At 37.3% G+C, this 51538-nt stretch overlaps 1 protein-coding gene across 1 annotated transcript; it reads left to right on the top strand.

Annotated features, from left to right (window-relative positions):
• Window positions 1-9546: 9546 nt before the first annotated feature.
• Window positions 9547-48083, top strand: LOC139738565 (glycerol-3-phosphate dehydrogenase, mitochondrial-like). The gene is made up of 16 exons (XM_071649186.1): window positions 9547-9633; window positions 11764-11895; window positions 14825-14996; window positions 18014-18138; window positions 21603-21700; window positions 32932-33095; window positions 34935-35096; window positions 37271-37415; window positions 37767-37960; window positions 38697-38831; window positions 39907-40085; window positions 43630-43761; window positions 44569-44727; window positions 45958-46143; window positions 46606-46704; window positions 47967-48083. Exons 2-16 carry the CDS (start codon window positions 11782-11784, stop codon window positions 48075-48077), a joined length of 2175 nt encoding a protein of 724 aa, XP_071505287.1. The 5' UTR covers window positions 9547-9633; window positions 11764-11781; the 3' UTR covers window positions 48078-48083.
• The last annotated feature ends 3455 nt before the right edge of the window (window positions 48084-51538 follow it).

Below are 51538 nucleotides of genomic sequence, written 5' to 3'. Positions count from 1 at the left end.
GCGTGACTCATCACGACTCACGCTGTGGGCTTGTTGCTATGTTGATTGAAATACCTACAAGTACTGTTAGGCTAACGCTCTGAGTGTATATGTTCTTCAAAGTTTTATATGACGTTCTACGACGTAAACGCTAAATAAAAACGTCCACTGACACGAAAACACGGTTCCCGATTTGCCGCCATTTTGATTTGCATATACTCCATAAAGTGCCGAGAGAGATGAGATCTGGGCCCCATTTCACAAAAGATGTTAGGATACCAACTCTTGCTGGAATGGCAACTTCCAATAGAAACAGCCAATCAGGAAGCTGGATTCTTGTTGTTACTATGACAATTGTCATTCCAGCAAGAGTTGCTATCATATCAACTTTTTATGAAACGGGGCCTGCTGAGTGTGCATTGTTTGATGCTGCATTTTGTAGTGCAGGACTTATCAAAATCCCAGCAGCAGCATAATCATGCATATAAATACATAACATTATATATTTACTTACACACACACGCACACAGGCACACACACACACACATAAATATGTAATATATAGTATATAAAATATATGTTATACTATGATATATATATATATATATATATTACATATAATCATATATATATATATATATATATGTATATATGATATGCATATATGTGTTACATACAGTGAATGATAGGGCATATTATGACACCTATAAGATATCAATATGATTAATATACTAGTACTACATCGGTGTGAGTTTGTTAAGCGAGAGATAGATATATGGATAAATATAGATAAGCATGTAGTCGTTAGCATACTCGAGACAACTTAGGTTAACACACATATATATATATATGTATATATATATATATATGTATATATATATGTATGTATATATATATGTATATATATATGTATATATATATATATATATATATATATATATATATATATATATATACTATATATATTGATATTGAATTGCCGAAGAGTTCAGTGAAATGAGTTGAAATGAAATCCCACATACGGAAATGATTTTCTTTTATGAGCCATATAGAAATTGATTTTCCCAGAGACTCACAATGGAGGAAAAAACAAAGATGAAAGAAAACAAATCTCTATGCCGCATTTTTCTGTTACTTTAGTGACGAATAAAAGGTTTTTTCGTTTACATTTATATGAAATGTAAGGCAATGCTGATTTGAAAATAAGAAAAGAAAAGAAACGAAATTACTATTTCCTTTTCTTATGGCGGAGAGTTTCGGCAGGCGGGGCCATAAAAGAGTGATGCGTTACTCGGTTTTAAATCATCGTCTCATCGTTGGATATATCAATTGTATTTCAGTTTCAGTTTGTTCTATTTCACCCCTCGTACAATAAGACATCATCACGATCATTATGACAAAATCAACAATTCATTTCATCAGAGTCTAAACAAGAGTACTCAAAAGAAATAGATACAATCATATAATATACGTATAATCATATTCTAACGTATCTCACTATGGGGGTGTTGCAAAAAAGTTGCAATGAATTGCAACTCCCCAATATCTATTGCAAATCCTGCAATCAATTGCAAGTTCCCTTCTTGCAATTGCAACTTGCAATTGATCGCAAGTTGCAATAGATCTATCTATTGCAAAGTTTGCAATAGATATTTGCAATTGATTGCAGCTCGACTTTCTTGCAACACCCCCTAAGACATACAGGACGTGGAGGAGACCGTGAATTGCCAATAAGCAATGCGCGTTGCTTGGATAACGGCTTCTATGCTATATGGTTTCTCACAATATTTTTCACTTATTTCTAGCTGAAGGAGCAAACCATGTATACACAGACAACTAACTTGAACACTAACAACTTATAAACAACTTGCATTTTTGATATAGTTTGACTGAGGAGGACAAACACAAGTCGAGCAAACAAGACAGAAACGAATTTCAAGGACAAAGAAGGGGATGCCTATAACAGATAGGAATAAGCTGAGGGAAGGAAATATCAAATGGCTTCTCTGAACGGTAACCCGCAAATGACTGTTTTTACATCAAGTGTCTGATGCAGGTCCACGTGACATTTTATCTAACTCTCTGTCCATAATATTGTCCGTCTGTACATTCGATCACCTTTTTTTTTTGGGGGGGGGGGAGGGGATTAAAATAATCCATGAATTTGATGACATTCACGCGCCATGCGAAATTTACAATTATACGGTTCCCTTGAACGGAGTCCCGAATTAGCAGTATCAGATGTCTCCATTCCTTTGATTTCAATGACGATTGCAAATTCACAGAATCTTTATCATAGTAAATTTTCTGTGTTTTCTTTAGCTACATTTGTTTGATCTTTTTTTTGTGTGTCTTGTTGTATTCATTTCCCCTCAGTCCTAATAGTCTAATTAATAGAAATAAGTGCCCCAAATATTCTTATATCTCATTTCATCTTGGGACCTACGAGTGAACAAGCTTGCTTTTAAGTATTAGGCCCCATGATTTCTCGTACTGTAAACATAGCCCCACATACTGTAGACAGATATGTGCCTTCTATATTGAGACAGACTGTAGTACATTCAGATGAAGTTTCACCTGATTTGTATTTTGTTATTTATGTATTTGATAATTGCATTTTTTCCGTACCGTTTTCATGAAAAATATGAACATAAATTGAAATTGAAAGTATATCAACAGTGATATCTGTACATACATGGAGTTCATATATGGAGTCCTTGACGGATCTTGAGGTGCCCTCATCTCCCAGAGTAATTCACAAAATTTTCAAGCTATGCTTCTCTTGTGAATATCTCTTTTCCATACACAGTAAAAAAAATAAAACTGTATTTTGCATACTTGTTTATTTATTGAAATACAAAGCTGATAATTTATCATAATTGTGTCCATGATTTGTTGAAGCTTGTGTGATTCAAAATTCCTTAAGATGATCTGTACTCGTGTAAGCGTTATGAGTATTACTTTGTATTAGTTTATATGGAAATAAAATCATTCAATTTGAATTTGAACACCAACTAAGGCAACAACTGTAATGATGATATTCTCAATAGTAATACCAATCGCAATGATAGTCATCGATAGTATTGGTAATCATCATCATCGTCACCATACTCATAATAATCGTAATAACAGCATTCCAGTAATCAAATCAATATCTTAAATGAAAGAAAAAAAAACACACACACACACACGCACACACATTCACACACATTCACACACACTCCATCCACAAAAGTATTACACCCTGGACAAGAGAAGAGCACCTTACAATGCCGTCATAAATACGGGTGCTACTCGTTATTCAGAAGGGTCGCTATTCCGAAGGGGTGCTCGCGTAAATTACGAACATAAATGCATCTAAAAATTCTCTTTTGAGTAATCAATATTTGAAGAGCTTGCTTCCAAAAGGCGCTAAATCCATCATTTTTCAATAGATTTAGCGCCTTTTGGAAGTTCTTCATTTAATCAGTATAGTTCTTGGCAGAGTTTTCCAGTGAAGAGTATTTCATAATTCAAATAACTTGGTATCATTCATAGAATACATTCTTGATGATATTTCAATCAGAAAATTGTTTTAATTTGTAATATAGGTAACTCCGTGCATTTCTTGAAACATTTTTATTGAACGAGTAAGGTGGATGACTTCCAGTGTGTCCCTCAATTTCGTTAGGTGTATTCTACTATCTATGGAAGCTTGATTAGATTCAATTTGACCATTCAAGTTATCTAAAGAGTAACTGTTGTTGTTGTTCTTGTTCTTGTTCTTGTCCATCCAAGGATAGTTAGCTTGAATCATAAATTGAATTAGCTCACTGTTGATAGTTTAAAGAAGTGTATTCCATTCGTTGTGAGAAAAAAAAAGATAGTGGAGTCGTCGATGAATAAAATGAAAAGTCAAAAGTTGGATTGAGCTGTAATGCTGTTAATGTAGCAACGAAAAAGGAGGGGTCCAGTTTAAGGACCCTTGGGGTACACACACACTCTCTCTCTTCTTTCTTTAAAACACAGCAACACTTGGGGCACACACGTCATGAAATGTGTTTAGAAGGAGATTCTATTCTAGTATTGGCCATATTATACTGCTGACTGCCTGACAAGTATCGTTTTAACCCCTCAAAGGCCAGCATGGGTTTATCATAAAGGTCCAGATTGTGAAGAAAAGTTTTTAATGGTTACGAAGGTTTTTAAAACCTTGGAGGACTCCAGAAGAATAATTGCTGTGTGTTTATGGTTATCAATAGCAGCTGAATTCTTTCAATTGAATGTGATATTGGATACGAGGTTGAATATTTCTCACGAAAGCCAAATGAATGCGTTTCAAGAGGTATTTTGTATTTTGAAAAAAGAATTATTTTGTCAAGTATCTTAAAGGAATGCAAATTTTCAAACGCTCCTATTTTTCCTTTTCCCCTGTCCATGTGTGCACATAATACTCCTATCGGTTCTATTTCTTCCTGTCCCAGAATATCACTGGGTGTGAAAATTGTGAAATTATGTAGCTAGAAACTATAGAGTATAATACTGACACAGTATACAATGTATTATGCTCCAGGCTAGAAACAGAACAAAAAAATTGAAATGCTCATGCATTGCATGTCATAAGAGGGCGCTATTTCAGTTACCCTAAACTAGACTGGTATTTCTAACTCGCCGAGTGCTGCAGTTGTACTGTGTGCAAAATAATACCTGAGTGTATTTCCTACTTTGTTTACTTGTTTGTTACCTTTATTTCCTTTTCTGTAATTTCTTATTCTTTATTTGTCCACACATGACATTATTGTAGTAGAATATGGTTTTAAGGCTTTTTTAGTCGCACTTGTAACAATCAACAACTGATAGGGGCAAGGTTAAACGCCCAAAAGTCAATTTAAAGAAAACATTTTACAGAAAGTAAAGTTAAGGTCACCGAATATGATCACTTTTCATCGTTGTCATCATAGAGATTGAAGTGAAAGTGCAGTGTTCTTGATACTGATAGTGATTATCACTATAATTCAAATGCTGCGCACTCACAAACATAGCTGGACTCTAGCCCTCCCCCCATTTATTTGTTTATTTATTTATTTATTCATTTAATCATTTATTCATCATTCATTTATCTATTTGTTTATTTATCATTTATTTATCTATTTTTCATTTATTATTCTTATAGGGAGATAACTTCTTGGAAGACAAAGTGTGCTTCAAACGATACGATGAGTTTGATCGAAAAACGGGTTAAGCGCCTTTTTAAGATGTTTAAAAGTAAGTCCATTGTCAGCTAGATCAAAGAAAAACCTTTCCAGAGAAACCTCTTTCCCCTTGTCCCTCGGATAGGACATAAAATGAAGATCCTGTGTGTGAGAGAGTCACAGCTCATGCACGTAAAAGATCCCGCTTCATTCATTCATCGCAAAGAGCAGGGTGTTTAACCAGGTGAATTTAATAATCCCGCTTTCAAATCCCATGGACCCCATGGAAGACCAGCTATATAGCACCTGAATATGGGATATCAAGCCATCTTCTCAGATTGAAATGAAACAAACAAACAAACTAACTAACTAACAAACAAACTAACTAACTAACTAACTGACTGACTGACTGACTAACTAACTAGTTAACAAATAAACGAACAAAAAACCCTCACTTATTCAAGTTTCTCAAATGAACATAAATTGAGTCAACTTTTTTTGCATAATTCTTCAAAACAATACAGTGACCGTAAGATGTAGTTGAGTGCTCCACGTCCTACAAGCTTTGCCTTTTAAATTAGTGGATCACTCTATTCGATCACCACATTTAAATTTCTTACCTTTGTAACAATTGCCGCTACAATATGATTCGTACAATATGTTCAATGTTTTGTCCTTTCAAGTTGTTAGCAATTGAATTGACAAAATACTTTGTATTTTGAATCCATTTCTTTTTATTGATGAAATGAAAAAAAAAAATCAATTTAACTGAAGCCCGTCAAAGATAATTACGCGAATGTCAAGACACTGTTTTTCCTTCAGGCCAGAACAATGTTAAGTAATTTCCCTTATCTTCGCTATAATTCTCCTGAAACAAAACTAGACTGGAAAAGACAGTGATTAAAAGTGTAAAAACGAAACTCGTAAACTCAAACCCGAACTATTATACGTTCATCGTTTCTCTTCATAAATTTCTTTCTCTAGCCAGACATTGTTTCCAGTGAGTTGATAAAGTAAGCTTTTATGCTGTATAAGTTTGCTCTGTCAAAATGTCCAGTGACTTTCTTTCTTCTCAATGCCACTGATCTCTTAATTTCTCTCCTTTCTTTATACCCCCTTTTAATTTTGTAAAGACGCCACCTCCCTTTACGGAAATCCTGGATCCACCCTGCCTTTACAACCATGACGCTGAAATGAAACCCTGCAGTACTATATGTAAAAGCTTTCCTTGACCATACAAGGAGACAATAATCCATTCCAACATGGAACTTTCATTCAGGAATCCAGGAACGTCTCGAAAAGAGGCTATACTATAAACTTTTGGTTCGATATGACCTGTCAGAGGTAGAAAATGTCACTACATGTATTTAAAAGAACTTAACGGTATAGGTCACACTGTGGTGTGAGAATTAAAACCTTCAAATGTCCGTGTGGTAGAGGTACAGTTTTCGTCAGCAGTATAGGCCTACAAATGGCAAAATTAAGGTAAACTACGTCAGAGGTGAAGATGTCAGAAGTAAAAGCGTTGTATCAGAAACATAAATGAATGAATGAATGAATGAATAGATAAATAAATAAAGAGATAAATACATACATACATGCATGCATCATACATAATACATAAATGCATAAATAGATAAATAACTGAATGAATGAATGAATGAATGAATATATAAATAAATGAATGAATGAATGAATCAATCAATCAATCAATCAATCAATCAATAAAATATGTTAGATTTCAAAGAGATAAACAGAGGTAAACGTGTCAGATATGCGAAATGTGACATAATGAGAGAGCTGTACAAGGATGTAACTTATCAACCTTTCAGGTATACATTGCTCAAGTACAGTATAGGTATAAGAACGTGTTAACGAAAACATCTCTATAAATGATAATCAGGTGATTAAAAAAATACAATTCATACGTGATGATGCCGTCTAGATCAGAGTCAATATTTTCGCGTGTCTTTAATTTCGCGAATAGCAGCTGACTCATGAAATTCGCGAAGATAAAAACCGCGCGAAATATTCGGCGTATATTACGTCGATAAAACAAGACCACTACACATTCGCTCACGCACAAACATAATTACATGCACACACACATATTAGACACACGCACACACGATATTAATTATGTAATCATAATTATGGTTAGGCCAATATCTGTGTGCGTTCGATCGTGTGTGTGTGAGTGTGTGTGTGTGTGTGTGTGTGTGTGTGTGTGTGCGTGTGTGTGCGTATATGTGTGTGTGCATATGTATACAATGCGCCATGCATGCTTCGATCTATAAAACCCAAAGGAAAATAAAGATATGGGGGGGGGGGGGGTATTGCTGTTTTGGTAAATGCCAATAGGCCTATTTCTGTTACACGACATGGCATGAGGTTGTCATACGACTTGCACAGACGAATCACTTCGTGGATTCGTGATCACACATCGATTCTCTCGGTCACGTCACGCCTGGCGAGTAACAATAAAAAAAAAAAAAAAAATCAAGAGACGATAGGAACTAGCAAGTGTGGCCATGTTGTGACAGTTCGAAAAATTCATATGGTCGAAACCACAGTTTTAGGAGATTCCACTGTCACAACGGACATGCTCACCTCACAATGCAACTCTCATGTTTCTTTGAGTCACACAAGGCCTTAATTTTTGTCGCGAACTTTAATTATGACGTCATTAATCCCCTGCAAACACTCCCTTCATAACGCAGAGTATGATTCGTACGCTGTTTTTCCGTATTACAGATTTGAAATAAATTACTATTACGTATCTTGTGATAGATGTTCTAATCAGTCCTTAAAGTTTGAAATGAAATACAGGGGTTTGTTCAATTGATGGCAACAGAGTATTTCCAAAGTGTGATGTTAGAACCTTTCATCCCCGTGGAAACTAAGTTCCAAGCACCCACACCTGGTTCTAACCACAACTATAACCAAAGACCGTGACATCATCACTTTAATACTATCATTGCCAGCTCGATTTAAACATTACAATTGATATTGAGTATAGGATAATTTTATGATAACGGTAACATAGTTGAAATGATGAATATGATGATGCTGAAAGAGATAATAGGAAAAAATTTATAGCGATGTAATCATAATAGTGACGGTGATGATAACGGTGCGATATATAGTCGACAATCCTCACCTGGTTCCAACCACAGCCATAACAAAATACTGTGACAATTATCATTTCGGTAGTCTGTATAAGAATTATTGCTAATTTGATTTAAACATTACAACTGATAATGAGTACAACAATACTATACCGGTAACTCAGCTGAAATGAAGAATATGATGATGATGAAAATGATAACAGGGAGAAAATTATAATGATGGCAAATATGATGAAATAAAATAAAATAAAATGCTTTTTAGTGGATCACTATTTTCCATGATCGAATTTATTTTCCGCTCGCCCACGTAGTATTTGTACAGTGTTCCTCTTTATTATTGTACATATATGTTGTTCTATAATTTGTCTCGTATATTACATGAATCTTTTGCAAGCGTTTGAACAATATCATTTAATGACATGTATACATTGTACTATGTTTTTGATTTTCGTTGATTGGAAATAAACTATGATTGAATTGAATTGAATAATGACATATACTATGATAACAATCCTCAACTGGTTCATATGGCTATTACAAAAGACTGTGACACCATAAATTCAGTATTACCTTACATAAGAATTATTTTTTATTCCATTTTACATTACAATTGAGTATAATGATTATTATAACAGTAAAACAGATGAAAAGATGAAGATAATGATGTCGGTATTGATAAAGGAAGAAAATTATAATGATGGTATATATGATGATGATGATGATGATGATGATGATAATGATGATAATAATAATAATTATTATTGTTACTATTATTACTCATATTATTATTATTATTATTATTATTATTATTATTATTATTATTATTATTATTATGATTATCACAATTATAATTATAATTATAACAATAATGAGGTAGGTCGAATGATGAATAATGATGATTATAATCAGAAAAGTTGCAAAAATTAATTAACTACATTCAGATAATGAAAGTAATGAACATTATGACATAAGTTACTATAAAAAGAAGAATAGTTAATTTGAATTCATTTGTAATCAACATACCGAGAACCGGTACTAGTGATCATCGATAACAAATTAAGCGAATTTTCCGATATAATGTCTAGAACACAGACTAAGTTTATCAAATGTATATCACGTTTTGAAAGGTGTGCCTTCTCATGGCCCATGCACAGTGTGGACGGTGGACCGTAAAAAACAGAAAAACACAGCCTACTAGCTGATCATTCGCTTTCGTCGTGAGTGGCGCTGGACCACTGCAGCTGCGCGGTGCCGCGGTGTTGGTATGGGTCGGTCGGCCGGTGATGTAATAAGACAGCTGATGAGAGTGATGGCCGCCGGTCTCTCCCAGGCCAAATGTATTTTCGACGAACATCGTAAGTAAATATGTAGAAACTAGGTTCTTAAAACACGTATAACTGGTGTATTATAACATTTGCTTCTTTTTTCCGTTCTGATCATTATGTACTATTAAATACGTTGTGTTTAGTATAGCATGTACTTGACAAATATGCAAATTTAGGTGCTGCTGCTGCTGCCAAACACCGGGTTGCGTTGGGTTCGATTAAATCGACCGCTCCAGCCAGGCGATTCCTAACGTTAGTAGACCTATGGTCCATCCGGCGTGGCATGGACTCAATATTCTGCCATTCTGGGGCAACTTTTGCATTTGAATACGGAATGATGCAACGCATACATCTTTGTTCCTCACAGTCTTTATCCTTAAATCAGTTAGTAAATGAGTGTAGGCATTATCTAGAGGATGCGTAAATGGAGATATTCTGTTAATCTCGAGTTGCAGTTCTACTTTCTAGATCATGTTCACATGCCATGCCACTCTGCACTCTGACCACAATACAGTGCGAGACGCGGAAGTTAATGAACGGGACTGTGAAGGGTACCGCCTTGATAGTGTTGCAACACAAGGTTGTTAGAGTAGTTCACGGTCTCAGCAGAAGGCTGAACAATGCTACACTTTGTGAGATGTGTTGTTTACACACACACACACACACACACACACAAAAAAAAAACTAAAAAAAAACAAACAAACCGGGGTAGCTTATACTGGTGTGCATGTCAGTTAACCAAAAAGGGTAAGTACCGGTACTGGGTAGTAAACAGTTCTGGTTGAACTTGAGGTGAGGATTTAGCTTTTAACGTTTTGCGAGATACTCTGAAACCACTCTATCATTATGAGATGTCAAAGAGCATGCAATTGTAAGGGGTATAAAAAGTTTGATGAAAATCGGTTTTGAAATGGCTGAGATATCCCAAAACAAAGTGAAACAAAGAGATCCTAATATTAGTACCGGTAATTAAAGGCGTGGCCTGTCGCCTTTTATTATCACTTTTTTTTAATGTTACTCCGCCACTTGAAAACCAATTTTCATCGAATAAACATTAAATCCTTCTTAAAATTATATGCTCTTTCATATTTCATAAGAGGTTTCTCATTATCTCACTTAGGAATGTTCAAAACATGAATGCCCACCTCAACCAATACTGTGCAGTCCCTTTAAACAAAATAGAAAGCTGTGTGTAACAATGAGTGATTATTTAGCCTAGATAGACTCTAACCGTTGCATCTGAAGTATCACTGCACTGGAGTATTCAACCCAGTTTGTGGCAGGTTGCCTAATTCTGGCAGGGGCACTTTCATTCATCAATAAAACAGCTAATACTAGGATAAATGAACATCATGTGTGCTTAGTCCCACAGTAGAACACAAGCAGGAGTTACTCGCAAGTATTGAGGGAAGTTACACCTAGCACTTGATTGCGCCTTTTCATCAATGAATGAAATGACCCTTGCTGCAAATAGAAATAGGCACCCTGTACAAAGCCTGCTGCTAATGGGATACCGTATTTTACTGTACACTGTAGTAACTAATGGTATCTGTATCAATCGCTGTGGTTGACAGTAGCTACCCGTAGTTGTAGTAGTGTAGACGTCTTGGTAAAAAAGAGAAGTTTCAGCATGTACCGGTATCTAGAATTTCTGGAGCAAATAAAATCTAGTCTAGCACACAGTCACAGATGTACTCTAACTGGGTCAATTTTACACACTCTGTTTCCGTGTTTCTCTCTGCTGGATATGAACTAGGCCTAAGCTGGAATTAATTTTTTGACCTTTTGGATGGAATATGACAACTCTCTTACCTTCTACTATCTATGAACAACTTGAACTGGGGTTGAATACAATACAACATGTTATAGCAAGAAAATGATAATCTCAAAATCGGTCAACTCTCCAGGCCACATTTTTCCTAAACCCAAAAATGCCTGATGATGGGGCGATCTACTTAACAAAGCAAAGTCATGTTGTGCACAGTACCTCGTTGTTCTGCAAATGGAAAGTTAATTGGAACCTGTATGACACTTTGGGATTTTAAGGTACAACATGTACCTATTTTACAGTTCAGAAACATTTCTGCAGGGCTATTCAAGGGTGTCCTGTTTCTATTCTTATTCTGATCTCTTCCTCTTTATTTTGTTCCTCCTCGACAGTGGGTTTAGGGAGTAAGCATGGTGCTTAGCCATCGGTTGAAGCGGCTCTTGGTAGGGGGCGCCCTTCTAGGGGCCGGAGCAGTCACTGCAGGCTATATTGTCTCCCGGAGCAATCAGAAGAAATTGGCCCAGGTAAGGAGTCGCTCTGTCAGTTGAGATGCATTTGAAGAGTTTGAATACAAAATGAGTTAACTCCGTTCATGTTAATTTGAGATATTTGTGATTAATGCTGCTTGACTTATTTTAAAATGTTTAAAAATTGTGCTCAACCCATTTTGCAATTAAACTCTATATACTGGAATAGTGAATACATGTATTTTCGTGCTCGGCTAGGTAAGATGAATTTTGTGTGTTTTTGATTCCACAGTATCAAGACATAAGTGGTGGTACATATAGCAAGCAAAAGTATTTGTGTGCTTTTATTTTTGTGCTACTTTCTGGTCATGAAAATGTCCACTTTAACAATGATTTTACTTTGTGAAAAGACACCTGGAGCCAAACTTCTTGGCTTATGTTTGCAGCTAGAAATTTACTAAGAATTTTCAAAACGTTGTCCACTTCTTGTAACTATACTAGACTGAATAGATGTATGTTTTTATTTACTTTTTTTTTAGAACAAACTGTAGGTAAAGGGCTTCCTGATATTTGCAGTTCACATTGCAACTATGCTCCTAATGCTTCATAATTTTTATGTTAATGTTTATATTTTATATACGTTGCAGACATGTCAGTTACTTTTAATATGTACACACTTGACGACATGAATTTGAATGTAATGCATTTGTACTTATATGTTGTGTATTTTCTCTGTTTGTTTGTATGGTTTTTATGAAGTATTGAGTAAATAAATCCAAATCCAATCCAGTGCTGCATCTGTATGTGGGCAAGTCCAAGATAAGGTCCCCTCAGAAGGCAAAATTTCATCTTTGCTCAATATTGACATGTTTGGTATCATTTTGAAGCTTATGAGTTGAAGTTTTGATTTCCGTGGAGGGAAAAATGATATTATGTAAATCTATGCAAATTTCAAGGGCTTCATTTGCATATTTGTGAAACACAGCGTTACGTATGGGACATTTATAAAAATTCATATTAATTCAAAGGAAAGCAAATAATATTTGATTAATATGTGGACATAAGAAGTTGATCACATAGTTTAACTTGGTATGAAAATTTAGGGATTATGCAAATGATTATGCAAATTAGCTCGTGTCCTATCATGAGATGTCCCATACGTAACAAAATGAGGTCATTTTTTTAGGTTTTTTCTGAAATTGCTAAGGTTATTTTAATGCCCTTTTGGAAAGTTCTAATGTATTGTTTAGAGAAATTAAATACCAGAGAAAAAAGAAAAAAAGTAAAAGAAACATTTTTTTATTAGGCATTGAAATAATGTTACGTATGGGACAAATGCGTTACGTATGGGACATCCTCATACATATTGCATGTGAATGCATGTAGCTAGCTGGGAAGGTCTCTCAGTACACAAATGGTCAATCATCCTGAAGAAAGCATCCCAACATTCTAGCTACTTTTTGAGTTATAGACACTTGAAACAATACATGAACTTGACTGAACAATTTTCAAAAAGGGGGAGGGGAAAATGGCAAAATACACAATGAAAAATCAGCATTAAAGGGATGGTATAGTTTTTTTTGTAGAAGTGGGATTCAGTTTTCAACATTTAATGAGATGATTGGAAACCAATTATATGAATTACTTAAGAGCATAAAATCCTAAGACTAGCAGAATTCAAAGTTTATGTGATGGAGATCCAATTTGAAATGGTTGTGATTATATAGAAAAAAAATAAAAAGTAAAATGATTTTTTTTTTTTAATTGCAAGTGATACACAAATTGTCCTTATTCAGTTTTCAGTAGTAGCCACAACAAAATTTATGGGTATACATACTGAGGTGTGACTCGAATCAATGACCTGACTGCTAGACAGACATCATATATCTACTCGATTACTGGGGTTCCACGCAGCAGGTATTGCTTATTTATTAAACTTAATATTTCTTGTGTCAAGTTGTTTTTTATTGAAACTTAATGGCAAACTGCCCTTCATCAATGGAAGCAAACACTTTAAACTACCAGGTATTCAATTTTTCAGTAGTAACTATCCTGATAAAAATAGGGCATACATACTCAGGTTATTCATGAAAAATATAGAATATGATTGAATGTGATTATGATGGTAAATATCGGGGAATATTGTTCCCTTGTCAATCTGGATCGGTATTTGAGTAATTTCAACGGATTCCACCTCAATAATTATGCAAAAATTTGTTTATGGGTATTTTGTAAAATTATTTTGCAAAATACCCATAAACATGCTTTTCCACACACTAAACGAATGGGAGACAAAGAACATGCATACCCAGGTTGGTCATAAAAATATAAAAATATGATTGAATATGATTATGATGGTGAATATTTGTAGAATATTGTTTCCTTGACAATCTGGATCAGTATTTGAGTAGTTTCAACTGATTCTACTTCAATAATTATGCAAAATACCCGTAAACATGGTTCTTCACACACTAAATGAATGGGGGACAAACTGTCCCATACGTAACTGTCCCATACGTAACACGTCATGTCTGTCTTTAATTAGAACCTGCAATTAGAGCTTTTTGCCTAATGACATGAAACTTACCTGTGATAATCTTGAGTGTTGTGACTTTGATCACAGTGAGTTACAAGTTGTAGAATGATATACTTTCAGAGAGTTTTGAGGTTGAAAAAAATGTTCAAAAAAACAAAATTTTTCTGGTCCCATACGTAACGGCACATATTTTCTCTTCTAGAATATAATTGTCAGGGTCATTTTTCTCAATTTTTTACATGATTATACTTCTCCTTGATATCAATCACCATGATGAAGTTCAATATGATCAGAGGCCATTAACACTATTTTTCAGGTCATAAAAGTCTCTGAATGTCCCATACGTAACGTGCGCGTTATCTTGGACTTGCCCATGTCTAAAGCAGACCTAAGAGAAGTTTGTGACACATTTATTTTTTAATTTTTTTTGGTCAAATCTGTGACTGACAGAATCGCCAAGCCCAAGTGGTGGCGGCAGAGCTACGCAACGTCCACTACATCTCCTCCCTCCCGACGAGGGAACAGCAGGTGCAGTCACTACAGAGCACTCACGAGTACGACGTCCTGGTGATAGGGGGTGGGGCCACGGGGTGTGGAGTAGCCCTTGATGCCGTCAGTAGAGGTGAGTGACTTGATGTGGAATAAAGAGTCTGCACAGACATTATTACCTCCGTCAAGGAAGGAGGGGGTTAAGTGATCATCGCCGTCGGTTTGTCTTGTAGCAAAATCACTCAAAAAGTTGCAAACAGATTTGAGTGAAACTTGCAGGAAAAATTGATGACACAAGGAACAGATGATTCAATTTTGGTAGTGATCTGGGAATTTTTATGGATTTTTGATCTTTTTTGCTGATAGCGTCAGTGTTCTTTGAACCTCAAGCTGCGCGTTTTTGAGGTCTGCATACGTGCTCTAAAGCTTGTGCTCTGCTTTGGCGAGGCACTGCGTAGCTGGAAGCAGATGACGTAAACAAAAGGCGTCTTTATTGGGAAATTGGGCAATTTTCAGCGTGCATAATAATTAATGGGTGCAAATAAACTGTGTGGCGGAGGTCTGCGCTCTACGAGTGCTTTATTCATTGCTTGTAGTGGTGTAGACATTCATCTCAGCAATGGCCCTCGTGAACATTTACTCTCTGTCATGTAGCGAAATGTAGAAAGGGCTCCTCCTATTCACTTGTCAGTCCTTTTTAGAGCTTCCCGCTATTGTTTTTTAATGTATAATATATCTAGTATGCATTTTCTCCTAAAAATTGTAAAAAGTTAAGTTTTTTGCTTTAATTTGATTTTCAGCATTGTTTATAGTATGTGCAATCTATCCCTTTATTCAAAACAGAATATGATCATGTCTCCCAGATTTGGTTTTGTTTGCTTGTTTATTTTCTACTTTGTTTTTGTTTGTTTTTTATTGGGGGGGGGGGGGGTTGTTACTGTGCATGAGTATGTTTTTTGATCTGCAGAAGTTGACAGTCTTGCCTTTTGTAGAACCATTTTATGGGAATAATTACATGTGCTTTGTGCGTCAATGCCTCGGCCATGTAGTTGTATTGTGTGCAAAAGTATTACATTTTCCAGATGTCAGTCCTCGTGTAATGCTAAAGGCACATGGTCCCGATGGTTTAGTCGAATGCGTATACGGGCGCACGGCGCAAGTTTCCTATAGAGACCTACACTATCGACTCCTCTTTAGCGCTTTTAATACGCTTTGACCCATTTCCCCGAGTCCGAAGAAGTCCCATCCACTGAAGTCAGTGGTCCGATCACAGTTTGGCTCATGAGTAGGCTGAGGGGGATGACAGCTTTAGCAAACTTCTTTTGTTACAACATTGTATGTCATGCTAAGAAGCACATACATGTATGCACGCACCCTGGCATTACTAGAGATTGCGTGATGCGCAGAGAAGCCAACGAAGGCAATGTTACCTAGCAACACCTACGCGCTTTACTCTTGATGACAGCTCAACTTCGGCAATCTTCGTATCAATGCTAATGGTGATCGGCAGTATCATCAACAGTGCCCTCTACACTACCAGGACTATGCCCCTTTAAGAGCCTTCCTTTACGTTTAGGTTCTGGCCATGTAGTAATATGAACAGCATTGGATTTGTTTTTGCTTGCCTGGCCCTTCGTTAAACCATTACAAAATTGCAGCCCCCCTGTTAAAATATCAACTGTCTTGGCCTGAAATGGTACTGCAGGTGCTTCTCTTTAAATATTTCTCCTTTTCTTTCATTTGTAATCTTTTTTTGTGGGACAGCCAATTTTCCAGATGTGATAGCTTGACAATCAAATTTGGAAACAAGAGCAAATTAACCATCTATAGATTTAGCATTCCTTTGATGGACGTGTGTGTGTCTATATGTGTGTACTTTTTGCATGTTGATTTGATTGTAATCAGGACAAGCATTTTATTCCTCCTTATATTTTTTTATATACCTCATTTAGATACCATGTGAAATTTCCATGGCTAAGAAGGCCCGGTTATAAAACATATTATTCTTGATAACATTAAAATTCAAGGGTTTAAGAAGATGTGTGCTTTGCACGAAGGAGCAAATAGTCGTGTTTGTCGTTCAGATGTACAGCCATATTTTATAATATCACTGGCCTTGTGGCATGGAATATATATATTTTGTCACGACTTCAAGAATAGAGGCCTTGTTTTTCAAGCTTTTGTGATTTCTACAAGACTGCACATAAAAAGCAGTCACCTTGCATTCAACAGCAGCACAACCTTTGTCAAAACAAGAAGATATAATCCCAGTGCTTGAAGGAGTCATTCAGGGTTTCTTGTTCACAAATGTAGAGCAAGCAACAAACTAAAGTAAAAACCAACTATTACAGGTGAATTTTTGTTTTCACACTCATGGTATCTTAATATCATCTGTATTATCTGAGATAGAAACTACTTTGCAAGTTCCCTTCTACTCATAAATCATTCATGAGATGCACAATATCTAGGATTAATGACTTACAATGTTTAAAGTGAAATTACAGTTCTCTTATGCATGCTGAACTGTTGATTTTTGCTCTAAAATGTACACAGATACAAATGTGGGAAATAATGCTGTAATAACACAATTTCAATTGGGTAACCATGAAGAGGTTCTGTGGAAGTACTAGAATCTCAGAGCTTACATGATGCTGCTGCGGAATTTTCTATGATTGATTATCAGTTTTTTATAATCAACAAATAGGTCTACAACAGCATCCACTGAATTGCATGCAGCTTGTTGGAAAATGTGATTGCTAGAGCCACAATCGATCATCATGCAGCATTTTACCAGCCTACTACTCGATGGGAAGGGCGCTTCCAGAATAAAAGTCCTGTGCTATGATCAAAATGATTTTACACCTTTGATTTCTAAATGCTCCAAAACAACTCAATACTCTGGGAAATCACCTCAGCCAGACCAGTCAGACAGATGCATAATCAAGTTATGCATCTTGAAACCTCTTTTACATTGAGACATACTTGAATGCTAACAAAGGCAAAACTTTGCCATAATTCACATTCTTGTCATTGTATCTCAAGTGTTGCAATTTTTGGCAAAAAAAGACCTTCCCCCCCCCCCCAAGAAAAAAACAAAACAACAACAACAACAAAAAAATCATGCCTGTTTTTCTCTTTTTTTCTGTGCAGGTCTGAAGACAGCACTGGTAGAGAAGTATGACATCTCAAGCGGAACGAGCAGCCGGAGCACCAAGCTCATTCATGGTGGAGTGCGTTATCTCCAGAAGGCCATTCTAGGACTTGACTATGATCAGGTGAGCCTTGACAATAACTGCAACAATGGAGGCTGTGTCTTTGTGTTCTGTGGTGTGACGATACACGACAAGCTCAGTATACATATGTCTTTTTTTTTTGCCTCCGCCACGAAGTGGTGGCGGAGGCATTATGTTTTCAGGTTGTCCGTCTGTCCATCCGTACGTCCGTACGTACGTCTGTCCGCATTTGTTTACGCGATAACTTGAGTAATATTGACTTAAATTTTACCAAACTTGGTCCGAGTATAGAGTATGATGGTGCAATTACTTGATCAGATTTTGGGTGAAATCGGCCAAAGGTCAAAGGTCAAGGTCAAATCATAAAATTGTATTTGTTTACGCAATAACTCAAGACTGGATCGAGCAAATTTCACCAAACTTTGTACAAGGATGATGTATGATGGGACAATTACTTGATTAGTATTTTAGTCAAATCGGACAGAGGTCAAAGGTCAAAGATCAAGGTCAAATCCTAAAATTTATCTGTTTACGTGATAACTCAAAACTGGACGAAGCAGCTTTCACCAAACTTAGTCCAAGGATGATGTATGATGGGGCAATTAGTTGAGTAGATTTTGGTGACATTGGCAAGAGGTCAAAGGTCAAAAGGTCAAGGTCAAATGTTAAAAATGTTGCTATTTCCCCCATATCTATGCAATGCCCAAAGGTATTTTCTTGAAACTTAGTGGAGACATGTACTACTGCGTAAAGATTCTCCAGAGAGAGTTTCATGGTATAAGGTCAAAGTTCAAAAGGTCAAAGGTATAGATGAAAATGTTACAATTTCACTTTTCTCGCAAATGGTTCAATGTATTTTCATGGAACTTGGTACGTACGCATGTACTGACTGGCAGGGATTATCTCTGGAGGGAATCTAGGGGTCATGGGTCAATAGTCAGGGGGTCAAAGGTCAAGATCAACTCCTCAAAATTTTACTATTTCCCTCATATACTAGTATATGCAATTCTTGCATTATTAGTTTTAAAACTTAATACATGTATTACCTAATGGAGATTCTCTGGGGAAATTTCCAGCCAGAAGGTCAAAGGTTAAGGGTCAAAGGCCAGGTTTAAATGCAAAAAAAAACCTATTTTGTACTGTAATTACACTCTTTCTTCATACCTTGAGAATTACTCAATGCCCAAACTTATAAAAGGGTCGGTCAGAAGTCAAGTAAAAATCCTCAATTCCCCAAATATGTGTACAGCTGTACCTGCACTCTTAGACAATTATAGCAAACCCAGTTCAAGGAAAGTGAACATTTAAGATATTTCTGACAAACCTGTCATTTCAATATTTTGCCAATTATGTGAAACTGTCATCACCCATTGTGAAGACATTGTACTATACACCTATTAGGAGAATCGTGCATTATGGGGGAGGCATCAGTCGCCATAGCGACATTTCTAGTTGTTTTTTTTTTTTTTAGTTTTCATTTGTGTTATGATTTTAGATATATTTCAAATGTACGTCAAATATGCCTGCCTTTCTGTCTGGCTGTATGCCAGTATATACATGTACTGTATGTGTATGTACAACTTTTGTATGTACCGGGTATGTGTAATGTATACTGTAAAACAAGGAATGTTTGCGTGCATTCTAATTGTGCAAATTTCACGAGAGCCAAGATTTCGCAAAATTAAAATGCACGCGAAAGTTCTTGTCTACACTATATCCATTGTATGTTAGAGGCAACTCGCAAAAATTTCACGCAGCAAAAAAGGCCAACGGCTCAAATTATCATGTTTTACAGTATGTGTATACATATGAGCGTGTGTATGTATACGTACATATTCTGCTTTTCATACAATGATATTCAGGTATTGGTTATTGCGTGTTGTCATCTTGACTTGTGTACTCGTAAAGCTGTGCAGGGGCGGATCCAGGAATTCTGTAAAGGGGAGGCACCTGTACAATATTAAAGGAGGGGCGCATGCCCCCCTTTTTTCTTTTTATTTCTTTTGTTTTTACACACACACAAAAAAGAGGGGGCGCACGCCCGGTGCGCCCCCCTCAGGATCCACCATTGTTGTGTCATGAAATCTTATATGATGTTCCCTGGAAATGAAATTGAAAGATGAAACCAGGAAATGAATGAATGAATCACTGAAATGTTAAGTAAGTGACTGAATGAATAGATTAGCGATCACAGACAGATGAAAAAAGAAACAAATTTTATGTTCAGTGTAATGTGAAATGATACGTTTACAAATACGTTTTGTTTCTTTGGCTAAAGTCAGTGACTTAGTTCTGTGAATCCATGGTGGTATCAATACAGCTTTACCCGTAGCAATGTTGCTTCATTGATCTAATGTTCATTCTATTTCTACTGGTACTCCTCCTATCAGTAATCAAATGTTGTCACACACTGATTCCATTTCATGTGCTCTCTAATGAATACCCGTAGGGCACACACACACCCACTTGTACCAGGGTAGCACCACTGATGAAAGCCTATGATTCGACCTGTTCAAAATGTGCAAAAAAAATTGTTAAGATACTTTCCCAGGTTTCAAAATTCGCGCTAGCCAAAAGAAGTATGAAATATGCGAAAAATTAATGTACGCAAAAATCTCTGCATTTACAGTATGTCTGAGTTGGTAACATGTATCTAAAGTTACTGTATCTTAAACTCCTTTGGTGGTTGGAAACTAAGGTGTCCTGTACGAATTCTGTGTAGACTTCACATTCTGAGGTGGAACAGGTTAAAGATGGCCCTTCCCTTTTGCATTCCTTCCCAAATAGCACAGAACGTGATATATTCCACCAGAATGACAAGACTATTGTAAATCTTTAACATTTCTGTGATATTTGAAGGTTGTTAGCCATTAAAATTCAAATAATGCACCAAACGCTCACGGTAACGTATTCTGTGTACTAGGCAGTGCTGCATACATTAATCCTCCTGTGGTTGTAATATGATACTTATACTTCGAACAACAGATTTATATGCATGTTAAAGCTGTCAGAAAAGAAGAATTCACTAGCTTCTCTTACTTTGTTATCATTATATCAGTGGCAAATAACAACACACCACTTACATGAACTACATGTACAACTAAGTGCATCACACAGGTCTGTAAAACTAGACTAGTATTTAGATTTGTAATTTTCGCGAAGTTCGCAAAAATTATTCAAATCTTAACGGTCAATTTAACTAAACAAATAAAGACCCTCTTGAGTTCAAAATTTACAGGAGGTTTCCAAATAGTGTTTTCTTCAATACCTAAGTGTTCTCATCAATTTTTCAAAAATTTGCATGCAAAAGGGATTGGCTGTCTTTAGGGCACTGAAATACAGCAAGTCTTTTGTGCATGTGTGTCTGTTTTCTGTGTGTCTGTGTCTTTGTGTCTGTTTGTGTCTCTGCATACCTACTTGTTTGTAACCAGGTCATTTTGCTTGCATCCTGTATGCGCATCTGCCTGTATGAAGTTACCATTTTCCACACCCCTCTTGCTTTGCAGTACAAGTTGGTGAAGGAGGCATTACATGAAAGAGCCAATCTCCTGGACATTGCACCACATTTGTCCTACCCACTGCCCATCATGCTGCCTGTATACAAGTGAGTTTATTTCATATTTCTGCATCTGTCATTTTATTACCATAGTACTGTTCAAGGGAACACAAACCCAAAGAGCAATGTGCATCAAGTAAAAGTAGTAACATTAGTAGAACACATCAGTGAAAGTTTGAGGAAAATCGGACTATCGATGCAAAAGTTATGAATTTTTAAAATTTTGGTGTTGGAACCGATGGATGAGGAGACTACTAGAGGTTATGACGTATGAGTGGACAAAATATAAAGAAAATATTTAAAGGAATTCCACAAAAATTCACTTTTCTAGCAAAATGAGTACTTGACTAGCCGCTCTTACAAAGAAGCAGGGGGAATAAGTGCTACCCCTAACATATGTCAGTATCGAGTTGATGGAATACATAATTTTCATGAAAAAGGAATTTTTATTGAATTCACTTGATACTTTCTCTATATTGTAGTCTACTCATACATCATAACCTCTAGTAGTCTCCTTACCCAGCAGTTTCAACACCAAAACTTTAAAAATTCATAACTTTTGCATCGATTGCCCAATTTTCTTCAAACTTTCACTGATGTGTTCTACTACTGCTTTCACTCAATCCACATTGCTCTTTGGGTTTACGTTCCCTTTAAACAGCATTGGTACTATTATACAGTCAAACCTGTCTATAATAGCGACTGAAAGATCTTCACTGAAAGATCTTCCGCATGAAATTGCTGTCTTATAGACCCTTTATATAGCGGTTACCGGCCTAACGCGGCCAGCGGCCACTTATTTTGCATCCTGTGGGGAATATCTAAGGGCAAGTCCAAGATAACACGCGCGTTACGTATGGGACATTCAGAGACTTTTATGACCTGAAAAATAGTGTTAATGGCTTTTGATCATATCAAACTTTATCATGGTGATTGATATCTAGGAGTAGTATAATCATGCAAAAAATGGAGAAAAATGACCTTCACAATTATATTCTAGAAGAGAAAATATGTGCCGTTACGTATGGGACCAGAAAAATTTTGTTTTTTTGAACATTTTTTTCAACCTCAAAACTCTCTGAAAGTATTTCATTCTACAACTTGTAACTCACTGTGATGAAAGTCACAACACTCAAGATTATCATAGGTAAGTTTCGTGTCATTAGGTAAAAAGCTCTAATTACAGGTTCTAATTAAAGACAGACATGACGTGTTACGTATGGGACAGTTACGTATGGGACAGTTTGTCCCCCATTCATTTAGTGTGTGAAGAACCATGTTTATGGGTATTTTGCATAATTATCGAAGTAAAATCAGTTGAAACTACTCAAATACTGATCCAGATTGTCAAGGAAACAATATTCCCCAAATATTCACCATCCTAATCATATTCAATCATATTTTTATATTTTTATGACCAACCTGAGTATGCATGCCCTTTGTCCCCCATTCGTTTAGTGTGTGGAGAGACACTTACAATGTATGGGTATTTTGCAAAATAATTTTGCAAAATACCCATAAACAAATTTTTGCATAATTATTGAAATGGAATCAGTTGAAACTACTCAAATACTGATCCAGATTGACGAGGGAACAATGTTCCCCAAATATTTACCATCATAATCATATTTAATCATATTCTATATTTTCATGACCAACCTGAGTATGGGGTATGCCCTATTTTTATCAGGATAGTTACTACTGAAAAAATGAATAGTTTAAAGTGTGTACTTCCATTGATGAAGGGCAGTTTGCCATTTCATTTCAATAAAAAACAACTTGACACAAGAAATATTAATTTTTATAAATAAGCAATACCTGCTGCGTGGAACCCCAGTGATCGAGTAGATATATGATGTCTGTCTAGCAGTCAGGACATTGATTCGAGTCACACCTCAGTATGTATACCCATGAATTTTGTCGTGGCTGTTATTGAAACCTGAATAAGGACAATTTGTGTATCACTTGCAATAAAAAAAAAAAATCGTTTTACTTTATATTCTTTTTAAATATTTATATCACAACCATTTCAAATTGGATCTCCATCACTAAACTTTGAATTCCTCTAGTCTTAGGATTGTATGCTCTTTAGTAATTCATATAATTGGTTTCCAATCATCTCATTAAATGTTGAAAACTGAATCCCCATTTCTACAAAAAAACTATACCATCCCTTTAATGCTGTTTTTTCATTGTGTATTTTGCCATTTTCCCCTCCCCCTTTCTGAAAATTGTTCAGTCAAGTACATGTATTGTTTAAAGTGTCTATAACTCAAAAAGTAGCGACAATGTTGGGATGCTTTCTTCAGGATGATTGACCATTTGTGTACTGAGAGACCTTCCCAGCTAGCTACATGCATTCACATGCATTATGTATGAGGATGTCCCATACGTAACGCATTTGTCCCATACGTAACATTATTTCAATGCCTTATAAAAAATATTCCTTTTACTGTTTTTTCTTTTTTCTATGGTATTTAATTTCTCTAAACAATAAATTAGAACTTTCCAAAAGGGCATTAATATAACCTTAGCAATTTCAGAAAAAACCTAAAAAAATGACCTCAATTTGTTACGTATGGGACATCTCATGATAGGACACGAGCTAATTTGCATAATCATTTGCATAATCCCTAAATTTTCATACTAAGTTAAACTATTTGATGAACTTCTTATGTCCACATATTAATCAAATATCATTTGCTTTCCTTTGAATTAATATGAATTTTTATAAATGTCCCATACGTAACGCTGTGTTTCACATTTATGCAAATGAAGCCCTTGAAATTTGTATAAATTTACATAATATAATTTTTTCCTCCATGGAAATCAAAACTTCAACTCATAAGCTTCAAAATGATACCAAACATGTCAATATTGAGCAAAGATGAAATTTTGCCTTCTGAGGGGACCTTATCTTGGACTTGCCCCTAACTGCATGTAACGGCCACAAAAATTTAGCCGAACTGTTAAATCAGCCATGAATACATTGGCTTTTTCGTTCATTGTGTGAATTCTACCAAGTCCTAGCTTAGTTACAATCACACAGACATGATTGACAAATGCAGCTCTTCACCATGAAAAGCCATCTTACCACTAACTTGATTATATAGATCCAGGCTTCAGTAATGCTGCCCTGAATGCATGCTACAAAGGCAAAGATACCTCCTAATGACATCTTAGAATTTTACCAAAATGCTGACTAATTCATGGTTGAAATCCCTCGTAATAAGGACAATAGGATGCTTGTCTGGGTATTGCTTGTTGTTTACGTCAGCTTTGCACATTATCGATCCCCTTGAACTCGCTCATGAACCCATTCATGCAAAACCAGTATGAACCAGTTCCTCAGGCTCGAAATGTTACAGAAGCAGGCTAAAAGAAAATTTGAAATGAAATAAACTTCAAAAAGAAAAAAAAAAAACATCTCCATATTATAGCTGCTCATACAAACATATTATGGCTGCTCATACAAACATATTATAGCTGCTCATACAAACACATTTGCTGTTTTTATTTTTTTTAAAGAGTAACATGCTGTATTCTATGCTATTATACAATGCAAGTGTTGAAATTGAAAGTGGCTACCGACCTGTCTATAGTGGCCACTTTTGTCATTTCCCTTTGGTGGCCACTATAGACAGTACATATATACAATTGTAGAAATAGGAACAGTAATGATACAAGTATAATATCGATTGATTAATTCTTATAAAAAATAAACTATGATGATAATGATACTGCTTCTACTACTACTACTACTACTACTACTACTACTACTACTTCTACTACTACTACTTCTGATACTGATACTACTACTACTACTACTGATAATAATAATAATGATAATGTGATAATTGTAATAGTGATAATAATGGTGGTGGTGATAATCGTGATAGAGATAATGATAATGGTTAGAAGAAGGAGAAAAAGAAGAAAAGAAAAAGAAGAGAGAATGGTAGTGATGATAGTGGTGATAATGGTAATGAGCTGTATGAAATGGATGTCAAATCACTTGATCACTTTAGAGGACTCAGATTTATTCGTCCTGTGAAAGCTTGCTCAGTAGTCGGGGGAAGAAAAATGTGTCCAAACAAAAGCACAGAAACATTCACACACACACACACACACACACACACACACACACACACACACACACACACACACACACACACACACTACTTGCACACACAAAAGCATAGCAGCCATGGGCAGCTTATGAGGCCACATGGTTTGAGGTCAAGAACTAATGGTTTAAACACATGTCTGCCATTTGAATAGCGTAGCATGTCAAGACCAAGTGTTGTGGCATACAAAAATTTAGCGCCTTTTGATGGTCTCCCAATAGGACAGCAAGACATCATATTTCTTACAGTGTATAAAAATATGTTTGTGAATCCACTCTTCCGGGAGCCTAGTGCATAAAACATGAAAAATCTAGAGAAGCACTCCACTCCGCCAAGCAGTTCAGTTACACTACGCACTATTGATCTTGTTCTTGCATAGAGATCAGTGAGATTTCTACCGGTACGTACAGTATGCATGCTGAAAGTCGCCCAATTTCCCAATATAGAAGCCTTTTGTTACGTTGTCAACCTTCAGCCGTGCGGCGCGCCACTTTAGTGTGCGTATGAACACCAAAAAAATGCACAGCTTGAACTCCCAAGTTCATTGACCGTACCTACCAAAATATAAAAAATCCTTCATTAAATCCACAAAAATTCCAGGATCACTACCAAAATTTATTCATCTGCTACTTGTGTCGATCTCAATCTTTTATCCAGATCCGTTTGCTACTTTTTGAGTTATTTTTCGCACGGACAAAGAAACAAACAAACAAACGCTGAAGAAAGCATAACCTCCTTCCTTGGCGGAGGTAAAAAACCTTGCAAGAACTGAAAACTTAGAAGTACAATTCTGCAAAAAAAAAGAAAAAAAAAGGAGAAAACTCTGTTAGAAAGTATCCTGAGCCTTCATCTGATAGTAATCATTTATTGTTTCTTGAATAATTTTGAATAGCAAGATGTGTATGTGTTTGAATGAGACATGGTATAAATGTGTGATTGTAAACAGTAAGCATTTTTTTTTTTTTTTTTTTTTTTTTTGATGGGGTGTGAGGTCAGGGGTTGCAAGTCAAGGATCCAATTGTGTGAATCTCATGGTAGATATAAAGGGTCTTTCTTGATCAGTTATGTCAATTTCTCAAATAAATTGTTATTTTGTAGACTATTTGCATATTATAGTAGTGCTACACTTCTAAGAATCATTATCCCTGATTATTTCATGTTTAAAAACTTCTGTTGGCCAATTTCTTCATCTCTGGGGTCTGAATTTGTGAAAGTTGTTTAGATTTAGACTATGGTTTAAATACAGTTTCTTCTGTGTAAATATGCGTGATAGATTGTATGAAACAAATGCGCTTTGATGCATGTCAAAGGTCCTATTTCACACTTATTTTCATAGTCCATGGACTAAATTTAAACCATGGTCTAAATTCAAACCATGGTATAAATTCAAACCACCTACATGAATTTGGGCCTGAGTGAGTTTGTATCCCAAGTGACTGCTGACAGCATCCCTTCATAATTTGCCGCTCTTCCTGGTTTTCTATCAAGCAGCTTCCAGGCTGGCAGCAGGCCTCGAATTTCGCCAGTTTTAGGGACAGGCAATTTTTGGTTTTAGGGGCACTCTCTCTCAAAATTTTTTAAGGGCAGCAAGGAAAAGTTGCAGTAAGCATGGTAATTTTGAGAGAGGCATTGCTGCAAGTAGATAGGGCATTGCGGCAAATTGCCTTTTGCCTCCCGGGTAATTCGAGGCCTGTGGCAGACCAAGCCAATATACAATTTTTGTACTGTAGGACAGTCGTATGCGTGCTACAATGTCAATTCTTGTGTTGTTGTTTTTATTTGTGTTTTTGTTTTGTTTTTGTTTTTCATTCTTGTTTTTTCCTTTTTACCTGATAAAAAATGTGAAGATAATATCATGGAAAAAGAAGTGAAGAAAACAATGAACGTTGTTACTTTTTTTTTTACACTTTTACTCATTTGCCTCAGATATGTCAGTCAGTTGCATGAATGATCTCGGCTATTTAACATAGTATATGTTAGATATTAATTATACAAATGATGCACAGGATAGAGTGCGTTAGTGAAGGCGTATAGTGCACTCGAGGGTATTTACAATTGTGAAACATGCACGAGGCGAAGCCTCGTGCATGTTGCACTACATTGTAAATACCCGAGAGTGAGCTATACGCCTCCACTAACGCCACGAAATAATCCTGTCTACATCATTTGATTTATAAAATGGGTCGAAAATTCGAAAACTAACAGCATTTTTCAGCGTTTTTCACGTACCTTTGTGGATCACGACGTCCGAAGATGTTCGTCCCAAACATTTACGCACATCGCACTCGGAAATCCCGCCCATACAGTATAAGTATGATGGGGGGTTGGGTTTCCGGACACTTAAGTTCCCGCATGAAAACTTACTTATTTTACGTAGAATATGCACCCTTTACCTTAGAGACTTGATATAGACTCCTCATATAGGCCTACTTAGACAACATACTCTAAAAACGGCGTGAGAATTAACCTGCTAAATCGTTGGATTTGCCCTTCAAAGTGACTCCATGTACGCGTCTGTTCCCACACATGTTATGCATGCACAAGGGAAGAAAGGCCGGCCGGCCGGCAGCCCGAACTAGAAGCTGTTTACAGGATTGACAGCGCGTACTGTATGCATGCAATTCAAAGGAGCCGCCGCGCACACAGACGATTGGCAATAGGATTTAACACGCAGTGCAATGGGACTAGAATAACCAAAGCACACGTGACTCATTTCAGCGCTTCCTATTGGCTACATTCTTGAACCCATTTTATAATACAGTTTAATTCTCAAACTGATGATGAGATATTGTAGTGTAGTAGCCATGATGGCTCTTGACTCGAGCAAGCCACATTAACGTACTAACCTGTGCCCGATGGATACATTCTTTGATATTGCCATGGTTTTGCAAGCAAACATGCGCAGACAGAGTGGTTTCCACAGAAGCAGAGCAGTTTTGTGACAGCTGTTCTATATTGATATCGACTTATGAATATCAAAATTGTTTGTCAGCACAGTACTTGTTGCAGTGATCATACCACATTTTGTTTTGATAATGTTGACATGACTTCCTTTTATTTCTTGTACTTGTAATGTTTGATGTATATGTTATTTGTTCAATTGAAAAAAAAAGAATAGTCCAGAACTTTAGGGAAATGGTGGCATATTTTTTCTTCCTTCCTCAGATTCATTTTTTATCAAAATGTACTCATTCAAGACTTTCACTGGCTCACTCCTCTGACATCTAGGCATGTGTAGAATGAAATCCAGTTGAATAGAGAGCTGTCCATGTAATGCCCAGGTTTCAAATTACAGCTTCCAGTATGTTTCCTGTATTTTGGGCAGATGGCATATATATGCATTCATAGCCGTTGTATACATGTACTTATGTGCTTGCCATTTTTTTGAGTTGGCTTGGTTTTTCCCTTCTTGCAATCTACTTTTCTTCATGCAGTCTTTATTAATAAGGACAAGTTCACCTTCATAAACATAAGGATTGAGAGAATGTAGCAATATTAGTAGAACACATCATTGAATGTTTGAGGGAAATTAGACAATCTGTTCAAAAGTTATGAATTTTTGAAGTTTTTGTGCAGTACCCGCTGGATGAGAAGACTACTGCAGTGTATGAATAACTTAGATGTCACATGCGTACAACAATATAAGGAAAATATAAAGAGAATTTCACAAAATTCCATCTTTTGAAAAAAGTACACATTCCCCTGACTCGTTACCGACAAATGTTATGGGTAATATTATTCCCCCTACCTCTAGAAAGAGGCAAGTCAAGTGCTCTTTTATTATGCGAAAAAAGTGAAAATATGTTGAATGTTTCTGTGACAGATATATGGCGCCATACAAATGCTGTGGATCATCATCATCATTTTCTTTTACATTTTCTTTATACTGTTGTACGCATATAACTCACAAGCTGTAGTAGTCTCCTCATCCAGCGGTTCAAACACAAAAAATTAAAAAATTCGTAACTTTTGCATCGATTGTCCAATTTTCCTCAAACTTTCACTGATGTGTTCTACTAATATTGTTGCATTTTCTCAATCCTTATGTTTATGAAGGTGAACTTGTCCTTTAAGCGTGCAACAGGCAGTCTAGAAAGTTGCAGGAAATGATCTTTAAATCTGTTTTGTGTTTTAAGACCTGGTTGGCCCAGGAACCCCATGTCATTGTACAGGCTGTCCAAAGTCCCTGGCGGAGGAAGGTTTAAAGGGATGGTATAGTATTGGTGGAGATGAGGATTGAGCTTTTAAGTTTTTGTGAGATGCCGGTACTAAGAAACCATGTATGAAATATTACAGAGCATACCATTCTAAGAGGAATTCAGCGGTTATTTGATGAAAATCAGTTTTGAAGTGGCTGAGATATCGTTTTAAAAGCAAAGTGAAGCAAAGCACTCCTGAATAAAACGTGGCTGGGGTCCCACCTTTTATACGAAGCTCAGCCATTTCAAAACCAATTTTCATCAAATAAACATTGAATTTCTCTTGGAATTAAATGCTCTTTCATATGTATTTCAGCAGAAGTTTTTATTATCTCTCTCTCTCTCTCTCTCACACACACACACACACACACACCAAAAAAAAAAAAAGAACCCAAAACAAAACAAAAACAAAACAAAAGCAACAACAGGTCTTAACCAAAACTATATCATGCCTTTAAACTCATGCACTAGTGTTGCACCATTCTCCATAGCAAACCTATACTTGGAGTAATGACATGACAGCAATCTGTATTCACATTTACATCAGTTATGTGACATTTCATTTCAGTTTATTTCAACATTATGGCATCATTCATACAGTTTTACTATCCAAAGGTAAACATGGCAATCATTATGGGGTGCCCATAAAATGCTCCCCCAAAGTGAAATACAAGACTACATGGCAGCTGACACCAAGATATTAAGTATGACTTCAAATTTTATGTGAACAGTTTGTGAAGATATAATATGAAGAAGTGTGAGCAGGCACTGGCAAAAGATAAGAGATTCAGGTGCTCTCTACAGAATGGTGACACGACATTTGCTCCTGCGTTCTTATTTTCTGCGAGGACTTACAATTGTAGGGTTAGGGTTGTGAAAGGGTTTTAGCTTTAGCTTGATATGTATGAGGATTAGGATTAGGGTTCGGGTTATGTTTGTGGGTATAGTTTATGCTTGGCTTAGCGTACAGATAATGGGAGCAGTTGTCGCAGGAATGTCATGGAACCCTACGGAACATGCAGCTAAATTTTCATGAAAAAAGAATTTTTGTGGAATTCCCGTTATTATACCCCCGCCAAATGAAGTTTGAAGGGGGTATTAGGAATCAGTGGACGGTCGGGCGGTCGGGCGGTCGGGCGGTCGGGCGGTCGGGCGGTCGGGCGGTCGGGCGGTCGGTCCATTGCAAATCTTGCGTCGCGAACTACTTCCTCAGTTTTCAACCGATTCCCATAAAACTTGGCACAGATGTGTGCCTTGGGTTGTAGATGTGCAAGACGTATTTTTTGACAGTACCCAAAAGTACGTTGGCATGGTAACGGCATATTATGGGCAAAAATGGGTACAAATCTTGCGTCACGAACTCCTCCCACAGTTTTTGATCAATTTTTATGAAATTAGGTATAGATGTTCATCTGAATATGTTAATGTGCAAGACACATATTTCCGCAGTGGCAAAAAGTGCGTTGCCATGGTAACGGCATGTTATTGGTAAAATATAGGGCAAAATGCTTCATGGCAAAACTGCTTCATCAGTGTTCTTCCAATTCTCATGGAATTCATATTGAATGTTTGTCTTAGGATATAGGTCAGCATGACACATTTCTTGACAGTGACAAAAAGTATGTTGCCAGGGTAACAGCTCACATATTATGAGCCAAAATGATGGAAAATTTTGTGTTGCAAACTACTTCCTCAGTTTTTGCCCAATTTCCATGAAACTTGGTACAGATGTGTGTCTTTGGTTGTAGATGTGCAAGACGCATTTTTCGACAGTACCCGAAAGCACGTTGCCATGGTAACGGCATATTAATGGCAGAAGATCAAGGAAAGATCTTGCGGATTTAACTTCTTCCTCAGTTTTTTGACCAAAGCTTATGAAATGTTGTTTTGACCAAAGCTTATGAAATGTTGTTTTGCGGGGGTATAACCAGTCGCTGTAGCGACATTTCTAGTATTTTCTTTATATTGTTGTCCACATACGACATTATAACCTCTAGTAGTCTCCTTATCCAGCGGTTCCAACACCAAAACTTAAAAAATTCATAACTTTTGCATCGATTGTCCGATTTTCCTCAAACTTTCACTGATGTGTTCTACTTTTACTGAATCCACATTTCTCTTTGGGTTTTGGTTTCCTTTTAGCATGCATATGATCATGTGATTTAAATTGTGAGGATTGTTTTACAAGACTGTCAAGAATGAAAGTTCATATTAAAGTGAAGAACCATTGGACTTCATTTGTGGCTTTCAGTCCCCTTGGGAGGTCTAGGCAATGAGGCTATCACTAAATCTCTTGCCTTGGGGCACAATTACTGCTGTCAGGGGGACTTGAACCTGGGACCTTGTGATTGATGGTCCATGATCTAATCCACAGAACCACAATAGCTCCTCTACATGTATTAATCTAAAGTGCCCTCAAACATTATTTTGGAAAATGCCATTATGATGTCACTGGAACTTCAATTTTATCTTGTTATGACTCATATGTTGCTTTGAATGTACGTAAGCAGAGACCACTTTAATACAGTACTGGGATATCTGGACCACAGATTTCACCATGTTAAAAGCAGTTCCTTGTTGTAAGCTAGCAAGTTACACAGTGTTGTATAACGGTGTTCTTGTGTGCCACAAAATATCAGCATGAGTCCTCAACTCTAATATGGAATTTGATGGCTTTATTATGGAAATGCCTTTGTGAGAGCATTGCTGTATTTGAATGAGCTATTTTTACATTGCTTCTTTTGCAGTGTAAAGAACTTTATCTATGAACATTTTCGACTGAATAACCTTTTATTGGTCTATCACCTATGAAACATTATCAATAAGATCATTTTTATAATTAGACAGAGTGAGTATATGATCACTGTCTGAAGTTTTGGTTTAAAGCAATAGATGTTTTGAATCTTGCTCATTCCTTTCTGTTATGGGTTATTGTTTTGTTTTTTCCTTTCAGACTGTGGCAGCTCCCATACTACTGGGCGGGTATCAAGATGTACGACCTCGTCGCAGGTCGGCAGAACCTACGCGCCAGCTACTACCTTTCCAAGGAGCGCGCACTGGAGCGCTTTCCGATGCTGAAGAGGGACAAGCTAGTCGGGGCCATAGTCTACTATGATGGTGAGTCAGTGACGGTGATGGTCAATAATTATTCAATATTGGATATTGAATGGGATACCAGTGAATATTGCATGAGTTATCGCAAATATTGCATGAACCGAAGATGACTACAATATATTTGCTTATACGAGTGCAATATTCCCTGGTAGTCCATTAAATGAAGCCATCCAATATTATTATTATCATCGACGTGTAATCATTATATAGAGAAGGCAAAGTCTAAAAGTAGGTCCTACAGTGTAGTTATAAATTAGAATTTGAAGTAGACTCTGCACTTCAGAGAGAAAAAAAAATGACTTGCACTGCGAAGCGAGAGTTTGAACACTTGTAGCAAATTAAAGTTTGTGCACTTTGAAGCATTTGCGCACTCTCCAAGTGTTTGCATAGCATATGAGACAAAATACATTGTATCATTGCACGGCCATAAGAAATCATGGGGCATTAATACACTAATGTGTTTCTCTAAATATGCTTTGATATTGCATACAATGAAAATGAAGTGGACAAAATTATGTGCAACTGAAATGCTTTTTACCTGTACATTGTAGATGATATTTTTGAGCAATCAGAACTCATTCACGAGCCTTCATATTTGTGAGGAAGTGCAAAGGGCGTTTGGATCGGAGTGTTTCGTATCAGAGTAGCATTTTGTTAAAATTTAACCCAGTTTGCATGAGTAATTACGATAAGTATATGAAAAGGTGTTAGAGTGCTTGCAAATGTGTGCGAATTTGTGATAGGTCTAATGACTATTCTCATTCGCTTTGCAGTGAGTGAAAGTGTGTTCGACAGGACTGGCAGTAATCATTGAGCGTGACCATACCATGAGCGCTGTGCCGTATTTTGCCATAATGACTTGCTATTGTCGGGCTTAGTGAACCCATCTTCCTTTATAGAGACTAGGAGTGTTCAAGCAACTCTCCTTTGAAAATCAGTGAGTGAGAGAGAGAGAGAGAGAGAGAGAGAGAGAGAGAGAGAGAGTGAGTGTGTGTGTGTGTGTGTGTGTGTGTGTGTGTGTGTGTGTGAGGGGGAAAGAGAGAGAAAGTGTATGGGAGCATTGTCTGAAATATTGATGAGCCAACTGAAGCTTTAATGAACTGTCTATGGGATATTGCGTACCACTGGTGTTATTTTGCCATGACGCTAGCTGGTGTGCCATGTACATTTATAATTAATCAGATTCTTTTCTTGTCACAAGAAACAAGCAAATGGCTGAAGTTTCCCATAAGAATGAGGATAGAGTAAAAGAAAGAGCCAAAAGAAATGATTTTCATTTTCCTCATTACACAACAGAATGATGTTTTAAGCTTGAATTGCCAACATTTTGCTCCAATATCACATACAGTTTTCATTCAAAAATTTGATGGAAACAGTGTTTTGTTTTGTTTTTAATAAGTAAATCTTATATCTAAGCCAATGAAGCACTTTTCTGTGCAAATCATATAATAAAAAATGCAGAAAATGTAAAATGTATAAGGTTTATTGCACAATGCACATTACACAATGAGTTGAAGTCTACTGAAAAGAATGGTCACTGAAACATGAAGCTCTGCTATCTTCTTGAATTGAAATAACTACAGGAAATCTATTGGCAAAGTTATCGTCATGGAATGTGAAAAAAACAAAATCCATTAATTGTCCCATATCCAACATCCTTCGGTCTTAACCCATTGAGGACGAGTCCCGTCGAGTATAATCGAGCAAGTGTCCATGGGAAATGTGTGTTGTAGCAAACTCAGCCCGTTCTCAATGGGTTCATTGGAAGGCAAGGTGATTTTGATGTGTAGCATCCCAAAATGCATGTGTGAATGTCAACCTCTTCTATCTTCTGATCCCTAGGCCAGCACAACGACGCCAGGATGAACATGGCGATAGCCCTAACGGCAGCGCGCATGGGCGCCACCATTGCCAACCACACTGAAGTGCTCGACCTCATCAAATTTAACAACGAGAAAGGGGAGGAGGAGGTGCGGGGGGCCAGGTTACGAGACAGGGTCACAGGTTAGTCACTCTCGCTTTAATATATATTTGTTTGTTTGTTTGTTTGTCTGCTTGTTTTTGTATGTTGGTATTTATTTTATGTGTGTGTGAGAGAGAAAGTGTATATAATTTGTGCGTACATATGTGTGTGCATGTGCATGTATGTACGTATTTGTGTACCACGTATAAGTATATGACATTTTATATCTAGACAATGCATGTGTTTGTATGTATGTACCATAAAACAAGAAGCAATCGCGTCATGTAACTTTTACAAATTGGAGCCAACAGCATTTTTCTTGCATTTTACTCAGGCGAATCTTGGCTCCTTGCAAAATTCATTAAAATTTTTGGTTTTACAATATGTATGTGTGTATATATGTTTGTATGTATGTATGTACATGTATGTACACTGTATAGTATAAAGTACATGAAATTTCAGAAATCAAATATTACCTAAAAAGGTACTCTGACAGCTTTGCAATTTGAAAATATGTACATTGTATACAATGTATGAATGCTTTTGTATTTAAAGGACAAGTCCACCTTCATATACATAAGGATTGAGAGAATGCAGCAATATTAGTAGAACACATCAGTGAAAGTTTGATTTTGCTCAAACTCTCACTGATGTGTTCTACTAATATTGCTGCATTCACCCAACCCACATGTCTATGAAGGTGAACTTGTCCTTTAAGTGCACTTGGATGTATGCATGTATTTGCTTTCTTCATTAATGAATCTATTTATGTTATGTTATGTGATACTGTAAAAGTAGATATTTTCGCGCGACTAATTTTTCACGCTTGGCTGTGTAAGAAGACTTTCTCGTGATTTTAATTCCGCGGAATCAAGACATCACGTACTGGAACATATGGCATGCAAACATATTCGTGTGCTTTTATTTTCACGCTAGCTTCTGGTTCTGGCAGAAATTTCGACACCGTGAAAATTTCCACTTTTACAGTAATAGTTTGATCTTGCAATCCATGATAACTGTGCACCACAAAAATCAGTATGCTATAGAATATGCATGCTGCAAGTGGCCACTGTAGTATCATTATTACCTCCGCCAAGGGAGGAGGTTATGTTTTCGTTACCGTTGGTTTGTTGTGTTTGTGTGTTCGTCCCTGTGCAAAATGACTCAAAAAGTAGTGAACGGATTGGAATGAAACTTGCAGGATAAGGTTGAGAATGACACAAGTAACAAACGATTGACTTTTGGTAGTGATCCAAGAATTTTGGGGGAATTTATGAAGGATTTTTTATATTTTGGCAGGTAGGGTCAATGAACTTGGGAGTTCAGGGTGTGCGTATTTGAGGTTTGCATGCGCGCACATACCGCACTAAAGTGCGTGCTTTAGTTTTGTTAGGGCGAGGCGCGCCGTGCAGCTGAGGGTTTATGACGTAACAAAGGCTTCTATATTGGGAAATCTGGCGACTTTCAGCACATACAATGCTAAATAAGTATGTATGGGTGGAAATCACTGATATCTCTATGGAACATGGAAGAACAAGATCAGTGGTGGAAATGAGCTGCATGCTTGGCGGAGGTCTGCGCTCTCAGAGTGCTTTTCTAGTTAAAGGGATCGTATAGTTTTGGTTGAGACCTAATTTCAAGTTTCTAACATTTTTTGGTGAGATAATGAGAAACCTCTTATGAAATATGAAAGAGCACGTAATTCCATGAGGAATTCAACGTTTATTTGATGAAAATTGGTTTTGAAAAGGCTGAGATATCCAAAACAGAGCAATTCTAATAAGTGTGGGACCCACACTTTATTACGATCGCTTTGTTTTACTTTGTTTTTGGATGTTTCAGTCATTCCAAACCCGATTTTCATCAAATAGACTTTGAATTCCTCTTAAAATGGTATGCTCTGTACTATTTCATAAGTGTTTTCTTGGTATCTCGCAAAAAGTTAAAAGCCCATTTCTCATCTCCACCAATACTGTACTATCCCTTTAATATTGATATTATATTATATTATATTATATTGTATTGTATTATATGATGTGATATGATATGATATGATATGATATGATATGATATGATGTGATATGATATATTATTATTATGATGATGATGATTATTATTATTATCATTATTATTGTTATCATCATCATCATCATCATCATCATCTTAATCATCATCAATATAAGGTACTATATTCTCCTTTAACCATCTTTACTAGGCAAAGAGTACAGCGTCCTGGCCAAGAGTGTAATCAATGCCACTGGGCCCTTCACTGACAGCATCCGACAAATGGCTGACCCAAGCTGCCCAAAAATCTGCCAGCCGAGTTCAGGGGTTCACATAGTACTCCCAGACTACTACAGGTGAGTAAAGATGGATGTTGTTTCTTTTAACGTGTGTGGTTATTTTCTCATGGTTTTAAGAAATGCGACACATTAAAGACATATGACATAATAAATAACAAAAAATTTTGTCAAATGATGAGGGTGAGATTTTGAAGTTAATGTTGCTGTTGTGTCAGCTTTTGATCTCTAAATACTCCAAAAAACTCATTATCCAGGCAAATCCTGTCAGCCAGAAAAAAAAAAAAATTCTTGATAGACTTTTTTGATATATATTTGCAAGCAAATTCCGAATACTGGAGTTATTTTGAGCCCTTCTGAGAATTACGTTTTACCTCGTGTCTATTATAATTATCCCCTCTTTCTCTATAGCCCGGAGGCAATGGGTCTCCTTGACCCGTCCACCAGCGACGGACGGATCATCTTCTTCCTGCCGTGGGAGAACTTCACGCTGGCCGGCACGACTGACCGACCCTGCGAGATTTCCCACAGCCCCTCGCCCTCGGAGGCAGACATCCAGTTCATCCTGCGTGAGATTAAGGACTACCTCAGTAAAGATGTCACAGGTAAGCATGAATGATTGTCATGCGTGACTTGTGTGCGTTGGTGATTATTAATGGCACAGTTATTTGGGCAGTTATATTGTGGTCATAGTGGTTGTTGCAGTGGTAGTTGTTGTAACATTGGTAAAAGCAGTAGAAATAGTTGTAACAATAACATTATGTTAAAAACAGTAGTTGTATTATTATTATTATTATTATTATTATTATTATGATTATTATTATTATTATTATTATTAGTAGTAGTAGTAGTAGTAGTAGTAGTAGTAGTAGTAGTAGTAGTAACAGTAGCAGTTGTAGAAGATGTAGTAGGAGTAGTAGTAGTAGTAGTAGTAGTAGTAGTAATAGTAGAAGTAGTAGTAGTAGTTAGTAGTAGTAGTAGTAGTAGTAGTAGTAGTAGTAGTAGTAGTACCAGTAGCAGTTGTAGAAGATTAATGTAGTAGTAGAAGTAGTAGAAGTAGTCATAGTCTAAGACATTGTAGTAGACTTGATAGTACTAATGTGATATATAAATCATGTTCATAATTCAGATAATGTGGAAATAAAATGGAATATCAATGGAAAAGCAGCTTGCAGTCTTTGTTCCTTCTAGAAACGGTATTTCGCACTGAAAAATGCGGAGACAATTGTGTGCCAGACCATCTTTGGATGATAGTGAGATCATGAAAGGTGCTGGCCGAATAACCCGGGTTGGACTTTTCACGACGAATTTACAGGTGTGTCTTTTTTTTGTTCTGCACAGTGAGACGAGGCGATGTCATGGCAGCATGGAGTGGCATCAGGCCGCTGGTCACCAACCCGAACTCGACCAACACCGAGTCAATATCGAGGAACCACGTCATCGACGTGTCACCGAACAAGATGGTCACAATTGCAGGTATATTGATAGGGAAATTCAAAATGTTGTTCAGTTTTTTCACTGCGACAAGATTTAAATGGATTTTATCTGTGCAAACATGCAAGTTATTCTTGGAAAGTGCTGGTCATTGTGGTCTGTTGTTCTTTGCAGCTGTCAATTTTTATTGCAAATAGTATGTAATGCAAATAAGGGCCTAGTCCCACTGGCATTTAGGAAGATTGCTTAGGAATTGCACATAAAATTAGTTTATATTTACTAAACGTCTGCAACCAAAATTTGTGCAGCTCAGTAATCCTGGCAACGGAAGCACATGCCCTTGCGGATAATTGCAGATGTGTGCAGATTTTGGCTGACTCAAACAAGCATGTTTCACGAATATTACGGATGTTTAGCAAATATAATCAAATTTGTGTGCAATGCATATGCAAATCTTCCTAAATGCCAGTGGGACTTGGGCCGAAGAAGATCAAAATGAAAGGGGGACTGTAGTTATGTGTAGATGTGTATCTCGTGTTGCAGTATTTGCTCTGATGTACTGTTTAACCTATGAATGTGTCATTTTATGCCACCTTGATCCGATCACCAAATACTCCATTTGCTATTCTTATGGCTCTGTTACCTATTGTAAGTACATTGAAACTTGTGGCAGGTTCTACCTTCCTAACCACCAGGGGCATAATACCACTTCCTGAAACACTATCTGGTATTGCATCCAGCCACTATTACATTTTTGCTTTCTCTGGAGTAACCATTTATGAGTCAGGGGGTAAAAGAACTGTTGCAAATAAAGTCTAGATTCTTTAGCTGTGTAGGTACTTGCATAGAGATCAGTGATAAAGGCTGTACACAATTTGTTACGGGGATTCTGGAAATAGTAATCCGAGCCGGGCCAGCTTTTCCACTCCATGATATCCTCATGCTACGGAGTCTCTACGTGCAGTAGTGGGACTTGAATCCTAGACCTTTTTACTGAATGCAGAGTAGGCAAACCACTTGACCTTTACGCCTCTGTATATAAGGCAGTGGTCTATGGCTGTCCATTTTTGTGCACGATGTATTCAGTTCCATCCGTGCACTCATTTTATCATGACAGGTGGAAAGTGGACAACGTACAGGAGTATGGCTATCGATGCAGTGGACGCTGCCATCGAGGCGTGCGGGCTGGAGCCGAGGAACGGGTCACTGACCGAGGGACTGCTCCTAGAGGGGGCCCACGGCTGGACCCCTACCATGTTCATCCGCCTCATCCAGGACTTTGGTCTGGAGAATGAGGTAAGGGTCACTGTTTTTCCCCTTATGTTAATGACATGCGCATACTAATTGGGCCATAACACCCCCTAGGTAGGTCCGATATGGACAAATGTGGTATCAAAATGTGCGCAAGACTTCAGGGGAAAATGAAGCGAGAATCCGAAATTCCCAGCGGTCGCGATGCAATTGCCAAAAGTATGGAGGGGGCCAGGCCCCCCCCAGTGCAGTTAGGGTTAAAAGAGAATTAAATGGAAATATGTATGTGAATTGAGGGATGCCGCAATATTAGTAGAACACATCAGTGGAATTTGATGAAAGCAGCATTTTATCCCATTGAAGATGGGCTGATTTTGCTACAGCACGCATTTCCCATAGACACCTGCACGGGTATACTCGGGACTAGTATTCAACGGAGTATAGAAGATACACATTTTTATAAAGAAAGTTCAACATATTTACACTTTTATAGCATAATGAAAGAGCACTTGACATACCTCTTTCAGAAAGCAGGGGACTGATATTATCCTTTAATAACAACGTCAGTTTAATTTGATGGAACATTTAAAGAAAAAAAAAATAGATTTAGTGGAATTCTCTTGATGATTTCTTTATATTACTCTACATGTGTGACATCACAAACTGGAACAGTCTTCTCATTCAGCAGTGATTGTACGGAACTCTAAAGTGTCATAGATATAAAAAGATGGACCGATTTTCCTCAAACTTCACTGATTCTGTTAATATTGCTGCATTCACTCAATCCGCATGCATATTTGGGTTTCATTCCCTTTGATTACAGAACGAGTGATTATATTCAATTGCGGAATCACTGATTCCACCACTTGAGTTAAAGGAACAGCAACAAAAGATGCCACATTCCACATCAGTAAACCGATAAGTACTTATCAAAACCTAAGTGCTAATCAAAGCCTAAGCACTAGGGTAAAAAGTCTGTTCAAAAGAGTGGTGTGTTTGTGAATCATTTAGACAATCTGGAGTCTGTTGCATAAAACTTTTTATCTGAGAAAATTCAGATATTTATAAACTGAGTTTTTTCCTGTGTTGCAAAATCAATGGCACATTTATTCTAACTTGAGTTTTCAGTTCTTACCAAGAGATTTTCTTGATTAAAAAGGGTTCAAATCTCAAGGAAAAGATTCCAGGCAAACAAGTAGGCCTATGCATGACCCAGTCTGTATTTTTTGCATAGTGTCCATAATGCCATTCCAGCAGTTTCGTATGCAATGCATCAAATAGGGCATTGAGTCAGTTTATGCAACATGCCCTACTTTCTTTCTCTCTCTCTCTCTCTCTCTCTCTCTCTCTCTGCCCTTCAAAAGAGAGCAGGACAAAACAACAATAACCACAACACAGATGCCACACTGGTGTACTGTCATGCTTTTAAGCCAGTCGGGGTGTGTCTGTCGCCTTTGAAAATTACTAGACCGCGTCTTTCTAAAGTGACTGTTTTGTAAGCTGCTACAAGTACCTGTGTTGGTGCCACACATTCCCTAGTGGTTTGATGGAATGTCATGCTATTTTTTTTTCTAAGGAAATCAAGCCAGACTGATACAATAAAAGCCAGTGAGGTTGGATAGCATAGTGTGTGTCTGTGTGTGTGTGGGGAGGGGTGGGGGGGGGGGGGGTGGTCGGCAGCAGAGTAAAAACAACAACAAACAAACCTTGAGAGAAGCTGACCTCCCTGTGGAGTGGCTTCAGTATTCATGGCTTTGTCTGCTTGTGACTGAAGCCAGCCATTGAGTACATGGTATCAGTTTTTGACTTGGCCTTGAAATCTAGCAAGGGAACATGTGAACATACCTACATACATACATACACGCTCACACACATACGCACAAGTGTTTTGATTTTTCACTATACGTATATTCTGATACTGTAAATGCTCATACAGTGCACCTCTTTTGTCCTAAAGAATATCAGAAGTTTGGGGTGCACCTTATAAACGAATGCAAGTACCTGAAGTCGTGTTGTTGTTGTTCTTTTTTTCTGCCCGATGTCCAAAGTCGGGTGCACTTTATACATGAGTGTTTACAATGATTTAAAAAAGAACTATGGTCATTATGTGCGTTTCTAGCATTTATTGTATCCCTGACAACAAATGCTCAAATGCTCATGGCAGAAAAAAAAACAAAGAAAGATGACAGTAACACAAAACAGAATGTGTCCCTTTTCAAAACAGAAACATGGCCTCTGTGGAATTGAAATAATACATGCACCATTATTACATTCATGACCACTCTCAGTAATAGATTTTGATTATAACTGTTCACATTATGGTAGGAAAATGCCTCAAATCTGTATGCTAGTGAAACACTTTTAGTGCACTCTAGGCAGTTTATACCAAGTACACTTATAAACAGACGATACTCAATGTATCACAGAAGTGTTCTAACTGAAAAGAGATCAATGATAGTTTTAATGAGTAAATGGCTATGCTATAGATTTTGATAAAAAGCAGGGTGCTCAGATTGATTGATTTTATTTTATTTCCACAAAATTAAAATATGTACATCACTTCTTATTGAATAATTCAAAGAAATTATCACAAAAGTACATGAAACTGCGGCTGGATGGCCCTCATGGCAGAGCTGTTCTACCAAGGGGTCCAGATCCTGCACAAGGGACACATACTTGATGATTGATTATTTTTAGTGTTATGTGTTTTTGTTGGGTATTATTCCTTCTTTCTTTTTTTCAAGAAAGAACATATTATGTGACCCTGCATCACAAGACCAACAAAAAGTCGCCAGACATGGATTTTTAGTTAAGAGCAGATTCTGAAAGAGCAGACTTTGAGCTTTAAAATGATGTATATCTCAATTCAATTGGACTCTCCTAACTAACCTATCTAAATAGTGGAAAGAAAGCACACACTCCGGAAAAGTGTGAACTGAGAAAAGAGGCTCTGAAGTACAGGGTCTATTCATGCGCTTAATCTCTCCCAAGCTGTGCTAGCTGTGCGATGAATGGGACAAAAAACAAGATGTAAACCACTGAAGCAACAACAATGAAGGGATTATCAGATTAAGCTGAAATTGAGTATGCTTTATTAACACATTCTGTCTATGGTTAATGCCAACTTTCAAAGCAATAGCATCATCTTTTTGAAAGTAAATAGAGTTGAAAATGAAGAGTGTATACAAGTTTTATAAGAAATCAGAAGGGGACTTTATAAAGACACACCTAATCACACTATTCTACAAAAAGTGTTTAAGAAAAACTGCTAAAAACACAATTTCCCATTCGTTTTATGATCCCAAACTTTAGCATAGTGTTGAAGAAGACTCCCTCTTTCAGAATATATAAAAAAAACTCAAGATTAGCTAGGCTGACCCATTTCACATATTTTCAGTCCTCGCACAAAAACAGTGCGTGCGACTTTTTGTTGGTTTTGTGATGCATGGTCACATATAACTCTGCATCAAAGGGATATGTATACCCAGACTTGACAAATGTTTCTTTCTCTATTTTTTTTTTCATTGTGATAGCAAATTGTTGTTTCCAGTTTACAATTACTCAATGTACTTTGAAATTGCGTGTTCAGGTTGCCCAACATCTGGCCAACACATACGGAGACAAGGCGGTAGAGGTAGCACGGATGGCAAGCTTGACCGGCAAGCGGTGGCCAGTAGTGGGCAAGCGACTGGTAGAAGACTTTCCCTACATTGAAGCCGAGGTACAGGGTTCAATTTGATTCAAGTCAATTCAATTCAATTCCATTCAAATTTTATTTTTTCCAAAATTACAGAAATTCCTTCAAATACAAGAATTATTGGAAGTCAGTGGAATAAAAAATATATAAATGTACACTTAAAAGTGGAAGAAGAAAAATAAGCATGTGCATAACCCATATTCTTCTATGTTAACAAAATTACTATGCTGGTGGAAAAGGAGGGGTCCAATGGAAGCCTGCAAAATATCCCTGTGCATAGTAAATTTGTGAAGAGACAAAAGAATTCAATGGTTTCGCTGAGGAGCCTCTTTGAACAAATCATTTGAGTACGAGTTTGTGCTAAATGTTTGTGATGCTAAAAGTTAATTGCTTGTTCTTGATTTTTGTTTTGTTTCTGTGGTAGAACAGGGATCTATAATGCTTGTTTATGAGAATAAGTCATATCAAATGGGTCTTTAAGTTTTATGTTAGATATCAAGTGCAATTGTTCATTCCGAACATATTGTGGAATTATCAGATGGAATCAGAAATGTTTAATTTGCAGTATATGGGACAGAGATAGACCAAAGAGAGAGCTAGATGGATAGATGAAGAGAAAGAGATAGTGAAAGTGTGCGAGAAAGGGAGAAAGTTTGAGAAATGATGTAGACGATAATGAAAAGTTAAACTTGTTAATGAGCAGTGGGCAAGGAATTCTGACGTTTCCACTTTCAGTAGCTGTATCCAACTGCCTATGATATGTCTTGCTGATTCTATCAAAGCATATTCCTTATCCCATTCCCGAAAAAACAACAACAACAACAAAAATAGGTCATCTATGCTGTCAAAGAGTATGCGTGCAAAGCGGTGGACGTGCTGGCCCGCCGGACACGCTTGGCCTTCCTCAACGTCCAGGCGGCGGAAGAGGCGCTGCCGAGAGTCGTGGAGATCATGGCCAAAGAGCTCAACTGGAGCAAGATGAAACAGGAGGTAAGACGGCGCAGAATGAGATATGTACTGCGAAAAACTGTTATTTTCACCTACAGATATTTTTGCGAATGAGGAGGTCATAAACTTTTTCACGAAAATTAAACCATTGCAAGAACAGCAGCTTTTGCAGTATACATCAGATGGGGCGGGTGGGCCGGAGGTAAATGGATATTGTGTTAGAAGAAGATTTGCTGCATGTTAATCCAGAGGTCTGTAGCACATTATCCCCAGGTACTTGGCTTAGGTTGATACATTTTATACAAGTGGTCTTGACAAAGTCTTGTGATATAACCATGTAGGCCCTGTTTTTGTTTTTTGTTTTTACTTTTTTGAGAGGTGTTAGTCTCTGAAAACACATGTACATATAGTCATCATTGGGTAGAATTTATTACATTTAAGCGCTACATTTGTATGCAGGTGCATAGAAAGTGAGATTCATGTTTGAACCAGCAAAGTATCCGAATAGTAAATTGAAAGAGACGTGTTAAAGACATGTTCCATTCTAGTGTAAAGTTTAGGATGATTCCATTGTTGCCTTTATTTGTTTTCTACACTTGTGGTTGTAGGACACTTCATATCCCTATGTAATTTAAAATGGAAGTCAGCATAAAGTTATTGAAGTCACTTCAAAACTGCTAGGTTCAAGTACTGTACGTGCTGAATAGTGCATTGTGCCACAGTTGCTGACTTTGTTCTAGGATGTTTCATGCTTGTTTGGGTGAGTCTTTATAGCAGACACCATTTTCAGCAGCAGCAGCAGCATTATCGTTGCAGTTATCATTATCACTATTGGTATCATTGAAGTCATCATTGTTGCTGGTATCATTGTAATCGTTATCATTGTTATTATGGTCATCTATGTTTTTATCCATATCATTGTCATTGTCATCATCATCATCATTTCCTTTCATTACAATTGCCATCAATGTTATTCCTCGTCACATCAATCATTGTCTTCATCATCAGCATCATTATCATTATCATTTTCCTGTTATTGTAGTCGGCGTCAATTTTAATTTTTGCCACATTAATCACCGTCTTCATCATCATCATCATTGTCGTCGTCATCATCATCATCATCATCATCATCATCATTAACATCAAGCATCATAGTCATCATCAAAATCATCATTAGCTTCATTATCATCATCGTCATCACTTGATTTGATTAAGGGATCATCCCATCGAACCTGTCCTTACCCCAATGCATGTCTTTTTCTCTCCCACAAGATGGAACTCGCGGATGGTCGACGCTTTCTCAACCAGGAGATGGGGTACAACTGCCGCACCTCGCTCATGACTGTGCCTATCAACTTCACGGACCACGAGCGGGAGAAGTACACCCAACGCTTCCAGACGCTGGACAAGCAGAAAAAGGGCTACATCACCCCCAACGACCTGCGACAGTTCTTGGAGGTGGGTTGGTCTTCCTGACATAGTTACCTGTCTTTTCCCTCAATCTTGATTTTCAAAACATTTGCAGCAGCTTCAGATACTTTGTTGTCAATCGTGGCCACTTGTCGTATTCATTTATGGTAATTGTGAATATGTTGTGTGACTTCTTGTTAGATATTCAAATGATTATTTTGTCATGTGTTGTTTTATTTTTTTTAATTTCTATTCTGGAAATATTGCTTAACCCATTGAAGGCTAATCCCGAGTATACTTGAGCAGGTGTCTATGGGAAATGTGTGTTGTAGTGAAATCAGCCCATGCTCAGTGGGTTAAGATACAATGCTGTCACTATGTCTACTTGTCTACTCTTCTACCTGTCATAAAAGTTTGTGGTGATAAAATTGCGGTGACACATTGTTATGAATAGATGACTATCAAACATCAAGCATTGTAAAGTGCTATGTTACCTGTGTTATGCTGCAGAGTGTTGGCGATGACTTGACGGAGGATCAGCTACGCAGCATGATGAACGAGGTCGACTGCAACAAAAATGGCAGAGTGGAGCTCACTGAATTTCTCCAAGTAAGTTGTTTCCTCTTGAAATGTGTAGGATGTGATACTCTTTAATATACAACCTCATCCTCTTCCATGTGGTGACATATTATTATCACCTTGCACTTGCCCTTGCCTAAGCACTATTTCCAAACATCAAAATTGCAACTTCGAGCGCCCTGGGCTCAAGTGAGCTATTGCATGAACATTTTTATTACCTCCGCCAAATAAGGAGGTTATGTTTTTTGTCGCTGTTGGTTTGTTTGTGTGTAAAATAACTCAGAAAATTGTGTACAGATTTAAATGAAACTTACAGGAAAAGTTGATGACATAAGGAACAGATGACTAAATTTTGGTAGTGATCCGAGAATTTTTATGAATTTTTTTGTCTTTTGGCAGATAGGGTCAATGAACTTGGAGTTCAAGATGCGCGTATTTGAGGTTGGCATACGCGCACTAAAGTGCGTGCTCTGCTTGGGCAAGGCGCCATGCAGCTGGAAGCTGATGACGTATATAAAAAGCTTCTTTATTGGGAAATGGGGCGATTTTTCTGCATACACATGTATGAGTAGAAATTAGCTGCTTGGCGGAGGTCTGTGCTGTCTGAGCGCTTTTCTAGTTCTTAAATATTTTACTGTTGTTTCTCATGCTGTTCCTGCACAATTGACATCATGTGAGAATAAACACGGGTGAACCATCAAAACGAACCTTAAAGGGACTGTACAGTACTGGTTGAGGTGGGGATTATGTTTTGAACATTCCTGAGTAAGAAAATGAAAAACCTCATATGAAATATGAAAGAGCATGTAATTTTAAGAAAGATTCAATGTTTATTTGATGAAAATTGGATTTTAAATGGCTGAGATATCCAAAAAAGTGATAATAATAAAAGGCGACATGCTGCGCCTTTTATTATGATCTCTGTGTTTCACCTTGTTTTTGGATATCTCAGCCATTTCTAAACCGATTTTCATCAAATAAACTTTTGATACCCCTTAGAATTGCATGCTCTTTGACATCTCATAGAGTGGTTTCTGAATATCTCACAAAACGTTAAAAGTTAAATCCTCACCTCGACCAGAACTGTACACAACCTCTAAGAGTTTCTTGAAAAATCAATCTATTACTGTAAAACATGAACAGATATTCACGTACTAGGGGACATATATTTGTGTCAATACTGTTTAACGGTTGTATTTGCGGGTAACCATGATCATGATAATATAAAATTTGAAGATGTTTGAAGTGAAATACCCTTGTTGAAAATTTTCTTGCCACTCTTTTCCCCGCAGCTCATGAGTGCAATAAAAACCGGAGCCATGGCCAACATCCGCCTCGAGCTGGCGCTGAGCAAGTGGGAGCGCAAGCACATCCCGACGTACCGCAGTGGAGGTGGAGTATAAAACAAACAAACAAACAAATACTCAAACAAGCACCGAGGTCGCTTGACTCTGTGTGTGTGTGGTACCTGTCCATATCCCGATTTGACGTGGCCGCATGGGTTGCCCCCTGGAGTGCCTGCATCATCCAAGTACCCGACTTCTGGGTCTCTACCCATCTCTAACCCGCACCATATAACACCAATGTTTATCAAAGTACCCACAGTGTAATGTTGTGGGAGAGTAGGACGGTGAACTAATGTATCAAAATGATTATAGTATAGACATCTCCGCCTACCCCTCTGCCATCAGTCTGGATTACGTATCAACTAACTGCTCAGGTAACCTGTTCCTACTAGGTGCATCTCAAGGCTTAGAATCCGAGGCAAATGATATCAGTTCTTGATATTCTGGGCAATCTATCAGGCTTTCTAATTCTGTTAAAAACTACCTTAGTTATATTATCAAACGGTTTGCGTAGAATTTGAATACCAGTATGCTGGAAAAACTAGACTATTAGGCAGTCTGTGCTTAGCTTTGCTAACTGCAAACTTGTCATAGTGTAATGCACACATACACACAAGCACACACATGCTCTCCCTCTCTCTCTGCCTCTTCTATCTCTCTGTCTTTTTGTCTGTCTTTTTCTCTTTCATTCTACCTATCTCTTTATGTACATGTGATATATATATATTCATATATCTCTCACATTCTTCTCTTTAACCTCATCTACCATTGTTTGTATTCAACCCCTTTTCACTTTCTGTTTCATAATCCTTTCATAAAAGTGTGTGTGTGTGTGTGTGTGTAAAAACTTAGTGCATTCACTTTCAAAACTCAAATCGAAATTTTTACTCGTGCCAATTGCTGTCGTGATGTATCTGTGTTGAGTACTCTGTTTCTGTCTGTGTAGAGTTGAAAAAAAAAAAGCATATGCTTATAGAAAACCATAAGGAAACTGCTGAGCAGTGTCATAAGACGGTTGTAACAGATAAAGGGCAACTAATTCCAGATATGAAGCTAAGTCTGTGGTAACTCTCATAAAGTGTGCCAGACATGTAGTGTAACATAAATTTGACATGGGTGAGCACTAAGGTGTAATTAGGTGTAAAGCAAAGTTCAGAGGTGTACACTCCATCTGTGTAAATGTCTCTTTGTAATGTGTATCAGACAACATGTGGTGTCAAGTGCAGATTTCTTGAAAGCAACTAGAAAACTTTGCTTTTAATGACAGAAAGATATGATAATTTTTATTATTCTTTTATGTTAATGCGGGGAGCGATAAACAAATGGAAGATGAGCAGAATTTAGGCTTTCACTTTGTACACTTCTTGCCACTCGGTCTGCAGTACCCTTGCATGGTGTCCAAAGACTTCTCAGGTTTTGTGTTTGTGAAGATGCATAAGGGGTTAACACCCCACTCCACCCTACCCCGACCCCAGTTACAATGGCCTTGGAGTGAAATGTTCTTTCTCGACATCATGACGTTGACTCATAATGTAAATCTTCATCCCCCTTGTGTTCGGAAATATTTCTTGCCCACTGCAGGCATGTGGACTGATTACTACATATCCTTTGAGTTTGGTCCCATAATTGTAAGGCCTTCGCAGAGAAAGTATGGCACTGTATGCACTGATATTTCCAATAGAAACATTTGTTGCTAGTGGCAGTTGATTGGACACATTCAGGAATTGTTAATTTTGCGCTCTCGAGTCTTCTCATTATCAAATGTTAAGAAGAAAGTGTGACTTTGCAGGCAAACTGTTTTGTTGGAACGTAGCTTGAAATGAGATAAATCTCTCAGGGGAAAGTACATTGTACTAATATTATGGCATAGGGACTCTACTACTAGTAGTACTGGTAGTCACTTGATATTACAACACTAGTGTGCTGGCCTGGGACTAGGACATTGTGTGCAGAGGAAATTACTTTTGTTTTCATTATTGTCAATATTTTTGCCTGTTGGTATTCTTGCGATCGAGACCCTATTTGTGGTCGATAGCCTATTTGTGAAAATCACAAAAATGACAGCACCGTGAAAATTTCGGCGCATGTAGTATGTCCCAGAGGTTTCTTGCCCACTGTCGGCTCACAGAATGATTACGATTCTATGGCTAGGGTCTCCTGCTTTTGTGATGTCAGTGGATCTTTGTGTATCAAGAGGGTTCCATTTTAGCCACTTCTCCATGTTTTTTGTCCAGAGCTTCGTGAGTAAGCTGTTCCTTACAAGAACCAGTTTTGTCAAGTATTTTAATCCTATAATTAATCCTAATTATTGCATCTCAGAGTCTACGGGTTAACGTTACTCAGTCACCACAGGGGGCGGGTTTGCAGTGCGCTCAAGTCTGGAGTTGGCTATTTGAGACGAGTTGTGATACCGTCGTATCGAGTTTATATGCAATGGTAGTTTGGAGGCTTAGGCTGCTTCTAGCTGCAAGTATTGCTGAAGAAGGAAAAACGCAAAAAAGAAAAAAAAAGAAAAAAAAGATGTGCCAATAAGATCATATGTTTAGGAACAGGAATTCCTCTTGTAAGTATGTACAGTCATTACTTGAATGACCTCGAGGGAAAGGTATGTGCAAATCTATTTCCTAGAATAGAAGGGAAAGGAGAACATTGGATGGAATGGAAGTATTTGCAGACATGTGTAAATTTCATAGCAACATGAATGTTGGACTCTGTCCAAATTTTCATGCAATGTAGTGTAAATAGTTGTGATGTAGCAAACTTAGTACTTGTAAGCAAGAGTAGATTAAAGGATTTAGCAACAAAGTGCTCAGGAGGTGGGGGTGGGGATGGGGAAACTATAGAATCCTACCTAAATCAGCAATTATGAGAATTGTTTTTGTTGTTTGTTTTTTTTCTGGCTTTAAGTCTTAGATTCCATGTGATTAGAAACTTATTCAATCTCTTTCATTCTAGTTCCTTTGATCATTTCACATTCACGAGAACCAAACTAAAAGAATCTCCGGTTTTAACATTAAGATTGTGTCATATAATCGTCCGTTAATATTAATGGAACTACCTCTAAGGCCTTGAATGCAACCAAACATATGGAGCAGAAAATTCCTTGGAAACTTGATATAATGTCAGGAAGTTGTGGAGACCTTCCTGTAAGTAAAGGTATGGCAAAATGGCATCAGAACGGTCCTCAGTGATTTTGCTATCATAAATTTGTGATAAACCATTGCATGACTTTCAAAGATATACAGTAAACCTCGGATAAGTCGACGTCGAGTGAGTCGAAAATCACTCAACTCGAAGCAAAATAAGAAGTCCCGATTTTTCCCCATGTGTTTTCTCTAAGAAATATTTGGATAAGCCGAAGTACGAGAGTCGAATTTCGGCTGTGTCGAAGTAAAACATTCAGTCCCTTTTGTACATAATACACGTAGTTTACATCACTTGAGCCGAAGAAGATTTGTCTGGCATTCTCATTACATTTAGAGAACAAAAAAATCGGCATGTCGAAGAACCCCGTCCCT

This window comes from Diadema antillarum, unplaced genomic scaffold (genome assembly GCF_040938485.1).
Source record: "Diadema antillarum isolate AM-2024a unplaced genomic scaffold, OU_Dant_1.0 seq00000754_RagTag, whole genome shotgun sequence".
Lineage (NCBI taxonomy): Eukaryota > Metazoa > Echinodermata > Echinoidea > Diadematoida > Diadematidae > Diadema > Diadema antillarum.
This window is presented reverse-complemented; position numbering and strand designations above follow the sequence as displayed.

Coding starts and splice junctions, on each gene's coding strand:
- LOC139738565 (XM_071649186.1), top strand. CDS start 11,782: ATGGTGCTTAGCCATCGGTTGAAGCGGCTCTTGGTAGGGGGCGCCCTT. Junction 21,701..32,931: donor ATCATGCTGCCTGTATACAA/GTGAGTTTATTT, acceptor TTTTCCTTTCAG/ACTGTGGCAGCTCCCATACT. Junction 46,705..47,966: donor AGCTCACTGAATTTCTCCAA/GTAAGTTGTTTC, acceptor TTTTCCCCGCAG/CTCATGAGTGCAATAAAAAC.